This window comes from Mus pahari, chromosome 4, assembly GCF_900095145.1.
Source record: "Mus pahari chromosome 4, PAHARI_EIJ_v1.1, whole genome shotgun sequence".
Classification (NCBI taxonomy): Eukaryota; Metazoa; Chordata; class Mammalia; order Rodentia; family Muridae; genus Mus; species Mus pahari.
The window spans coordinates 59,770,623-59,842,711 of record NC_034593.1 but is presented as its reverse complement, the minus strand read 5'-3'; the positions used below and the strand labels follow the sequence as shown (position 1 = coordinate 59,842,711).

The window sequence follows — 72,089 nt, the reverse complement described above, 5'->3', positions numbered from 1 at the left end:
ACACATACACACACACACACACTTTACACTTCAGCATAATCCTTACTACAGCTCTCAACAAAACATTCTCATCTGACCTATAGAATAGATAGCCAGGCAGGACTCCCAGTGGAGGGAGAAGGACAGCAGCCCACCCACGAAACCTTTGACCCAAATTACGTTCTGCCTAAAAGATGTGCAGGACAAAGATGGAGCAGATACAGAAGGAATGGTCAACCAATGACTACCCCAAATTGAGACCCATCCAATGGGCAAGAACTAATCCCTAACATCATGAATAAATACCCTATTATGCTTGCAGACAGGAGCCTAACATAACTGTCCTCTGAGAGGCTCTACCCAGCAGCCAATAGAAACAGATGAGTGACCCACAGCTAAACATTAGATGGACCTCGGAGAGTCTTATGGGAAGGGCAGGAGGACCTGAAGAGAATAAGGATCCCACACAAAGACTAACAAAGTCAACTAACCTGGACCCTTGTGGGTTCCCAGCAACTGCACCAAAGAGTGAGAATGGGCTGGACCTAGGTCCTCCCACACCCATATATAGCAGAAGTGTAGCTTGGTCATCATGCTGGTCCCCGAACAATTGGAGTGGGGACTGTCCCTGGATCTGTTACCTGCTTGTGGATCCTGTTCCCCTAACTGGGCTGCCTTGTCTGACCTCGGTACAAGAGAGGATGTGCCTCCTCTTGCAGTGACTTGATGTGCCAGGAGAGGGTGATTGGGGGGATGGGGGAGCTCTTCTCAGAAGAGAAGGGAGGGATGATGGGTATAGGATCTGTGTGAGGGAGTTGAGGAGAGGGGAGCTGCTATTGTGATATAAATTGAATAAATAAATCAATTAACAAACAAACGAAAAAGACTAGATACCAGTATGGGACTAGCTCTCAGTACTAGATTTTTATTATAGGAAGGAAGAAACATCCTCCAATTCAATCATTCAGTCCTTATTCCCCTCAATAAAGTCTGATCCCTTCTCTGACTTTCACAGTTTGTCAGATTTTCTTGGTTCAAAAAAAAACAAGCTCTCATCCCTGGTACCAAGACTTAACCATTCTGAAACCTGCCACCCAGCTCTGTCTTTCTCGAGGCCATTGAAGCTGACAGTAGAGACCATCTTCTGCTTCCAAATGCCTTCCTTCCCCACCCTTCAAGAATAAAGATTCAAGGAAGGATACAAATGGGGGTTCTTTGATGTCACTGGGGATTAACAACTTTCAAACAGGATCAAGCCTTAAACTGATTGCCACGTGAGGTTTCACAGTTAGAAAAGGACAGGTTTGAACTCTCAGAAACATCAGAACGCTCGCTCAACAGAAGAAATTCAATTCTAAGAAGTGTTACAATCCCAAAGTTTTCAGAGGACTTCAGGGTACCAATCAAGAGCAGTCCCATGCAGACCAAGGCTGCAGGTGCTCATCTGGGGACTGGCAAGTTCAGCAGGACTCCTGAGTTGTGAAAATCAATCCCAGGTCTCTGCAGCAGCAGGTCTTAGAAGCTGAAAGTACCTTCAAGGAAGAATTCCCCTGTATAGATCAGCCATTACAGTCTTGGAGGCTGAGGCACTAACTCTCAATGTTAGATTTTGGTCAGTCTATCCAGATCTAATAGACAGATTTGAGTGATCTTCTTACCCAAGGCAGAAGCATCAGGTGCATGAAGCCTCCAAAAGTCTTATCTCGCAGGCCTTGTCGGCATCCCCCTCTAAGAACAAGCTGGCTAGGAGTCTGTCCTAAAGCTCACCTCTCCATTGCTCCTGTGGCCACTCTGCCTCTGCAGCACTGTACTGCAGAAATTTCTAGAGGTGCCAGGGTGCAAAAGGAGCCCCAGCTGGCTGACTGTGGGTATGCAAATAAAGTGAAAAGATAGAATTAGTCAAGGAAAAGCTGTCAAACCTGGTCGGGAAAGGGGAAGAACCCTGAGCAAGCCAAAGGTTGGGAGAAGTTGGCAAGCAGGTCCACAGGAGCCTCTCTCTGTGGAGGCAGAGAAACTGAGGTCTCTGTCTGTCCCTGATTGCTGCTGTGACTCGGTGCTTCACTCAGCCTGGATTTGTGTTGATGCTGGCGTTGTTGTTTGTTCTGTTGCGTTGTTTTTCCTGTGGTCACTGCTACTGTAGTAACAGCTCCTTGCAGCCTCCCATCTGCAGCTCCTTGCTCTTCCTGGCTTGAACTGCCAGCTGCCAGAAAGCTGCAGACGGGGCTGGGCAGAGGCCACCTATCCCTGACATCATGATGTCCCCTTCCCTTTCTGACCTTGAACTGTCTTCTTACCGCAGATATCTTGTACCCTCCAGACAGTTGCCCCAGTTCTAGCCTGACTTTCCTCACTCATTCTTGTTGCCCTACTCCCTACCTGAGATTAGACAAAGGCCCTGGAAGGAGGAAATGCCCCATACAAGGTTACAGCCCTTACCTAACACTGGCCTCTTTCAAGGAACCCCAGTCCTCTATTCTGCAGGGCTCTTCTGGTGGCTACCATTGTCACTTATCTAGACTGTTCCTCAAGCTTGGTTTAGTTCCCAGGAGAAAGCCTTTTGAGAGCTACATAGAAATGTGATGAAGAAAAATATGAGAGATTGGCAGAGCCTCAGTCTCAATCATTAGAGTTCATCATTCACCATCAAACAGGCATCCCCTACCCAAGGAGCTAAATACAACCAATGTGGAACATATCTTCCTCAGATATAGTTATTACCAGTTAATGTGGATACCATATGTTTTCATATAACATAAATGTATATGTTATATCTTACTTTGTTAAGATCCTAACTTCATGTAAAGACAAATTTGGGGATTTTTTTATTATTATTTACTAATGTTTCCTAATGGAAAAGAATATCTAACATGTAGTATATTTGGTAGATAAATGAGTGAAACATTGGATAGATGAGTGAGTGAATGAATGAATGAATGAATGAATGAATGAATGAAAATACAGTCCCACTAAGAAATCTTATTTACTGTAAGTTCATGGATGCCCAGTTAAGGTCCTTTGTTTCAAGCAGAAAACCCACATGTGAGTTGATGAAGAAGGATGGGAAATATTTGGAAAGTGTTATAGGTCCTCACAATGGCTAAAGGAAAGCAGACTTGGGAAACAGAAAAGCAGATTGATAAGCACAGTCTGGTCAGGCTAGAAATGAGGGATTCTGCATCTTTCCAGTGTCTTCGCTGCTCAGTCCTTAGACAGGGGAGGGTGAAATCAGACCAGAGACACTCAGAAAGGAACCTCTTCCTCGTGGGATTGTTAAGACAGAAATTAATCCTCAGCAACCAATAACTAATTCTCCCATGGACTGATCAAGCAGTTAGCTTGGATTTAGTGATTCCTAGTCCCTCACAAACTCTTAAACTGCTTTCCCTCCTAGAAGAGAATTTTAATGCGTTTTCTTCTGCAACTGCATGCTTAGATAAGCAAAACCAAATTGTATTAGAAACTTATTAAGCACACGGTAGAATGATGTTTTAAATACAGTTCCAATAAACTTTAGGAGTCAATACTATAAAGACTTGAAATATATTGACTCATTAAAAAAACACTCATACTTAAAGCATTCTCAGGGGCCAATCAGAACTCTAGGTTCCATTGATTTATAACCTTGGCCAATGTGGCCTAACCACTTCATCTTATAATCAACATCAATCACCAATTTTTATTACAACATTTTGCAAGCAGAGCAAAAATATATATACATATTTCTCTTGAGGACAAATTAGACACCCCAAAGTGGCTCTTGCAAATAAATACTGTGGGCCATAACTCCCTGCACTACAGCTGACTCATAGAAAACCATCCTATAAGTGCCACAGAAACTAAAGGCAATTTTATAATATAAAAAAAAAAAAATAAGAGAAATATCCAAAGCAATCCATACACCATAATGGCTATCTGGTGACTCGGTAAAGATTTTTAGTGGCTCAATGACAACATGTTCTTTCATTTATGCTTCCAATGGTTGTCATCCAAAGATATGAAGTATGTCCAAATATCCTTCAGGACAGACCATAACTCACCATTAAGATGATGCAAGGCCCTATTAGGTTGACAGGGAGAGTACCCCACTGGTTCAAGGTGCTCATCCCTGAGCTGGCACTCAGTAGTGAGAAAGTAATGCCCAAACAGAAGACAGTGTGCAGGCTGGCTAATTGCCAGCTAACACCACCAATAAATCAGCTGACCCATTAATATGTAATGGGCCTCAATTTACTGTTAATTCAGATACTCCCAGCAAACCCAGAGAGCTCTTTAAAGGTAACTGCGGTAATAATTCCCCTTTCTGTAAGTCAAATAAAATTACCATCTAATCCTGGAGTTGTGTCCTGCAGAAATAATTATAACAATAAATTATTTAAGCATTTTTAGTGCAGACTACAGGATTTTGGATTCCTGGGTTCATGATTCCATTCTGGCTTTCAGGATACTACCACAGCTCATTGTCTCTGTCTTTCTGTGTTTCTGTTGGGAAAATTGGAAGACCCAGATTATTCTATGAGTAATATACATACATATGAAGTTAACACTTTTAACTGCAACAGCAAAACAATATGCTTCCCTATGCAATAGCTACGTGCATGAAGATCACATTTTTTTTTTCTGCTTTCAACCAGAAAGAGACAGCACCAAAGTCGCTAAGGGATCTAAGAGTTCATGGTTAATTGTGGAGTGAGAGATAATCATCTGCTCTAGAATTTTTTTCCTCTTTTTTTTCCTCCAGCTGTCTGGTGGGAGATGTATTGAAATAGTCTCCTACCCAGGACTAACATTTCCTAAGCCACTGTGAACTGTTGTGATGTTGGTCACTGGAAAGAATGCTTGTGTCTTCATTGTGTCTTCATGGCGTCCTTTTTTTGTCTCACATTCCTGAGACTTTATCTCAAACAAGGGGCATCAGTGCCAACACTTTAAAGCATCCCAGCTCCCGTCCCCGGGTTGCTAATAGAGAAAAATGAGATAATGTGCACAATAGCACTCTGCAGGACAGTAAAACCCGGCACACACGCTGGACATGAGTAGGGAATTATTAATACAATTTAGGAATGACAATATTATACACTTAAACTCTCCATAAAAATAGTCCTTCGTGGTCTATTAATCCAAGTCCTGTCTGCTGTCTGGTATTTATATATGCAGCATGCCTTCAGAGAGCTATTCTAAGCCAAATGTACACATTTAAAAAAATTATAATAACTTCCAAATTACAAATTATTTTTTGAATACCACTATAACTATTAGAATGGGTAGACATATCTAAATAGCCACAAAAGATTTAGAACAAGTATGGTTAGCACTGTTATACAGGGTGTTAGTCTTTAAAGGACCAAGCTGCTGCATATAATAGGTTGATATACCAGATTCTATTTTCCTCTCACAAGTCCAATAGGAATCCCACCTGCAACCCCTTTTTCCTCATGTCTGAATGATAGAAAATGACCCCACCTTCCCCTACCAATAGGAACCACATGGACGATTTGATGAACTTAGTTTCTGAAAAGAAAATGGGCGCCAGTCATAGGAATTCCTAACACACATACTGCAAGGATTCATGTTGGTTTTGTTTCTTTCATACATAGATTTTTCAAAATGAATACATTTAATTTTTTCTCAGTTCTTCAGTACTTGAAATCAATTTTTCTTCAAAAAAAGAGGACCAGAGTGTTTAATAACTATCTTATGATGTGCATAATTTTGCTTGGGTTTGAATTTCTCAACATCTACACATATAAAATAAAACAGTTGAATTAGTGTTACAACTTTAAACTCACTTACATTCATATCCAAGGCATGAAAACTATATTCCAACTGTCTCTGAGTCCAATCAAGCTAACATCGCAAATGAGAGAAACTCTATAGTCACAGGCAGTTCCTACTGTGAGTTCTCAGAGATGAAAGCTTTCAGCCAACAGTGAGGTTGGATTTGCCATAAAGCTAAGTGAGGAGTGTGATTTCTCAGCCTTGGGGAAGAATCAGCAGAGGAGATTGACCCTCAAAAAGCACAGCTTTCACGTGTAGTCTCCCTATAGTGGTCAACAGACCAACTGTGCACATGAACATGGAAGTTTGGGAAGGGACTAGAGAGATGGTTAAGAGCTCTGCCTGAACTTCCAGAGGACCCAGGTTCAACTTCCACCACTCACATGGCAACTCTCAAGTGTCTCCAAAACTCTAGTCCATCTAAAGCCCTCATCTGGCTTCTGTGGGAGCTATGTATGTGTTGTATACAGTCATACATTCAGGCAAACACTCATATACATAAAACCATAAAAATAAAAACTCAAAAATATATATTTTAAAGCCGAAGAAGGCTCAGCAGATTGACAGTTGGCGTCTGTCTGTAGATGTTGTCAAGCCCTCCCTCTGTCTCCCCACTCGATGGCTTTGTACCACAGCTGTTGTAAAATACATCATATAGTTACAGGACTGAGTCATGGACACTCACCAGAAACACGCAGTTAGGTAATGAGCATGAAAACACAAGGAACACATCCAGTGTTCTACTATTCAGTGAGGTGACTAGAGTTCATGAAAGCCTACTACAAATTATTAACAATGAGAAAGGAAGCAATCAAGGATTCAAAAACTCCAAAGATAAAGGAATAATAAGCAGTTGGAGACATTATTTTAATTTGATACATATACATTCTACATATATTTATGGATATACATTATCAACCATACATTCGTACAACTATTATATGTTAATCAAGTTTTTTTTCATGTTTAAGGCAAAGGGAATGCTATCTATCTTGATTTTGTCACTACATGTTTCATACATACACACGCACACAAATATGAACTATTGTCCTGTATAATTATATCTTGTAAGAATATTGTTAAGATAATTTTAACTTAAAAATAAAGAAGACTTGCACGTTGCATAATTCTTCTGTCAGATCGGAGCTACCCAGAGTCAGAATGGTCCCATTACATTCCACAATAACTTCAAACAAAACCAGTGGTTATGCCAAAAGGCCAGGGACTTGGCTGTGAGGTTGCGTCTCCCAGTGACATCAGAAACTACGCCATGAAGTCTCACCAACACAACCACCCAAGCCTGAGCTGACCAAGGACACCAACGGACATGCCAGATGACACAGGGAAAACCCATGAGGCTTCAACCCTCCCCAAAGAACTACAGGCAACTGAGCAAACCCCTGGGAGTTGGAGGGATGGTCCTCCCCAGGGAAGAGCAAATCAATTGGTCGCCCAGAGCTGAATGGTCAGCCCTAATAACATACATCCATATATGGACTCAACAGGTTATATTTGAGAATATACATTTACATACAAATACATATACACATATGATAACAACCAATGAAAGAAGAAAAAACTTGTAGCTACATACTTCTTTTCACGGGTATTCAAAAAAAACAACTAGCATATCAAACCAATATCTTTTATTACTTAAAATATGGCCAATTTTTTGACATGTGTCCATTTAAATTTGAATTGAAAGTGTTAAGAATAGGGGCTAGAAAGATGGCTCAGGACTTAAGAGCACTTGCTGGTCATATGAAGGGCTCAAGTCTAATTCCTAAGTACCCACAGTAGACAGCTTCCAACCACCTCTAACAACAGCCAGGGAATCTGACACCTTCTTCTGGTCTCCATGGGCACCAGCACACACGTGCACATACACTCAGGCACACATATGCATAAATAAAAACATAATCAATCTTTTTAAATGTAAGAAATATAATTGTATATGCAGATAATAAAAATGAAAATGATTTGCAAGTTCCTGATTTCTTACAAATGCTAATTCCTGTTGTCACTAAAAAATGTGTATTTTCACTATTTAGTTCAGGTTGCAGAAAAATATAATTGAGAAATTCTTTAGCCTGAATAGGCTTAGTATTTTTCCTCTTTGCCATTTGTTCCAGTGACAGGGTGAGCACAACTGTCAGCCACGAGACTTGTGGGTGCTAAGCTATACCTTTAGGAACTGTCAGGCAGAGAGAAACAGCCGGGCTTTCAAATTGTGGCCTCATGGCATGCAGTAGCATGAGTTTAAGTTTTTTTAAATGAACACTACAGGCACTTGATTGCCTGATAGGCTTAGAGACGAGGAAATACTGGGTAGGTGCTCTGTTCCCCTTGTTGGATATATCTGCAAAACAAGGGCAAATAACACATGCTATGTTCAGTCACGGTAGAAAGGAAAGGAAAGATTTATATGATGGCGCTTAAAAATAACTATAAAACAACTGTACTATAAATGTAGCTATTAGTATGCAGAAGGCCCACAGTTCCATGAAGGTAGAAACAGTCCTCCATTACTGCTCCTAATTTTAGACTGCAATCAAGCTCATTTGCAGGGCTTTAGGAGCAGGCATACCAGTCTCCCTTTTCAGATACCACCATTTATGGTGAATCTACCTCATACCCCTCACTGCTCCTCACAGGAGATTCTTTTAGAGTGTCTGGACTATCAAATACCAAGCAAAACATCTTTGACAAGCCCAACCAGTACTGCAGAATAATGGCTCCTTGTACCACCCAAGGTCCGCTGCCTGGATGACATTGCAATCAGCCCATGGGCAAAGATGGAACAGACCACAAGGATGAAAGCTCAAGGTGGCCGTGAGCCGAGCTGGCAGTGGGAGCACTTGCCCCACACATCGCTGTTTGTGCAGCAGTCCTATGCTGCAGTCCTGAGTGACGCGGGCATGGGTGGCTCATCCCTGTAATCCTAGACGGCAGAAGGCTAAGACTGTGAGTGTGAGTTCAGCTCAGGTTACACAGAGAGACCTTGAAAAAAGAAAAGCACAGCAACACGATACCCCAACGGATGGCCCCAAAATGTGGGCTATCAAGAAGAGGAAGAGGAGGAGGAGGAGGAGGAGGAGGAGGAGGAGGAGGAGGAGGAGGTAGGGTCTTCCACAGGTGTCTGCGACTGTCCTCAGCTCATCTCTCTGATGTGTGCATTTGCTCCTCTGGCTCCTCACAAAACATTATCAGCTTCGTTGCATGATGCTGTGTGGCAGGACCTGTCTTCTCAGAAGTAACCATAGGAATAAAGCGGTGACCAGATAGTAACAAAGGAAGCTGGAAGGCCGCCTTCCTCCAAGCCCACTATTCCTGACGAGCAGTAACTACACAACCAACCAGCCAATCAGCTCTCTCCATCAGTCCTCACACTACTTGGTTTGGTCTGATTCGGTTCAGTAAATATTTCCTATCGCCTGCCCAAGCCAGATCTCAGAGTACTGGCACCAATAAAAGATATTTCAAGTGTGGGGTGTTTGGGTGCTGAGCAATAGCCTACTGCTGCGTTGGGGGATGGGGTCGATGGAGTCCTGGTTACACAACGTGTTTTAGAAAGGAGGCAACCCACCAGCATCTCCACACCCTCACCAGCATCACCTGAGTTTTTGATCTTAGCCATTCTGACTGGTGTAAAATGGAATCTCAGGGTCATTTTGATTTGCCTTTCCCTGATGACTAAGGACTCTGAACATTTCTTTAAGTGCTTCTCAGCCATTCAAGAGTCCTCTGTTGTGAATTCTCTGTTTAGTTCTATACCCCATTTTTTTATTGGATTGTTAGATTTTGGGGGGGGAGGGTAAATTCTTCCGTTCTTTACATATTTTGGCTATTAGCCCTCTCTCGGATGTGGGGTTAGTGAAGAGTTTTTGTCCCAATCGGTAGGTTGCTGATTTGTCTTATCAACTCTGTCCTTTGCCTTACATAAGCTTTTCAGTTTCATGAGGTCCCATTTATGAATTTTTGATCTTAGAGCTTGAGCCATTGGAATTCTGTTTAGGAAATTTCCTCCTGTGCCAAGGAGTTTGAGGCTCTTTCCTGTTTTCTCCTCTATTAGAGTCAGTATATCTGGTTTATGTTGAGGTCCTTGATCCACTTGGACTTGAGTTCCATTGCTGGTGGGAGTGCAAACTGGTATAACCACTCTGGAAATAAATCTGGAGGTTCCTCAGAAAATTGGAAATAGATCTACCTGAAGACCCAACTATACCACTCTTGGGAATATACCCAAAAGATGCCCCACCATGCCACAGGGACACGTGTACCACTGTGTTCATTGCAATCTTATTTGTGATAGCCAGAAGCTGGAAACAACCCAGATGTTCCACAACAGAAGAATAGATACAGGAAATGTGGCTCATTTACACAATGGAACACTACTCAGTTATTAAGAACTAGGACATCCTGAGTTTTGCAGGCAAATGGATGAACTAGAAAATATCATCCTGAGTGAGGTAACTCAGACTCAAAAGGACATGCATGGTATGTACTTACTAATAAGTGAATATTAGCCAAAAAGAAAGTATAGAATACCCAGGATACAATCCGCAGAACTCAAGAAGGTTAACAAGCCAAAGAACCCAAGTGAGAATGCTTCAATCCCATTTGGGAGGGATAAAAAAGCAAACACAGGGGGCAGAGGGAGAGGGCATCTCTATAGGAGAGGGGAGGGAGAGGGGAAGGGAGAACAAGATCCGGTATTGGGGGAGGAAGGGAGAAACAGGAGTGAAGCCCTGAGGGCCAGCAGGATGAATGGAAATATGCAGCCTTGGTAAGCGGACCCTCTGGAATGTACCAGAGACCTGGGAGGTGAGAGACTCTCAGGACTCAAAGGGAGGGACCTTAGATAAAATGGTAGAGTCCATCTCCAGTAGAAAGACAGGGCACCAAGTGGAGGGATGGGGTTGCCATCCCACAGTCAAAAACTCTGACCCAGAATTGTTCCTGACTAAAAACCCTGCAGGGACAAAAATGGAGAAGAGCCTGAGGAAAAGGAGGTCCCGTGACAGGCCCAAATTGGGACCCATCTCAAGGGGAGTCCCCAAAGCCTGTCACTGTTACTGATGCTATTGGTGTGCTGAGAGCCAGGAGCCTAGTATGGCTGCCCTCTGAGAGGCCCAACAAGTAGCTAACATGATACAGATGAAGATACTTACACCCAATCAATTAACTGAAGTCAGGGACCCCTGTGGTTGACTTAGAGAAAGGCTGGAAGAAGCTGAGGAGGAGGGCAACTCTATAGGAAGACCTGCAGTCTCAATTAACCTGGATCTCTGAGATCTCTCAGACACTGAGTCACCAACCAGGCAGCATACACCAGCTAATATAAGGCCCCCAACACATATACAGCAGAGGACTGCCTGGTCTAGCCTCAGTGAGAGAAGACTCACCTAACCCTCAAGAGACTTGAGGCTCTGGGACCTGGAGAGGCCTGTCAGGTGGGTGGCAGTGGGGGGGGGGGGCAGGGGAAGGGGGCCAGGGGTGAGGGATGGGGAGAGACATCCTCTTGGAGACTGGAGAGGAAGAATGGGATAAGGAACTGTCAGAGGACAGACAAAAAGGGGGATAATGACTGGACTGTAAAAAAAAAAAAAATTAAAGACAGCTTAAAAAGAAAAAGAATAAAAAAAAAGAAAGAAAGAAAGGAGGCAAAGTCTGAGTTGGCAGTAATCCTGAAGAAGATAACAGCTAATGCACTTGGGATTTACACAGTTTAATTCATTGTCTGAGTACTTCTGTGATTTGCAAATTTTAATGTAATTATAAAGTTAACTATATTTGCAAGAAAATAACCAGAGGGAAGTGGAGAACAGTGGGAACAAAGGTGAGGGAGAGGCCAAGTGTCACCTGCAGGAAATGGTGAGACAAATGAATGCAGGAGAAAAGGCCAGGACCAGCAGGGTGTGTTCTGTCCACAAAGCCTATTTCTTGCTCCCCATTCTGACCTTTGCTCTGCACATCTCCCTCTCCATCAGAAGTGCATACTTTGGGATGTGTCTCAGAAGTACATTTGGCTGGCACTAGGAGACTGGTTAAAGTTTATTGCTACTTCATGGGGGGAAAAACTCTAGAAGTGAACTTCCTCCAGGCAGTACAATATCCCCATAAACACAGGAATGCAGCTCCGACTGCATTCAACTCTAGCACTCCCAAGTAAGGACCAGTAGAGTCATAGAGGAACTCCATCAGTAACATCTACATCCAGGAAGCAAATGGAAGTCTTGAAAACGAAAGGCCATGGGAGGCCTGGCTGACATTTGAGAGTAACTGTCAAAGGTTTCCCTAGAACACCCATCTATAGCTTGTCCAGCCTTGAACAAAGTTTCACCTAGCTGCAAGGGAAGCCACTCATCCAGCTGGAAACTGGGAATTTAGTTACTGGGGTGAATTGGGGTATAGTTGTTAGATATAACTGTCAGGTTCTTTCCATGATAATCTCATTAACCTCTTAAAAGAAAACAAATGCATCTTTTGTGTTTCTGGCTTTTCTATTATTTTTTTTTAAATAAGTATGCAGAGAGGTATATTTCATCTTGGCATTTTCAGCTTGATGGTTGCCAAAAGTTTGTTTGTTTTATTTTGTTTTGTTTGGTTGTTCAGAGAGTGAACCTATGTATTGTTATATAATTGTGTATGTTAGTCAAGTGCTCTACCACACATTTACATCCCCCAATAGTATTTCCACACATACTCCACTTCTATTGTTTAAACCTTGTTAGTATATATGTAGATTAATTTCATTGCTGAGTGTCACAAAAATAGTATGGCTATGAAATTGTAAAATTGATTAGATCTACTATGTATAATGAAAATATAAAGGTTTTTGATATTAGCACAAATATTGTTAGACAGCTTTGTTTGGTTGCTTGCTTGCTTCAACAAGATATACTTTAAATTAACAAAAGAGAAGTTTCACCTTCAGTGTGATAGCCCACAGCACAGTAGTTTTTCACAAAAATCAACATTGTTTAGTCCTAGATGTGTTCGCTGTTCAGAGCTATGGAATGGAAGGTTTGGAACATTTGGGTTTTGTCTGCTGTCTTTATCTTATTTAATCTGTGGTGACAGGGGTTAGCCTTATACTTGCTAGGTAGGGCATTCCCCCCAGCTAATCCAGAATTTAGAAACATAGAAAAGTGTTCTAGATCCAAGCCTGAAGAATAATAAGGTAGATAATCAAGTATTATGCCAATTTGAGCTTTTTTTTTAAGTATAATGATGGGGCTGTAGAGATGGCTCAGCAGTTGAGAATATTAGTTGCTCTTCCAAAGGACATGGGTTCAATTTCCAGCTCCAACATGTTAGCTCACAACCATCTGAATCTTTTCTCTGGCTTCCAAAGGCATCATTCACCATGTGACACACAGACATACATGGAGTCAATATACTCATATTCATAAAATAAACTTTTAATTGAGTAAAGGATGATGGTAAAGTGGCCGGTCTAGATTTCTTCTATACTTATAACATTCCTGTTGAAAGCAATTTCAGAAATACAATTCCTAAAATATCTTCAACAATCTAGAATTGAAGCCAGATGTGGTGGGCAAACCTAGACATAGCACTCAGGACATAGAGTCAGTAAGATCAAGGTTGTCCTTAATTCTATAGCAAGTTTTAGGCCAATTGGGTTGTATGAGACTCTGTCCCCCTCAAAACTTAAAATGAAAATAAAGAATGCCAAATTGATTGAATGTCATATTAGCATTTATCTATTTCAGTATAACAATAACATATAAGTATTTTAACATTATAGTATATATATATATATATATATATATATATATATACATATACATATACATATACATATATATATATCCTTGATATTTAACAGAATTTTAACACTGTAAATAACGTACATTAGGATTATATTTACATAATGCTTTATACATATACCATACACATATTTACACATATACAAGTACACATATGAATATGAGTTTGTATATGTATTTTCCTATTATTTTATGGATAGCACAACCAAAAATAGATAAAGAAAATCATTTCCAATCCAGGTCTTTCTCAATATGAAGGGTTTACTGGCTCAAATTTACTTCCGATAATTACTAAAAAACAAACCAAAACAATTAAAAGAAAATATTCCAACAAGCTAATAAAAGCACAATAACAAGATGATCAATTTAAATCATGTAATAATGTCTTTTTTCCCAGAAAAACTGGAGGCATTTTATGGACATCAATTTTCCTGAGAGAAAACACAAACCGCCTCTCCCCTGGCGGGGATTCTTGGCTCTTTATGCAATGCTGAGCCATTACTTGATCTGTGGAGAATTTTATATTCACCACAAGGAAAGGCTGAATCAATAATGTTGCTTAGAATGAGCACGCGCTTCTCATCTTCGCAGCACACATCCAACACTGACAAATTAAGCCTCTCGGGGTCCCAGTGAGACTGAGAAAGAGTCACAGTCTGTCACCTAGGGAAGGAGGGAGAGAGAGAGAGAGAGAGAGAGAGAGAGAGAGAGAGAGAGAGAGAGAAGGCCAATCCACTGCCCTCAGCATTTGGGGAGCAAGGGTGAGGGCTGGACTAAGGCTGGGACTGGGCCTCTGGGGAGCTGTGTACCACACCCAGATCACACAAAACCTCCCACACCAGCCAGCTTTGGAGAACAACGGTCTTGGAACTCAGGCGCCCCGTTGTCTGAGGCAGCATAGAGAATGTGTTTCTAGTCGAATATCTATCAATCAACACATATCGATTTTCTTTAATTCTCTCCACAGAGCATTCTTTCTTCTGAAGAGCCTGTGTGATTTGAAAAATGTATCACCTATTTGTCAGGCATGTATAATTCATGACAGCCCTTTCATTCAAGGTCTGCAGTCCAAAGCCAGCGATTCGTGAGTTATTAACATGTTATTAGATATGCGCTATTAAGATCTGTAGACATCCAGCCTCTTACACAATAGCAAGAGAGACACTACATAAATTTTCACTTGTATGATTAGGCTTAGTGGAGTCTGATTTTAACACCACCCTATGAATCCATCCCACAGAACAGCCTGCCACAATAAAACCATCAAAAAATTACCCTTGACTTCAAACTCGTTAGCTTAAAACAAGTCTACTTTAGATGAACCTCTCTTAGAATGTATGTTTCCTTCCTGTGTACAATGCCTGTCACTACTGACTACTCAACCGGAATTCTTGGGAATGTATCACCAACATAGACTCCTGAATTATTATTAAATAACCTACTTTATAAGTAACCAACTTAAAATAACTAATAGTATGTCATTCATGAAGCAACGTGTCCTTCATGTTATATGTAACTAATGCAAAATAATGTTACGTTTTAGTATGTCCAAAGATATGTGGCAGGAATTTCTATTAGTCTAGTAAGGAAATTTTTGATATCTATCATTGTTTTACATGTAGCAAAAATATAAGGATAGTTGTTGCCATTTCTAAGGAGGGATATGTAAGTCTATAGTATTGTGAGCTACTTCTGTTTAATCTCCACAGCTGGAACTTCAACCTAGTGAGAGTAATAAACATGCTTTGTTCATATGTCCTCGGAACATGCATAAAACTAGGGATCCAGCAGGCAGTGAGCCCAGTGCAAGATCCTAGCAAAGAAGTCAAGGAAGGCTCCCCTGGAGAATGTTCTAGAGTCTGCCTGGAACTGAGGGGAAATGGGGTTTTAACTAGCTAGGTCTTTGCACGTAGGTTGCCACAGCCACAATGAGTCCCTGTGTATAGGAACACACAATTCTGGTGTATAGAGAGTCAGGTAGGCAGCAGACAGAGGTCTCTGACCAGTGGGAGGGAACAGAGAGCGGTCTGATGGGAATCCCAGCAGGCTGGGTAAGAAGCCAGGGCCGGAATGCTACAGGGATGCTGGCCACAGTTGGACCAGGGCCCCAGAAGACAGCAAGAGAGCACAGGGAGGGGCCAGTGCAAGAGAGGAGTCTTGTGACTAGTAAAACAAACCATTGTAAACCAAAGGCCCCGAGAGTCTGGCTTTTTCTCAAAAGATATCTTGAATCAGAATTTAAGGTACTATTTTCAACTTAAAAAGAAGGCTTGCTACTAATGCACATGCCAGCAAGATTCTGCTGAAGGGACCCTGATATAGTGGCCTCTTGTGAGGCTATGCCAGTGCCTGGCAAACACAGAAGTGGATGCTCACAGTCAGCTATTGGATGGAACACAGGGCCTCCAATGGAGGAGTTAGAGAAAGTACCCAAGGATCTGAAGGGAGATGCAACCCTGTAGGTGGAACAACAATATGAACTAACCAGTACCCCCTGAGCTCGTGTCTCTAGCTGCATATGTAGCAGAAGATGGCCTAATCGGCCATCATTGGGAAGAGAGGCCCCTTGGTCTTGCAAACTTTATATGACCCAGCACAGGGGAAGGCCTGGGCCAAGTAGTGGGAGTGGGTGGGAAGGGGAGCAGGGGAGGCGGGGGGGGGTATAGGGAACTTTCGGGATAGCATTTGAAATGTAAATAAAAATAATAATAATAATAATAATAATAATAATAATAATTTTTTTTAAAAAAAAGAAGGCTTGCCTTCTCAAAAGCTCATGAAATGAGCTCAGTAGCCTACTGCAATGCCATTCTGTCTGTCTGAAGTCATGGGGAGAAGGGAGAGGGTTAAATATCAGTAAATAAATTAAATAGTCCCCATATGCCAAAAATATGAAGAAGCTATTGTGAAGACCCCTGTGCCCACCACTGAAGTTTAGCCAACATTCATATTCTACAACATTTTTTTTCTTTCTTGTGCTTGCTCAATTCTTTTCAGAAATAAAACATTACAGATATACATTGACCCTGCTGTTTTTCTCCTTTCTCGAGAGGCGAACATCTCCAAATGCATGTTTATCTTTCATGGATGTTTATTGAGTGTTTGTGTAAACTTACGGCCTTGCATGCTTTTATAATTAAAAAACATGTTTCAAATTGTATGTAAGGAATGGCCCTGTCACATCCAGAAAACACGGTTCACAGCAGTCACCCATCATACCTGGGTCTTAACAATCTGCTTCCTCCTCAGTGTTGGTCCTAGGGTCTTGGTATAGGGGGTATGGAGCAGGTGTCCTGTTCAAGGCTGGCTGTTCTACTGTATCTTATTCTTTGCATGTCGGGTCATTAATCCTAGCCACTGTGTGAATGTGGTGTGCTGATGATACTGATAGTTATTTGGCAACTTCTCCCCCACTTTTCTCTGATTAGAAACAACACTGCCATGAACCTCCTGGTGTTTATCTCCTAGTGCAGACGTGTAAGAGACATGTATGTATGTGAACTTTTAACACATTGGAGGAACAAAGACTATTAAATGGAATTAACAGTCTAGTTGCTCTCCATACAAATAATAGCGGTGTGTTCAGGTTTCAGAGAACAGTTCGACCCTACCATTTCCTTTTTCAGGCTGTGACTCAGACTATATAAAATCATGTAAATGGAGATAGAGTGGGTACCCAGAAGTTGCCCAGAACTTGAAGCTCTGATTCAGTGGCTGTGCCTCTGCAGGGCCTGATCTAAGCTTTAAGTCTGGTTGACAGAGTTGAGTGTGTCTAATTTAAGATATATGCCAAGGAGACCTAAATAGCAAAGGAAATGAGAATAGATGTACTGAGGGAGAAAAAAAAAAAAACTTGACAGGTCTGGGTGTACATTTCATGGAACAAGTTGCAAACCCCAGGGGTGCATCCAACATCCAGTTATACAACGTAAGCTGCAGAGAGAGGAGCTCTTTAGAGTCTGATTTTTTTTTCTGTCTGACAATCTTGGGCCAGGCTAGAGTCTGCCTTTATTCACCCAACACTGCTCATTTCTTCAACCATCCTCTGCGGTGATACCAAAGAGCCACTTGGTCAGAACTTGCTCTCTGGGTAACTGAAGTGAGATTGAAAATACCTGAACTAAGCCGGGCATGGTGGCACATGCCTTTAATCCCAGCACTCAAGAGGCAGAGGCAGGCGGATTTCTGAGTTCAAGGCCAGCCTGGTCTACAGAGTGAGTTCCAGGACAGCCAGGGCTATACAGAGAAACCCTGTCTCAAAAAAACCAAAAAAAAAAAAAAAACTCCCTGTGGGAGAAAGGCGGGGCTCCGTAGGAAGAAATGATAAATGATGTACAGGATTCCTCCTTCCCGAGCCAATGGAGGACATAGGTATACACCTCACCAGCTGCCATGGAATCCAAGCATAATTCTTCCTAACATGGAAGGGAACCTGTGAGCTGAGCTCTCAGCGCTGCCATTCCTGCAGCTCAGACACACCAGATAGCGTGTATTTGGAATCAGAAAAATGGGTACCTTAGATTTATAAGGAATTGGAGGTATCTCCTTTAAACCACTTTGAGCTTGTTTTGTAGAGAGGGAAGGCCCAGTGAAGTATTGTGTTCAGGCGCAGACAGCAGACTGTAGAAATACAAAGCTTCCAAAGTCTTTATTTCGTGTTCTTTTCCCCATATTATATATACTGCACATGATATAATGTATGTTGGCTATTTAAAGTGTTTATTTCCAGTGGCTAACTCAGGGATAGAGCATTTTCCTGCCATACAGAGTTCCATCCATATAAAAAACACATTTTTCCTTTACTTATCATCCATTTTAAACACAGTTCAAACACTGAGAAAGGATAATCTCCACTTTGAGGTTAGCACAGTGTTCATAACAAATTCAAAATCACCCTGGACTACAAAGCCTAGGTATGGAGAAGGCTCAGCCAGCGATGTGCTTGCTTGCTTGCTTGCAAGCATGGAGATCTGTGTGCATGTCCCCAAAAGCCACAGAAACAGCTGGACACGGCACACATACACTTGTGAACCTAGTTTTGGAAGGGCAGAGGTGGGGAGCTCTTTGGGACTCACTGGTTAGCAGTCTTGCTGAGTTAGTGAGCTCCACCTTCAGGGACAAACCCTGTCTCAGAAAACAATGTGGAAGGCAAGGAGGAAGGCAGCTGACATTGACCTTTGGCATCAGCACACTTGGGCACATAGATATAGGTATCCACATCCACACACATGCATGCACACACAAATACACACCCCTACACACAACTTTCCAGCAGAGATACCTTATGTCTTCTGTTGAAAATTCAGCAGATTGTGTTAACACTCTCAGTTGTATACTCTGCCTGTCTTTGAGATTACACTGTCCCATTGAGATAAGGCTTGACCACACTACAAGTTTATCATCTATCCCCCCAATGGAGACTGCTCCTTTTGCCTGGATCTCGAGATAAAGAAGAAACAGAAACAAGACTAACTCATAGTTGATGCTCTGAGTGAGAAATAGTGCTTTGTTGTAAACCGTTAAGATTTTGGAGCTCTTTGTTATTGCCACATAGCCCAGGAAAAGCTGACTTATACAGTGAGCAACAAATAGCCATAACAGCAAAGATGCTTATTCAGTCATCATTAAGCCACTTATATAAAATTATGAACAAACAGACCAACCTCATATTATTTTTGAAGATGAGAACAAATCATAACTGATTAATCTTTTTCTTTGATGGACATGCTTCCACGTTACACAGGACTTCTTTTCCAAGAACAGTATGAGAAGTTCATTAAGGAACCAGCTGCTTTATCTCACTTACCACTCTCAGGAATGCAAAATGAAGGCATCCTATATCAGTGCCGATGTGTCTGTTACAGCTGGTGCCTAGAAAGGAAGATGAAGAATAAAGGCAACAAAGAATTCAAGTACCCAAAAAGCCAAGACCTTGGGGTAAAATCTCAAGCTGTTTTCCTTTTCTAAATGCTATTTATCGAACTATTTATCTATCTATTACTTTATTAATAGGTGCTAGGTATCAAATCCAGGGCTAGCCAGGTATTCTGCCACTGAGCTATATCCTCAACTCAAACTACTTCTCTTCAGGCCTGTGTCTGATGGTAGTTGCCAGCAGCCTCAGATGCCAACTGGCCATCATCCATATGAACCCAGCAGTAACATCCATTCCACCATTGTGGGTCTCCATCCCTGCAAGCATATCTAAGCTTTTGACACCGCAACAGGACATGCCAAGGTTCATGCCAAGAACCGCACAACCAAGTTCAAAAAACAAATTGCAAAAAAATTCACATGGTATTTTAAGTAAGTTTACAATTTTGTGTTTGTCCACATTCATAGCTATCCTGGACGACAGCCCATGGGCTACAGGTTAGACATCTACCACTACACAATAATTAGGAGAAGCCAGCTGACAACTATTGAATGTCTACACGTGCAAGCTACCCTAAGAACACAGACTAGGTCCCTGACTTCTATTAAAGTATAATTCCATTGGGGAAAGACAGGAAAATCAATCAAAATATAATAATCAGATTTTGAGGAAAATTTGGAAAGTAAATAAGTTGATAAAGTTAGAATTGCAGTCCAGATTGTTTCTGAGATAGTAAAAAAGCCCTCATGCTACATGACATTTCAGTTGAAATCTAAGGATAAGAAGAATTCAGCCATGAAGAGAAAGAGCTGAGAATGTGTATTTGAAGCAGGGGGAAAGGGTCACAAAGATTCTGAGGCACAAAAGAGCATGACATATTCCAGGAGCAGAATGGCTTTCAAAGAAATGGACTCGTGACTTGAGTCTCAGGGCCAACTTGGTATTGGAATATTTCAGGCTGAATCAGAGGCAGAGGAGCAGGACTGCAGACAAATGGGATTTTGGGGAGTAGGGGATGGGCATGACTTGCCTACAAACCGATTCCCTCCAGTGATGGTATGGCTTTGCTGATGCTGATGTTAAATTTAAACAAGGCAAGACCATGCACACTGTACAAAAAAATAAATAAATAAATGTTACATCTTAATATGAGGCCTGTGTATCAAAGACATGCAAGGAAAAGCCTGCCTCATCTCTTAAAACCATCAGAGTCCTATCCTGCTCAGAATGGGCATCCAAATGATGAGTCTAATGATAAGGAAAGCTCTGTTAAAATTCGCTGCATCTGCTCCTGACCCCTGTACCTCCTGCTTCTCTCAAATGTTTCTGGACCTTGGCTATATCATTAGGAGGTATGTGTCACCCTGCACTAGTTTATAATCCACTTGACTTACTCAATCCAGAGGTAAAGTCTGAGTTACTGTTATAGGAGTATTGTACCCTCAGCAGGCAACTGATACAGCTCTTAGCCACACAACTTAGGAATACAGAAGTTAGTGCAAAAGAGTTGGCAACTGTGGTTATCTGCACTGTGCCCACATAAGACCAATCCTACAGTCGGTCAAGGAAGGAGGTGGGCTCACAGGTCTCTACCAATGAACCATTGTTACGGATAGATCCTGGAAGAGAAGTAGTCGTTTCTTGGTCGTGTGCTCTCTGCTGAGACTATCAGGCTCCAGTCAGTAGTTCCAAACTCTACAGTTACACGAGAGAGAGAGAGAGAGAGAGAGAGAGAGAGAGAGAGAGAGAGAGAGAGAGATCTGATGAGAGTGAGGATGGATGTACACAAGTGGTGAGGTGTTGAGAATGTTCAGTGAGCATAACCTATATTTGTAAAATGAATTTTGTTTTCTTCCAATTTTTTTGTTTGTCTTTTCCAGGATTTCTTAAGGGGTTAGTTTTTAATTTCCTCTTTGTTTTAAGGTCATTTGCTTGTGCTTCAGCTGCATTGAAATGGTCAGGGCTTGCTGTCGTGGGATAGCTGGGCTCTGGTGGTGCCATGCTGCCCTGGCTGTTGTTGCTTGTGTGCTTACACTGGTGTTTAGGCATCTGGGTTTGAGATGATTGTAGGTCTAGGTGTTGATTTCTGGATTTGTCTTTGTTGGATGGGTGTTTTATTCCTTGGCTTCTGTTTCCCTTTTTGGTCTTTGTGTTCTGGATTTCTGGTGACCAGTGTGGCTTCTGATCCAGTAAGGAATCTCTAACCAGGCTTGATTTCTGTTGACTAGCTTGGCCTTTGGTGCAGCAGGGGTTCTCTGTTCTTCTGACTGATGTGTCCTGAACAGATGGAGTCTGCTGGAGTTAGGGGCATTGGCCAAGCTTGAAATTAATTTTTAAAGAAGTTAAAACCAAGATGGACAACACTTGAGGAATGTCAGCCTGAAGTTATCCTCTAGCATCCAGATGTGTACACATACACATGATTATGTACATACATAACATACATACACACACACAAATACATACCAAATACACACATACAAACACAATACACACCCACTTAAAATGCAATATACACACTACAGACACATACACACACACACACACACACACACACACATGATTTTGTAGAAGAGAAAAGAGGAAATTGGATACTCAGTCTAACCATTGGGCAGCAAAATCTCTGGAGTGTTCAGGTAGTTCTGAGCATCCAGTTTGTTATAAGAGTCCAGGTGCAAAAGAAAGAACAGAGAGCTGCTGACAGGAAGTAGGGGTTGCAAGGCACAGATGGTGTGAAGAATACACGTACTATTTACAAAGTATTTTCTGAGAGTCGTGAGTTCTTTTTCTCAATAAGCTTACAATACCGAAACTAAGATAGAGGACCTCTCTAGATGAGTGGTTACCCCCACTCCCTGTCTCTCCATAGAATTTGGATATAATCATTTCTTTTCAGGTCTTGTCATCCTCTTGTTCTCAGTAGTTTAACTAGGTCAGACATAAAGCTTGGGACAAGATAATAGGACTGTTGGGGACTCAGGAATTCCTAGCTGAGAGACAGTTTTCTCAGTGGATTTTCAAAGGAGCAGGGGGAAGAATTCAGTCTATGGTGGAAAAGAAGGAAGAAGAATGTATATTAGTGTGGAGCAGACTTGGAGAAAGTGAGCAAGAACTGGACAGAGCTAGAGCAGTTCAGGTGGTAGCACATGGGCTCCTGCTGCAGCCCTTGCCTAAAGCCAGCCCCACCAGGACATGTGGGTTGTAGGAGTCCATCAATTACCATTTTCCTTGGTCACCTTTGACATGGATTTTTAAATCACCAGCAAGGAAGTCGTTAATCAGTGGGCAAACAAGAGAAGGGACTGTACCAAGGAGTACTCATGGTGTGCAGTGATTAAAGGTTTCAGTTGAGTCAGCAGAGTTCCCATAAGCCTTGATACCTTAAAGGGCACCAGGAGATTTGGCAAGATCAGCTACAACACAGTGTTGACTTGGTAACAAGGTTCTGCAATAGTGTGGGGCGTTCTCCATGCCTGCGTGTTATTGATATGGCTTCTATTCCATCATTCGGGATAAGGGAGCACCCTGGTATACGGAATTGACTAGCTGTACACTTTGGGCAAATCACTATTTAACTTCTTGAGGTTTAACAGTTTGTATATCTCTCAAGTGATTCCACCTGTCTGGTGCCCAGAAAACCATAAGCTCTCGCGCACATGTGCACACACACACACACACAAAGTCTCAGTATCTGCTATTTCCAGTAAATTTATACTGTTCAGAAACTGAACAAGGAAAGCAGTCACCCAGGTCTTCTCAAGTCTTGTTGGCATTCTCCCTTCGCTGCTAAAATATATTCTTTGTGTTCTATTTCTTCCTGTGCCGATAACTTTACCAAAGGCTATTTCACAGTGTGTGTAGCGTGTTCAGAGCTATGGTGCACAGCCCTTGACTCTGGCACCTGCTGTTATTTTCCACAGCTGGGAAATTCCTCCATGTGTCCTCTGTGTTCTGGAGTACCCTGTTGCTAGGGTACACTAACAACCTAAGACAAGAGTGATGGGCTCATGGTGTCTGTCCTAGAAGGTATCGCAGGCCTTTCATCCTAGGAAGGCAATTGTTTTCCCAAGTAGCTATGGTCTTAGCAAAGTTGTTGTTGCTGCTGCTGATGCTTCCTGTCGTTTTGCTTGTTTGTTTTGTTGTTGGGTTTTGAGACAAGGTCTCACTGTACAGCCCTGGCTGGCTTAAAATGTAATATGTAAATCAGGCTGACCTTGAAAGCCACAGAGACCCTTCTGCCTCTGCAGCCAAAGGACGAAGTATAAAAAGGGGTTGCCATCGTTCTCAGTCTTTTCTGAGGTCTGGAGCATGCTCTCTTTTTCTTTCTTTGTAGCCTGGGCACTTGGACACTGGCCATGAAACAAAACTTGCAGTAAAGGTTAGGAGCCATCAAAATGCATCGCTCTTATTTAGCTCAGTTGGGATCGGGAGGAGAGAGGTTAACTTTTCAACAGGGCAACATACCGCATATATCAGCCCTAACAATGAGGCTTTTATTTCCCTGAGTCAGCTTTAAAAATAATGTTGACTTTTATGGTCGATACATTATAGATCACCATATTTATGTCAAGACATATTGGCATGAAAATAAATCAATGAAAATATTAATACACAAGCCTTGTGTTTAAATGAAACCCCTTGCAGCTCGACAGTTCCCCTTGTATTTCACTGTAGGGCTCTCGGGGACCTCACGTTGGACGTATGTTACTGAACATGAAATCAAGGCTCATTTTCATTCTCCACAACGACTGCTTTTAATCAGCCTTGTACAGAATCAGCTTCAAATTTTTCCACTTTGTTCCTTTACCACAAACATACATAACTGCCTCCCATCATTAATAGGAATGTCAATTCTAATTTATGGTTTGTGCTTAAAATATCTCAGAGCAAAGCTCTGGCTAATATATTTTTTAATAAATGAAACTCTGTATTTGGAGACCGACTTCAATCATTATTTTCCATCCACGTTTTATTTTACAGTCATATATTTCAGAAATCAAGCTCATAATTTAGAAAATTTTTAAAATGGATTAAAACAACACATTCTTTTCTATGTGTCTTCTCTTTTGGATGCTCTCTACCCTCCCAGGACACATGAACCAGCCGCTTACAGCACTTCTAAGGGACCTGTGCTCCCGGACTGGGACGTTCAGTCACCAAGTGTGGTTTGTTCCTAACTCCGTAAGTGCTGTCACCCCAACCCCAGGCTCTAGGAAGGACCACACAGACAAACAATATGTTAGTGTTAGTTCACAACTGTCAGTCCACACTGCGAGAGTGGCCTGGCTACTAGGACCAATTACCATGTCCTGGCAGCATTTTTTTTTTTTTTTTTTTTTTTTTTTTTGCCTTTGTGCAGAAATTAGAACTATCCAACAAGAGCAGATACCAAAGGATGCCCTAGCAGGCTTCAAATGTCCAATATTTGAACACTGAATCACATCTAAAAACCTCAATAAATACTCAATAGAGTTGGAAAAAAAAACCTTCCTGTTGGGTCATAGCTATCTTGGGTGCATGCAACCCAGAGGTCGTGGGTTGGACATACCTGCTGGGATAGGGCGAATTCTGGGAGGCCAGGAGAAAGCAGAAACAGAACAGAGAAGCAATGAGGGAGAGAATGGGAGAAGGGTGAGACAGCTTGGCTCAGGCAGAAGTCTGGTAGGCCTCCCTCATCTCAGACTCAGCTCATCTGCCATTCCATTCTGCCTGCCACCCACTGCGCATCCTTTTCCTGCACAGTAGCCCCTAACCTGGCCCCAATGACCCAGCTCTCTTCAAATAGCGGGCATGGTGGCTTTTCAAAATTGCAGATCCTGCCATATTGTTGTGCTTTTCTGCACACAGACAGACATGCAGAAAGCTAAACCAACCCATCTGAAGGGGACAGACTTATACACACTAACATGGCAATGACTTAAAGGACACAAAGATCCTCCAGCTACTACAAAAATCACAAATCATCAATAAGCAATAAGTTGAGCTGTATCCACTGTAAGATAGAGACTGGTGTTCACACCCAAATGGATACACACGGTATGAACTTACTTATAAGCGGGTATTAGCCAGAAAGCACAGGATACCCACACTACAGTCCACCGACCCAAAGAAGATAAATAACAAGGAGAGCCCAGGGGAGGATAATCATCTCACTCAGAAGGAGAAGTCATCAGAGGTGGATAGAGAGTAGATGGGGAGGAGACCGGGCTTAGGGAGTCAGGCATAGGGAGAGCCAGGGAGATAGGGACAGGAGAGTAAACAAAACTTGGTGGCAGGTGGGAGTGGACATCTCTAGGATGTGCCAGAGACCTGGGGTCAGAGAGGATCCAGGGCATCTATGAGGATGACTCTAGCTGAGACTCCAAGCAGTGGGGCATATGGAGCCTGAAGTGGCCACCTCCTGTGACTACGAAGGACTCCCAGTGAGGGGGGGAGGGAATAAGCTCACCAACCCAACCACAAAACCATCAACCAAAAATTAGTCCTGCCTACAAGAAGTGCAAGGTCAAAGATGGAACAGAGACTGAGGGAATGGCCAACCAATGACTGGCCCATTCCATGGGCAAGAACCAATCCCTGGCACAATTAATGCTACTCTGTTATGCTTGCAGACAGGAGTCTAGCATAACAGTCCTCTGAGAGGCCCCACCTCCGAGAGCCAGCTGACCGAAAAAGATGCAGAGACCCATAGCCAAACATTAGATGGATCTCAGGGAATCTTGTGGAAGAGTTGAGGTAAGAACTGAGGGACCTGAAGGGGATAGGGAGTCCATAAGAAGAATAATGTAGTCAACTAACCTGGACCCTTGGAGGTCTGCAGAGACTGCACCACCAACCAAAGAGCAGACATGGGCTGGATCTAGGCCCTCCACATATAGCAGGAGTGCAGCTTGGTCTTCATGTGGGTTCCCCAACAACTGGAGCAGGGGCTGTCCCTGAGACTGTTGGGTGCCTATGGATCCCATTCTCCTAACTGGGCTGCCTTATCTGGCCTCAGTAGGAGAGGATGTACCTGGTCCTGCAGTGACCTATGTGCCAGGGTGAGTTGGTACCCTGGAGGGGGCCTCCACCTTCTGCAGAGGAGAATAGGAGGGGGAGATGGGGAGAGGGGCTATGTAAGGGGAGGGAATAGGAGGAAGGGGGCTGTGATTGTAATTAATTAATGGAGATTAATTAGTGGTGTTGTAGCCTCACCCATAGGCAGGAGGATTGCCAATCTAAGGTCAGCCTGGACCATAAAACAAAAGATTGTCACAAAACAAAATTAAGAACTTTTATTTATCTCTCTCTCTCTCTCTCTCTCTCTCTCTCTNATATATATATATATATATATATATATATATATATATATGTGTGTGTGTGTGTGTGTGTGTGTGTGTATGTGTGTGTGTGTGTGTGTGTGTGAACATTTATATACCACTAACTCAGGAAAGCAAAGTATGAAATAGAAATAAAGTGACATGAATAACTGGGATGATTTTTAACCTAAAATATATAAAAATCTGGTTCAACAGTAATTAAGAGAGAGAGAGATACCAGAATAAGGAAAATTAGAAGACCCTGGAAGAGTCAAAAGCTCTGGGTCAGGATATGCAGGAGCCTTTGAAACAATTCCTGAGGAGGGGTGACCCCTCCATGGATGACTTTAAACAAGGCTCAGGACAAAAGCACAGGCTCTGTTCCTGCTGTGTCCTCTCCCCTGGTGCCCTCTGCATCCTAGGGACGCTGCATCAGCTGTTATAGACCCACCTGAGGAACTTGTTTCTCTCAATCAGAGAAAGAGCAGTGCAGATGTCCCTGTGGGGTGTGGCCAAACCAGCAGGAGACAGCAGCCTGTGGAAACTTGATTCTGTGTTTAATACTGGCCCCTACATCTGCTACGCTTCTTCCTACACTTACATATACAGGATGAACTTTAACTTATTTTTATTGGATATTTTATTTATTTACATTTCAAATGTTATCCTTTTTCCCAGTCTCCCCCTCCCCAGCCCCCCTATCCCACCCCCCTTCCCCATGCGTCTATGAGGGTGCTCCCCTCCCCTACCCACACACCTGCCTCCCCACACTGGCATTCCTCTACACTGGGGCATTGAGCCTTCACAGGACCAAGGGCCTCTCTTCCCACTGATGCCTGACAAGGCCATCCTCTGCTACATATGCAGCTGGAGCCATAGGTCTGTCCATGTGTACTCTTTGGTTGGTGGTTTAGTCCCTGGGAGCTCTTGGGGGGGGGGGGTTCTGTTTGGTTGATATTGTTGTTGTTCCTATGGGGTTGCAAACCCCTTCAACTCCTTCAGTCCTTTCCCCAACTTCTCCACTGGGGTCCCCGTGCTCAGTCCAACAGTTGGCTGTGAGCATCCACATCTGTATTTGTAAGGCTCTGGTAGAGCCTCTCAGGAGACAGCTATATCAGGCTCCTGTCAGCAAGCACTTCTTGGCATCTGCAATAGTGTCTGGGTTTGATGATTGTATATGGGATTGACCCCCAGGTGGGGTAGTCTCTGGATGGCCTTTCCTTCAGTCTCTGTTCCACACTTTGCCCCTGTATGTCCTTTAGACAGAAGCAATTCTGGGTTTAAAATTTGGAGATGAGTGGGTGGCCCCATCTCCTAACCAGGGGCCTTGCCTATCCTCTGGATATAGTCTCTACAGGTTCTCCCTCCCCTTTGTGGGGTATTTCATAGCAGCCTTATTTATAATAGCTAGAAGCTGGAAAGAACCCAGATGTCCCTCAACAGAGGAATGGATACAGAAAATGTGGTACATTTACAGAATGGAATACTACTCAGCTATTAAAAACAATGACTTCATGAAATTCACAGGCAAGTGGATGGAACATCCTGAGTGAGGTAACCCAGTTACAAAAGAATACACTTGGTATGTACTCACTGATAAGTGGAATTAGCCCAAAATCTTGGAATACCCATGATACAATTCACAGACGATATGAAGCTCAAGAAGAAGGAAGACCAAAGTGTGAATGCTTCAGTCATTCTTAGAAGGGGGAATAAAATACTCACAGGAGGTATGGGGTGGGAGGGACTTGGGAGGAAGAGAGGAGAGAAAGGGGGAAAGGGTGGGCAGATTCAGGTGTGGGAGGAGATGGGGATGATATACAGAGGGTCAGGAAATTGAACAGAGGTGTGTAGCAATCGGGGATGGGGAACTGGGAGTTGCCACCAGAAAGTCCCAGATGCCAGGAAAGCAAGAGCCTCCCAGGACCCAACAGGGATGAGATTAGCTGAACTTTAATTTATAATGAGGCACACAAAGTGACTAACAGCAGTCAGTAATAACAGAACAAAACAACAACAAAAATATAATGAAATCTTGTGCTTTGAGAACATTATTGAATGACATGAGGGTTGCTTTGACACAAGAGCTATAGTACTTCACCTCATAGCCTAAATGACTACCAAGTGACTAGCAGGCAGTTAGCTTGTGCAGAGTGTATACACCTGACAGAGCTGATTCGTGGACAGAACAGCATAGTAAGAAAATCCATCACACCACTCTGAGGGCACACAATTTAAAACATAGGAATTGTGCACTGCTAGAATTTTCCATTTCATACTTTTGGACTGTGGATGACATCGTACAACTGTCATCTCAGGAAGTAAGACCCAGGATAAAGGGGAACTACTGTTTTCTGTTTGGTAGCTTCTCTGAGTTGAGGTGGTAGTCTGTGGTACATAATGGAAGCAGTACAGACAGTGAGTTGGGGGGTGACTTGGTATTTCTTTACCAAGCCTTGCTTTTTGTGGGGTGCAGAGGGGCAATTGTGGTACAGTTAGGGAGGTAAAAAAACATTCCCCTGAAATCTGGTTTTATAAAAAGAAGTCCAAGCTTGCCCTGAATGAGTTGCCCCACAACATAGAGTTTTCCTGAACCTTAGACTCTCTGCTAAAAAATGAAGAGAACAATGCATCCCGTGTTTACCTCCCAGAATATTCTGTACAATAGTCACCCACCATAAAGGGCCACTCTCGGCTAACTGTAACTCTGTTTGGATGAAAGCAACATAGCGACAGATCCAGAGTGACAAGTGAAGGGTTTGTTGGTAGGATTAGGGTAGGGAGGTTGGGGGGTTGAAGACCCTCAGTGATCATGTCTCTTCTAAGGCCACCGTGCTGTAGACAGAGCCCAACCCCAGTTCAGGTTTTCATCCACATGAGGGTGAGGAGGGGGAGCTTGAAAACTATCTGTGGTCTTTATTGCCATCCAGTGGTCAGTTTTCAAAATAACATCAAATTATTTTCTAGTGCATTTGAAACAAAACTAAACCCAGATAAAACATTTGTTACATTAATCTACAGTAGAATTAATTACACCCACATCCCTACCATTTAAAAGAAACCATAAAAATAAATATTATATTGATATAGTGTGTGTGTGTGTGTGTGTGTGTGTGTGTGTGTGTGTGTGTGAACAGATAGATGTGTAGGTACATTGATAAATAAACAGACAAGCCTACACTAATGATTTTTGGAAAACAAAACTTGGTAGAAATAAACACTTACTGTCTGGGGATATTTATGACTCTCCAGTGAATAGCTTCCTATGTGAAAGGGAGGTCTCTGGGGACTAGACGTAGCTCAGTGGTGATGGTCAGGCATGGAATCCTGCTTTCAAACTCACCTCAAAAACATATCTAACAGACAAACGTTTATCTTTACACAAAAGAGTGAGTGAGAATCTAGTGCTGTTATCATTATTATTATTATTATTACTAATTATTTGGAACACCATGCTGGCCTCAAACTCACTATCCCCTGGCTCAGCTTTCTGAGTACTATAAACAGCACCTAAGAGTTCTGGGGCCAAAGTCAGTGATCTATGCAGAGGCTGCCCATCAGACTGAGGCCCACAGTGTGCTGACTTTCATCAGCAAAGCAGAGGTAGTGCTTGGTTCACAAAGTTAGTCACGTGTGTGAAAGGCCAGGCGAGGCAGCACTGAGTCTCTCAGCTTCTCTCTGAGAGCTTTTCACTGATCTCAGAAGACAGCTTCTCTAGAAATAGCTAAGCATTTGCCAGTACCCCATCATGAAAGATTACAGAGAACAAAATGAATGAAAAATATGTTTATTTCCCTCTCCAAGCCAAAAAGCTTTTTTCTTGTCGTCCAGTAGACTTTAAATCTAGTCAGAGGGGTGGTGAACTGTTGGCACCCTGAGGTACAGAGAACCTCCATCTCCCACAATGTTTGGGCCCAGTCTTCACTGTGCCTCCAAGGCCCAGGCCTCACCATGCTGGTGCCCAGCACTCAAGAACTTGAAGGCCCAACTCCTCCTCAGGCTTGTGCCTCACATACAAGGCCTCAGGACCTCCTGCCCCAGTAGAGTCTCTCCTTCTGCTCCCTGCTCTATGTCCATCCTTGTTGGTTTTTCTGGGGCAGAGATGACTCACCCGTACATCTGCAACAGTCCCTCCTGGTCTGACTGGCTTCTTCCTGCTCCAGGGGCAGGTCTATGGCATTATCAGTATCTTCTTCAAATACATCTGTTAGAAGGGGTTTCCAGACAGACAGGACAAATCAAATGCAGAGATCACCTGAGAATTACCACAGTTGACTCATGCTGTCTGAAATGTCCAACAATGTAATATCTGGAAGTTGGGGAGCTGGGTTCTGATAGCAGGGCTCAGTCTGAGAGGAAATATCGGAGAACTGGGAATGTCCTAGAGTCTAAAGGCCAGAGAGTCTAGAGCTCTGATGTCCAAGAGCAGAAGATGGGACTTCCAGCTCCAGTGCGGGGGGGGGGGGGGATTTACCTTTCGAAGCCTTTTGCCTGACTGGGCCCTCCACCAATTAGATGCTGCCATATTGATCTCCTCAATCTGATTCAAATGGCAGAATCCTGTGAGGAACTCCTACTGGCAAAATTAAAATACCATGTTCTATGGGCTCTCTGGGTTTTCCTACTCAGTCAGAGGCACATTCGAGATGAACCGTCAGAGAACTTACTGCATCACTACCCTGCTTGGGAAAGTCCTTCCTCTCAGACCCGGTGCCGGCTCTGCCATCTTCAGTCATGTGGGCCCTCTGTGCACGCCACCTCTTCTGAACATCACTCAGCCGGTCCTTGTGCGGTTCACCTTCTGCTCGGCAGGCTTCTGTGTCTTCTCCTGGAAGATCAGCTGCTGCCTATTTTAAGAAACCTTCACTTGGTCCCCTCAGTGACTGTATCTTGACATTTTCCACGGCTTTTGTGACCACGTCTCACAAAATACAATTAACTATTTCTAACCCATTACCCATTTCTAACTTCCTCACAAAGGTAAAAGATCCTGGAGAGCAAGGGCTGTGTCTGTGTGCACTCGTGTGTTTGTGTGTGTGTGTGTGTGTGTGTGTGTGTGTGTTTGTGTGTGTGTGAATGAATGAATGAATGTATGTATGTATGTATGTATGTATGTGTGAGCAGGTGTGTATATGTGTGCATATGTATGTGTGGACAGGTATATGTGTATGTGCAAGTGCATGTGTGTATGTGTGTTTGTATGTATGTGTGAGCAGCTGTATCTGTATGTGCAAGTCCGTGTGTGTGTGTGTGTGTGTGTGTACTACTGGAACCCATCCTTTGGACCTGCTTTGTCAGCCTGGATAGCCATCAGGGAGGAACTGCACCTGGCTTCACAGATCAAAATTGTTTTCTTAAGTGTTCAGGAGATTGGGATGGCTAATAAGCAAATTGTCCTCAGTATTCAAATAATAAGTTAATAAATCCTGAAAGAGATACAAATCAAAATCCTTCCACAGACCATATAGGCAAAACCTGTGTTTTCCCTAATCCTGAAATCCCATAGTCACTTTCTCTTTCACAATGATATATGAGGCTAGCACCGGATTGTGGGCAGTATCAGATCACCTCTGGGCACATCATCCTCTCAGCTGGAGGGACTCCCCTAAGAGAGTTCCTGAGTCTATGCAAAGGGTTCTATGAGGGCAGAGGGTGTAACGAAACTGGCAGTTTTCTATGTCCCATTTAAATAACAGCACTGTCTTCCAGCCACCATGATGCAAATCTGCCGACAGCAGAGTGCAGACAAGTCAAGGTAAGACCCCTGAGCCCCCAAAGCCTACTCATGGAGTCTAAAGGTCGGGTTTAACTCTTTTTTTTTCCACCTTGATCTGCTTGTGCTCAAATAAGGACTCCAAGATCAGGAGAAAAGCTGAATGCCAGGTCGGGGGGAGGCTACCACCCAGCTGAGGTCCTGATGCTGTGAGTTTTATTTCCTTTCAGGAGAAGCAGAGGTCGAGGCCATCTTCGAGGAAGCCTCCTTGGGGATGGAGAAGCTAGATATGAATGTCTCAAAGGATCATGGCACCTGCCACTTCTCAGAGAGCTACAAGCAAGTCTACCTATCACTAACCTACAGTCTCATCTTCATGCTAGGGATGCCCCTCAATGGGGCTGTCTTATGGCTCTCCTGGTGCCAAACCAAGCGCTGGAGCTGTGCCACTATCTACCTGATGAACCTGATGGTGGCTGACCTGCTTTATATGCTGAGCCTGCCCTTGCTCATCATCACCTATGCGGTGGGCGACACCTGGCTCTTTGGGGAGATGCTGTGCAGGCTGGTGCGCTTCCTGTTCTACACCAACCTCTACAGCAGCATCCTGATGCTGACCTGCATCTCTCTACACCGCTTTCTAGGAGTGTGCCACCCCCTGAGCTCCCTGTCCTACCGGACTCACCGGCACGCCTGGCAGGCGGCTGCTGCCACCTGGACCCTGGTTGTTCTTCAATTGCTACCGACTCTGGTCTTCTCCCACACAGACTATGTAAATGGCCATGTGATCTGCTATGACACAGCCAGCCCGGAGCAGTTTGATCATTTCTTCATCTACAGTATGGTACTGACATTATCTGGGTTTGTCTTCCCCTCCTTGATCATTCTTGGGTGCTACTCTCTGATGGTCAGGAGCCTGACAAATCCAGTGGAGGACCTCCCAACGACAGGCCACGCAGCCCGTGCCAAGTCTATTCGGACCATCCTGCTGGTGTGCAGCCTCTTCACACTCTGTTTTGTGCCCTTCCACATTGCCCGATCCTTCTACTTGGTCATCCGCTTCCTCAAGTCACAGGACTGCCAGCTCTTGTGGGTAGCCAGCATGGCCTACAAGATCTGTAGGCCTCTGGTAAGTGTGAGCAGCTGCCTCAACCCGGTCCTGTACTTCTTGTCACAGGGCAACAACAGAGCCCAACTCCTCCAGAAGCTGAGACAAAACAAGGTGGGTGAGCACCCCACTGGTGTGGAAGGAGCACCTAGAGCCAGGCAGATCCAGGCACTGCCAGGATGAAGTCCCAAAAGAAAGAGCTGGACATAGACCAGGGGCTGGTTAGTGGGAGAGGGGCTGGAGCCTTCCTACAGGGGAGCTAATAGAAAGGACTTTATAGAAATGGCAAGAGATTTGGAAATAAGACTGCAAAGGGAGCCAGCAAACCAAGAGTGAGCTGACACTGATATCTTGTCATTCTGGTCTCAGGTCAAAAGTCAGCACCTCGGAAGCCTCTGCTGCAACCCCTACCCCTGACACACGAATATTGACCTCTCCCCATAACTCAATCATTCTTTGTTCTTCCATGATCATTGCCTGTGAAAGATTTATGTCTGATGCGCCCTATTCCAATGGTACACTGGTTCCAACAGGAGAGGGACCTTGTCTTACTGCTGTCCCCCAACACTGATCTCTACAGCAGGGCCCTGCAAAGTGCTGCACAGTGGATAGAGGCTGAGGGAATGAGGGGATGAAAAGAGAAATGAAATGAGTGATGCCCCTACTGTGTGACAGCAATATACCCACACCTCGGAGCAGCCCCTAGAGGTGGGCACTGCTGTCACCTGTTCACAGTCAGGAAACTCAGGCACAGCACACTAGGCTATTGGCAAGTGCATCCATTGGGAGAATATCCACTCAGATCATAACTGAAGGGACACTTCAAGCAAGGCAGGGGCCCTTGAAACATCTGACCCTACATGCCAAGCCTAGGAATGCCCGGGTGCTCAGCAACACGGCCTGTCCCCAGAAGTCATCTGGCTCATTGACAGACGACAGAGTCTACCTTTGGGCTCTCTTAAGAGTGCCCATGTCCTAAGAGTGCCACACTTGGGAAATGTTCTACCAGATAAAATAGTAGATATGGAGTCAAATATCTTCCTGAATGACCATTTCTCTTCTTTTTATTTAAACATGATGTTTCCATTCATGACAACAACAGCAACAACAATACACACACACACGCACATACACACTTTCTATTCTATAAATTAATTTTTAGTTTTTATGTATTTTACATAACATACTAGCTTAAATTAAAACTTTTTAATTTAAGGACCAAAGCATTCCAAAAAATAATAATCTTGACAACATACACACACACACACACACACACACACATCTTCTTTTAAACAATACAATCCCCTCAAGGACCTTTCTGATCTAAACAATCATCTACTACTTCATTATAATCTCTCCAGGAAGAGATAAACAAATCCTTTTCATAAGAACCAGGCCTTCCTCCCCCTCTACTGTACCACTTTAATTACGGGAAATGTCACTATAAACCATGTATGTGTCTAAATTACAAAGTTTCATTCTGAAAGTACAGTTTATTGCTTCCAAAGCCACACAATAATTAGCTCAGAACCAAGTGCTGCTTAGAAGAATTCTTCGGGATAATTGGTCTAATGAACAGGCAAAGATGATTTCTAATTAGCAGGTCAGCTGTTTCCATGTAAATGTTTCTACAAGAGCAGAGGGGGCTTCAAACTGTTTATTCCTTTCTCTCTCTCTCTCTCTCTCTCTCTCTCTCTCTCTCTCTCTCCCTCCCTCCCTCCCTCCCTCCCTCCTTGCCCCCTCCTTATTAGTTTCTTTGCACAGCACACAGGGAAGATTCAGCCAACTTACCAGTTCTGATTTTCACTACCTACATCTTAATACATGGCCACATTGCTGCAGAGTTAGAGTACCAGTCCCCAGTGGAAGTTTGGGGCCATCCCATGTCATACTAGCCTACCATCCACTGCCCACAATCCCTTTTTTCGATCCTTACGGTGGGAAGAAACTTCCTCTAGAACCCTCAGCACACAGCACCTCCATCTCAAGAATGTGTCACACTCCCAGACACCGTTCTCCCGCCATTAATTCCCCCTCCCCTCACCCCATGAACCCACATGTCTGCAGTGGTCTCTCTGTGTCTACAATGGTCTCTCCGACTCACATAAAGCTGATTTTGATTCTGCTGAGTTTGTTTACCCACTTAGTAGAAAAGTGTAAGCAGCTGTATTAATCTTCCTTGTGAAAGGCTAAGAGGGAAAATGTCTAACTTAGTGATACCACATCCTGGTTTTCCAGGAATCCTGTCTCCAGAGACTAGAATCAAATCTGTGTTCCCGTTGTGAAGGAAACTGTGGCTCCTATAACACAGGAGGGTGTTCTACACATCCTTTGTGATTACTGACAGCTCCTTACACAAGGAAACCAAAAAGACCAAATGTCCCTTCTGAGAGTGCCCACCTCTGTGGGAAAAGCTGGGACCCTCAGATCCACTAGACCTTAGCACCTCAGCATCTTCCATAGTCTTTCTGGTTGTTTGCACAGGTTAGAAAAACAAAACTGAAAGTCAGGAGGTCATAGGCCACAGGAGAAATAAAAATGTAAAAACATACAAGTCACGTGTGAACACTAACAATGGAAGCAGCCACAAAGAAGCCCTGCCAGCTGCTGGCTATCAAATAGAGACCCACGTCGTCATCGCCAGGTTTCCAAGGAGCAGGTGGGAACACTGGGGCTGAGAGGCGCCCCGAAGGGGCTATGTGTAGCTGAAAGCTCAATGCGATTTAGCTTCAGATGCTTCTCCGAGCAGCCAAGAAAACAGGAAGTGGCTTCATCATGAGTAAATTCATAGGCGAGCATCTGATGGCTTCTAACAGGAAGGAGTTAGAGACCTGGCTGGAAGAGCAGGCTGAAGTGCAGCCATGGGGCCTCCCAAAGCCAGCAGAGGCATCACTTCTCATGGCATGGAGAACGGACAACTTTACCTGAGCAGAGCAAGCCGGTGAAAATTAGCCTAGCTGCCCCAGAACGTAAGTGAATTGGAGAAAATAAATAAAAATGTCACAGAGTCCTACCGGGTCCCTTACATCGGCTTTCCTTCCCTTCAAAACCATCCTGCATAGCACCTCCCTCCACCTTCATTAATAACCAGTATTTCCAAGGGGCTTTGGATATGCCTCAGTGGATTAAGCACTGCTGCAGAAGTTATGACAACTGAATTCAGATTTCCAAAAGTAGAGGCATTAACACACAGCTCACCCACGTGAGATGGTGGGCAGAGAATCACCTGAGATCAAAGGCCGAAGAGCCTGTCATACACAGCAACAAACAGGCTGTGAAAAATAATGTAGAAAATACAGTTGAGGTGACCTTGAGCCTCTACCTCCTAAGCACAAGTGCTAGGATCACAAGGTACAGTGTACCCCGTTTGTGTGATGGGGGGGGGGGGTGTCATGCACACTAGGCAAATAGCCTACCAAGTAAACCACCTCTTTTTGAAGCTGAGTCTTTCTATTGTTTCCCTTCCCACTGGTTACTTAGTTTCATTCTTTCCAGTGTATCTAAGTTCAATAATGCGATTAGTGCCACCTTAGTTTTGCCCGTTGTCTGAGTCTTTGATCCCTGCAATGACCTTCTGATACTCAACATTTTCATCACTCTCCTCTTAGGTTTCAGCATCCTCCTCGCTTCCTCTCTGCTCTGGTTGTAAATGTTGTTATGTCCCTGTGTTCTGTGGATTGAAAACAGAGTCGTGAGGGAAGAGACCCCAGATAAGAAAGGATCCTGCATCAGCCCCCAAGGTTGGAGTCAGCTGTCAAGAGTGCTACCAGTGGGCTGGAGGAACTGGAGACCGTGGTCTGTGGGAACGGAAAACTTAGACGTTTGGAGAAGGTTCTCTCTGGATATAGAGTGGGAGATACTGGGCTCAGGAAAATGGAAGGGAGGAAGTCCCACTTTTTAGTGCTGTGGTTGAAGAGGTGAGAGCAAAAGAGTATGTGAGGCTGGGCTGTAATGGGCTGGTAGGCCAGCCTGGGGACCATGGGCACAGATGTAGAGCATCTGTGGAGGTGACTGGAAATGAGGGAAGGTGAGGTATAGAAAAGTGCTGCTGCTTCTTCTTCTTCTTCTTCTTCTTCTTCTTCTTCTTCTTCTTCTTCTGCTGCTGCTGCTGCTGCTGCTGCTGCTGCTGCTGCTGCTGCTGCTGTTCCTCCCCCTCCTTCCTCCCCTCCCCCTCCTCCCTCCCCTCCCCCTCCTCCTCTCCTCCTCCCCCTCCTCCTCTTCTGTGTGTTTTGTTTGTTTGTTTTTTTTTCCTTTGAGGCAGGGTCTTCTGTATTCCTGACTAGCCTTGAACTCAATGTAGCCAAGGGTGACTTTGAACTCCCAATCCTCTTGTGCCCAATTGCTAGAATTACAGACCTGCTCTACAGTGCTCAGTGCAGTGCTGAGAATAAAACGCATGGCTTTGTGCTTCTTGGGCAAGCATTATACCAACAGAGCTAGACCTCACTGCCTCATCACCCCGTATTAAATTGTGTGCTCACACACGTGTGCATGTGTGTGTGTAACTGTGCACATGTGTGTTATGACACATATGTGCATATGTGGAGATCAGAAGACAACCTCAGCTATTTGTCCTCACCTATTATTTTTCCTTCTTTCTTTTTTTGAGAGGAGGGGGAGAGATCAGAAGGATGGGGAACACAGGAGAACTGGGAAGTGAGTGCGATTGAGGTGCATGAGGTGAAATTCCCAAATTATCAATAAAAATATTATGCTAGGGAAATTAAAAGGAATACAAGATTTCATTTGGCTCGGGTTCTACAAGGATAAATTCCTCCCAATAGGAGGGCACACTGAAGCACAGCAGTTCACACCACTGCCCAACCAGAAGCAGAGAGTGGAAGAAGGAAGTCATCAGGGATAACAGAGCCTCCAATGGCCACGCCCCTCCTCCTGCCCCAGCCATCACCCTACTTCCTCCAGCTAGATCCAGGCTCTCAGTTTCCAGAACTCCCAGTGTAATGCAGCAGCTGGGGACCCAATGGTCACTGCATTAGCATGTGGGAGACATTTCAGAGTCAAACCATAACACCCACTAATTTCAACTTCACAAAATCCAGAATACAAACTACCTGCATGAATTTCCACTTTTCCTTTGTAGTCTATCTTCCAAAGACAGTAAAAAGTGGAAATTCTTAAGGGAAAAAAAAAAAAACACTTGCAGTTAAGCATAACCTGGGATTATAAACTTATGTATTCTCATTATCTTTTACTTTCCTATAAACAAGCTACATCTCTCGGGGATTTCAATTTCCCAGCTTTTGGGTTCATTATGGACTTGTTGTTGCTAATGTATCAAACTGCTTCAAAGGTAATGGCTTCATGAAGAAATTCGTGTGAAGAAGCAGAACTTACGTTCTCGAAGCAAGCTGTAGCTGGGCATTTTTATAGTGCTTAAATCACAAACACAAAGCAAAATGTGCCATTTCAAGAACACTGAAGAATCACAGAGTCTGAGAATGCTCCACTCTGCCAGTAGAAGAACACATTGGGAAAGAAACCTTTATAAAGCATTAGCCCATCAAGCCATGTAGGCTCACTGAAGGCTCTTATGGCCTCCCTTTTATAGCCTTGGGTTTGGTTGGGGGTTTTTTTGTTTTGTTTGTTTTGTTTTGTTTTGTTTTGTTTTGTTTTGCAAGGGTAAGCTACCCTTTCTTTTGCAATTCTACCCTGATTTTGAAATCTAAATCATTCTCCCTGGCTGCTGCTTCCCCTCCCCCTGCAACCCCACCCCACCCCACCCCACCCCTGCCACCATCCCAGTCCCCAACTGCTTCAACAACACACTTATGACCTGCTAGTTACAAAGAACAAACCTGATCAGCCATGTTTGACATTCTCATGTGGTTTCTCCCTACCCACCCCCTTCAGCTAGCTCTCGTGGCTTCTGTGGATTGTCATGCTTCCTGTTTTCCAATGTCCTGCAAGAGGGAGAGGGGGTGTGTGCTCTCAGCACTGTGATCTTGACCTCTTACTTGATCAGTTTGCTGCCTCCCAGAAGCTGCCAAACCTAAACCTTGTCCCACCAGGAACCCTTCCCATCCACGTCCACTCTAAAACTATTCTCTAAGTGTCTTGAGTATTTACTACAAGCTCAACAAAGCCAGCGTTCAACTTATTTGCCTCCCAAACTACAGCCCTATCCTGTGGTCTCACGGGTCAAAGGACAGCACCTTCCATCCAAGCCAGAAACCTAGAAGGTGACCTTCATTTGAGTCTTTGTTTCTCACCACACCTCCCTGAATGGCCATACTCTTCAGCTGGAGCTTCCAACCATTGCTGGAATCCGTCTCTCCATTGCATCCTGCCATGGCTGAAGTTGGTGTACTATCATCTCTCCAGCATACTGTTCCCATCTACTAACCACTTTCCTGCCTCCAAATTCGTACCCTCTAACTACAATCTGTTCCCTTCCCACTGTTACCAGTTGTTCTAAAGTGAAAACTAAGTCTTGACAATCCCCAACAAAAACTTCTTCCCAAAGCCAAAGCCCCCAATGCTGAATGTGAAGAGGCCTTAGCCATCTGCCTACACGAACCCTTTCAACATAAACGCTCCTGTGAAGCTTCTACTGTTTCCACTTCCTAGCGAGCTTGCTCAACCTTAGGGGCTAGCTTGCATCTCATGCTCTCCCTGCCCCTTCTCCACCTAAATGAGTCACCCAACTACTTCTACATAACGAGGTTCAAAGACCTTCTCTCGAGGAATCTTGGAGCTTTCGGGTTCTCTAAATCCTTAGTCCGTAGACACTCATCATGGGTCACAGTCTCTGACCTATTGACCGGCACCTGGGACCACTACTCACTGAGCAAGACAGCCCATGTCTTCTGCATCCCTGAATTACCAGCTCTAGTAAAGCGCCTTATGTCCAATGATCCCATGAATGAATGATAGTAAAAAGTTCATGCAGAGCAGGCTGGCTGTAAGTAACAATAATGTACCGTGTATGTTTTGTTTTCTTTTGTTTTTCTAAACTGAGACAGCACACTGGTATATGCCTTTAATTCCAGCAATCAGGATGTGGAGGGTGGCAAATTTTTGTGAGTTTGAGGCCAACTTAGTCTACATAGTGAGTTCCAGGCCAACCAGAGCTACACAGGAGACTCAGTCTCAATAAATTAAGTAAGTAAATAAAAAAATGAATGCAAGCTAAATAGAATTTTAAAATATTTTTTAGCTGTGAGGAATTATATTTAGAGAAAGCATTTCATTGGTTAATTCTATGTCCACTAGACACAACCTAGTCATTTTAGAAAAAGAAACATCAGTTGAGAAAATGACCCCCACCAGATTGGCCTATGAACAAGCCTATTCGTTTTACTAGTGGATGGTTAATGTGGGAGGGCCCAGATCACTGGGGTTGGCATCACCACTGGGCAGAAGAACCTTGGTACTATGAAAAAGAAAGCCGGTGAGCAAGGTACAAGGACAAGGAGCAAGACAGTGAGAAACATTCATCTATGGCCCTGGCTTCTCTGGGTGATGGAGTCCCAGCTGGAAGGTGAAATCAATCCTTACCTCCTCAGCTTGGCTTGGGTCATGATGTTTATTACAATAGGAACCCTAAGACAGTTCATTTTTGAAGCCACAAGTATCAAAATGTCATATGGAGCTCTATACATATGAACAATTTTTACAAGTAAAACAATAAATGTGGGTCAGGCCTGGTGGCTGTATCCCCAGCGCTTGGGAAGGTAGATAGATAAGAAGATTACTGTGCGTTCCAGGCCAGCCAGGGCTGCACAGCAAAGCCTGTTTCTCAAATTCAACTCAGAATAAGACTTCAAAAATGGAAGTGTGTCAAACATCAGAAGCAATTTTTTTTTAATTAGGAAATAGAAGCACAAAAAGCCACTTGTAGACACACATCAAACCCACTTCAAAGGACAAATTCCTACAACATGGCAGTCCCAAATATCCTGCAGCTTCCCTGAATCTCATTAACCAATCTGTTTGCTGTCATAACTGGTCAGAGGGGTAGATCTCAGAATCTGAAGCAGAGAAGGTTGTGCAGGTCCCAAGATGTGATAATGATAACAAGCAACCATGGGTGTGTGTACAGGAAGCCCTGGCCACATGCATGAACACCTCTCTAGAGAATAAAAGCAAGCTGAAGAAGTTCGGCTGTCTGCCCTGCTCAATGCAAGGACTCTGGTAATGCTTATAAAACCCCAGCACTTCCTTCATCAACCTCACAGCAGCAAATCACTCTGCAGGGCCATACCAGAGTCCCCCATGGAACATCATGAACACTAAAAGACGCTAAGGTGTCTGAGGATACAGGTAAGGCATTCTAGAATCAACAGCTTACAAGTAAGAGGTCCCTGGTTTCCACTGCATACCAGGACCAAGAAATACATGCACAACTTCACTCTACCCTGATGTGGCTTACACAGCCTTCAAGGATACCTTTCCTCATGAAATTTCTTTGCCATCAATAAAATTTTAACCCTTGGCTCTGTTTTAATCCCAGAAGTTCTTTTTTTGAAAAGTTACCTCCTCAAACAATATGACTCAAACTTGACAGTGATTGTCCCCACCAGTGTGGTCCCCACAAAGCCACTTAATGACCACTTAAAATTCCACTTTAAGCATGCTGTTGTATAAGTCTCTCTTGAAACATTCCCTCCAAGAGAAGAACTTCTACGACTAGGGAATCAAACTCTGTCTGGGAACGCTGGAATTTACTAGATTGTCAGGAGATCCCTCCCCAAGTTACAGACACATTAACCATCTGCTGGGGGCAGGGCGGGGCGGGGCCAACCAGCCAAGCTGCACATCTCTCAGGGCTGCGCAGTTACTGCATCTTGGCTGCGTAGGATGCACTTTTGCATAATGCAACCCATTCTGTAAGTCCTTTCCAAGAATATATCTGACCACACTCTCCCCTCCCCCAACTCCACCAATATCCTCTCCTACCACCCACCCAACTCCATGCCTCTTTTCTTTTAAAAAAAAAAAAAAAGTTAGGACCAAATTGGGCCCCCAAAATAGCAGTGCTGGTGACAATGTCCTAAACAGAAGCCTAAATTCAGCATTCTTCAGGAATCACATAATAAAGGTTTCTGTTTACCAGGAACTGTCATTAATCTGCCCCAAAGGCCAAATACCTTGGGCAAGGGCACATAGTTTCCAGTCCATACGGCCTGTATCAGCTCAAAATCCCTCACCCTGTGAGTTGCTTCTTTCTGTCCCAACCCCAAGACAGCTTGGCAGTCTGATTATCAGGAAACCTTTCTTGCTACAGAGAAACCAAAGCATACAAGCAAAACATCATTAAGGCAAAGAATGCCTAAACACCGCAAAATCAGACAAGACTACAAACACCCTAAAGCTCTTCTTGTGTTAGCCACCCCTGAAGTGTGATTAATATACACAGTGAGACTTCATTAGAGGAAACTAATTTTTCCTTTGCCAACAGGTACCAACTACAGATAACTTCCTGGTTAGGGGTGAGAGCTAGTGTCCACTTTCCCTCATCTGTGCAGGGTGTGTGTGTGTGTGTGTGCATGTGTGTGTGTGTGTGTGTAGTCTCTGAGTTCATGTGTAATGCAACCTTGTCATTCCTGCTCCTGTAATACCAATAAAACCCCACTGTTCTTGGAGTGTGGTGGCACACACCTTTAACCCTAGTGGAAATCTGAGTTAGAGCTCAAAGGGTCTACATAGCAAGTTCTGAGCTAGTCAAGGCTATGTAGCAAGACCTTGATGAAAAAGAAAAGGAGAAAGAGGAAGAGGAAGAGGAGGAAGAGGGGAGCAGGAGGAGAAGAGGAGAAGGGATAAGGAAGGAGGCTGGAAGAGGAGGACTCATTGGTTAGCCAAGTTGGACTTCACTGTAATTGATCCTTTGGTCTGTAGTGGGCTCCCCTCCCAGGGTGAATAATCATGTGTTTTGCACCTCCCCATGGAAACTCTCACTTGTGTTTTGTTTAAGCACAATATTAAGAGGCTATAGCTGACAAACTCCAGCACGCCTCCCCTCCCTCCCCTCCCAACCAGCTTGTAGGTAAGTTGAAGCAGTTCTTGATGTCTCCTGAACTCAGCACTCGCGCCAGCACTATAATAGGAAGAACTCTACCCATGAACTGTCTCTAACTTCCACAGAACACACTCCCAAAGCTTGTGTCTTGGGGCTGCTCCTCTGATCAGAAGCCTGGGCCTAACACAGGCATGGTGCTGCACTGGCTCATTCCCCACCCCCACCCCCTACACTGCAGCACCACAAAAACGACTCAAACTACAGATGTGAACGACTCCCTGTCAGGCCACTATAAAGCCCAGAAGGATGCTGCTTAGAATACATATGAATGCCTAATGGTTTCTTAAGGGTAAATATTAAATGTAAGGTTTCTAAGCCAGAAGGCATGCAGTCCACCGAGCCTTTTTGGATCATTTTGTGTTGCCATTTATCCTCCAAATAGGTTATTCCAATTACTTTTTATTTTATACCTTATACAAAAAGGAAAAAGAAATAGTTTTGTACATACATTACGCTAGGCACTGGGATACAGTCACTAACAAACCAGGCAATGTCCCTGCTCTCATGGAGCTGACACTAAGGAGGATCAAATGCACCCCAAACCCACAGTGCCACAAATTCCTGACAAGTCGAAATGAGCTAAAAAGGCACAGGATGAGGCTTTCAAAGTTCATAAGTATCATAAATTGTATACAGCCTGAGTGTCCAAGAGAAGTTTCTATGGCAGGATGATTCTGGGCTGGAAGCTAAGGTCAGATGGAACCAGGCTAGAGTGTGCGCTATAGAATACACGCTAGAGAAGGAAATCGCAACGGAGACCCTGTGAGCTGAGCAGGCACCCAACCCATCCATAAGCATGTCAAGGCTCCCCACACCTCATGTAGACACAGCGGAAAGGACAGAGCCAGTGCAGAGGGGCCACCTCATGTACTTGACATGTGCTATGAGAGTCACATGTCATCAAAGCCTCATAACTCACAAGTGAAGAATGCATAACTATAAACCAAAAGGAAAAGGAATGCATTTTCAAACTGTTTCTGCACTCAAGATTCATTACCGTGTGTGTGCGCGCACGCACATGCATGAGACCAGAGGGTGCTGGATTCCTTGGAGCTAGAGTTAGGTGACTATGAGTGGCCCCATGTGGATCCTGAGAACTGAACTCGGGTCCTCTTGAAGAGCAGTTAATGTTCTTAACCCACGAGTTGTCTCTCCAGCCCTTGGTGCCAAAGCTTGAAGCATGCAAGGCTATGTACCGTACGTACCCTACACCTATAAAACTATGCAATGAGACTGGATCCAGGACATTTTTTTTTTATTGCAGATTTGATTTCTAGAGATTATCTTCCACAAAAAACCTTGAAATCAGTGTTGCAATGTTTTAAAAATATAAGGAAGGCATCAAGTATACCTTTTCCATTGGTTTTATGGACGCATGTACATAGGTGGCCATCATAAACTGAAGGACACTTTTATTGTCTTTAAGAAAAAGGAAAAAAAGCTTCCAAAGGTTTGCTGCTCAGCAGCCATCACTAATGACATTCATACATAATCTCCTAGTGGGAAAAATGGATCAATTACATATTGTTTTCTAGGACACAGTGAGTACAATTAAAATGTCATTCTTTATTGTGTATGTAACAGCCTTCTACCCCAGGCCCTCCTGTTTTGTGGGCTTTTCCCTTTTTCCTGCTAAAATACAAAGGAAAGGCTACATCCGAAGGACGCACTTATTAAAAATCTCCCCAGCAGAAGATGCAGATCCTTTCAGAGGTCCTTGCCTGAATGTTCCAGAGTCCCTAAACTGCTCACTGTTGACCAGAAATCTTTCACAACACATGGTTATGAAAGGCTAAAATAGTCTGCATGAACCACTTTAAGTAGGTATATTTCAAATATAAATATATTTTCCACTCTATTATTTTCCTACATGACGTTTTAAAAGAGAAAATCTTCCTGAGGGTTTCCAGTCAGCGGTGAATGCTATCCCTTCTCATGGCTTTATCTGCAAAACATAACACAGGAAATCACCAGAAGGCAGTGAGAAAGACAGGCAGCTCCGTGCAGTTTTCAGAATGAAAGTGTAACGTTGTAAAATACATGATAGAATTTCTGTTTTCTGTTATTTTGAAACATTTTAGTCATTAAGGTTCTTGTGATTTAAATTTTTATTTGGAAATATACAAATCATTTTTATTGGAGGGCAGTGCGCATGAGTTGCAGGCACCCACGGAAGAGGCCCTGGGTTCCCCGGAGCTGCTCCTCCAGTCATTCCCGAGAGACCCCACACGGGCACTGGGAACTGACCCCTGGTCCTCTGTAAGGGCAGTGACACTTCTAATCACTGAGCCAGCTCTTTAACCTTTCATTTCCAATTTAGTAACATGAAAAAAGAGAGTACCACCCTACTTTAAAAAACACAGGCTGTTATACCAAACTTCATCCTATTCAAGTCTCAAAACTTATTAATCAGATGATAGGTATATTTACAAATAAATCTTTAAATCATAAGAAACTTAATGGCTAACTTTTTTAGAAATAATAGGAAACAGAACATTAACTTAAAACCCATACTATAGTCTTGAGACAAGCAAATAGCACGCACATATCAAGATGTGAACTACACACAGCCTAGAGTCACCAGGGACAGAATACAATATAGATCAGACCGGCCCGTGGGCTTGTCTGCCGGGCACTGTCTTGGCTGTCACCGAGAGGCAGTGTCATCCCTGCCCGGGAGGTCATGGGCTCTACAGACGAGGCAGGAAAGCGTGAGCCAGTGAGAGGCAGTCAGCAAGCAGCACTCCTCCACAGTTCTAGCTTCAAGTTCCTGCCAGCTTCTCTCAATGACAAATAGGACTGTCACCTGGAATAAATGCTTTCCTCCCCAAGGTGCTTTTTGGTCAGAGTGTTTTAACCCAGCCCAGAATGAAAGTAGGCCACCGGGAAAGTTGAAATATTATCTTAACCACCTTTAAAAAGGCCAGCTGACAGAAAAGAAAGGGCACAAGCAGCCAGCACCGCCACAGGGCAGGGCCGGGCTCCACAAACAAGCCCTGGGGCCTGCATTGCCCCGAAGGCAACAAGTCCGATTCCTTTCCTTTCTTTCATTTTATACCCTGATGGTCATCTTAGATTTCCTGAAATAAGAATTTTGTACTGCTTTTTCCGGACCTAATTACTAGCTCTTTAAAAAAAAAAAAAAAAAAAAAAAAAAAATCAAGAGAGCAACTAATATATATAAAGTCCAAACCTAACTTGAAATAAACGCTCCTAGTTAAGCATTTAAAGACCCAATCTCCCCCTTAAGTACTCACTCTGGATGAGAGAGCTTCATCCGTTCCCTTTGTTTTGCAGAATAATTTAGATTCCCTCCTAAAACATAAATGAACATAGTCATTTTCAGTAACATGAATAATTAAAATTCAATCATATACAAATATTTGCATAAGGTGTTGTAAGATAAAAAAAATGTCCTATAATCATGCTCTAATTTTAGCTTTGTATTTTTAAGTGTGAAGTATGTGTTGTTAACAAAAATACTGTGTTAAATGTTAGTAATACTGAAAATTAAGAGAAATTAAAATAAATCTAAATTTATACAGGCAACATTGTGCTATATTCTCTATTATATTCTACCATGCCCTTTAAGGACAGGCAATTAGAAAGATTAATAAAGGCAGCATCAAACTCTTATTATGGAAAAAAAATACTCTAATATACATAAACATGTACTAGTTTTTAAAATCTGTTATTTCTAATTCTAAATCAAACATTTTCAACCTTAAAGTGAAAATTTTTACTTTTTTCTTTTTTAGAAATATTTCTAAAAAAATAAGGCTTGGGGGTTTTGTTAATATACACCTGAGATTTTATATTATAAAACATTGATCTTCCTAGAGATGAATTGCATAACGGCAATTCTAACAGATGTGATGGTCAGAATGTGTGATTATAAACCTAGGTTGCTGCACTAAGACTGGGAAACCACTAACACAAACTGACGAAAACTCAGGCCCTCGAGACGGCACACCCGAGATGAAGAGATCCAGGGAGCTGCTTACCTTGAGCACGGTTCACCAAATACAGACAGACCACAGCCAACAGTGACACTGAAACACAAGGCACACTTGTAAGTGACACTGATGCATCAAACTCAAGCACAGACCAAAAAACCCCTCTTAATCGGAATCTAAAATACACTGTTCATTTTTGCTTCTGGGAGCCCTGAAGTGCCACCGCGTTTTTCCCCCCTAGGGAACCACTGCTTCTTAGCCCAGGAGTGGCAGAGCCAGAAAACAGCTGAGGTCCAACAGGAGCGGGAGCCAAGACACCCCCAACCAGCACCCGCCCTGACCCTCCTTCCTCTCTTCTTGACCCCAGAACTGGCAGTTCCTGGCCAGTTTGTCATTTCAAAGAAGTAGTTCTGCAGGGATTTCTACCTGAGAAAACTGTGTGCCTTTACAAATGAACAAAATCAGAACTTTGCCCTTAGCTTCCTAGAAGCCCAGAGCTACTTCAGCAACCAAGGCAGAGCCTGGCTTCCCACCCTCACTTGCTGAGGCACACTGTCTAGTTTACTTTCAGCAGTATGACAAAGCCCAACTGTAAAAACATCAACACTTGACTCTGCTGTAAGAAACCAAACACTGCCACAGGGCACACTCACAAGAAACACAGGCAATGAAGAACACCTCCAGCAGCAAGTATCCCTGCGAATCCAGTATCATGCCAGCAAGGATGGCGATCACGGCCAGCCCGAGGTTCTGAATAGACTGCATGCTACAATTTCCAGATACAGTAACACATCATTCACTATTAATATTAGCATCTGAAACCACACACTACTGGTGCTTTGAAAGACTTTCAATCAGAGAGCAAACTGATAGATTTTGGTTTGAGACAAGGAGACTACGTGGCCCTGGCTGGCCTGGAGTTCATTTTGCAGACCAAGCTTGCTTCAAACTCACCAAGATCCATCTGACTCTTGACTCTAGAGTGCTGGGATTAAATGGGATTAAAGGTGTGCATCACCACGCCCAGCAGATTTTAGGTTTTATCCTAGACTGTTTCTGCTGCTAGACCATCTGCTCCAAGGCAAGTGAAGTTCAAAATGCCTTCCTGAATGAAGAGAGAGCTGTCTGCACAGCAGCCACAGGAGCAGATGCCCCCTTTGCCTCTGGAGGCCTGGGAAAGGAATCAACCTCCTACTGAGAGGTCCTCAGGGACAGAGGGGTCCTGTCTGTAACCGCATCTCATGGGCTATGGTTTACTCCGCCTGTCTTGCTAGAGGCTTACCCTGCTGATGGCCAACTGTAACTACAGTTGACTGGACTAAGAAGCACCTAACAGAAAGGACTCGTCTAGGCATGACTGTTGGTCATGTCCAAAGAGGAGTAACTTAGGTGGAAAAGACCTGAATATGGACTGCACCATCCCATAGGCTGGAGGCCTGAACAGAAGAAAGGGGCAGCGGGAGGCTGTTCTTGGTCATCATCTGGACTGCATCTGGAAGTAACTAAACCCCACCATGAGGGATATTCACTTAATCTAAAGTGGGAAGATCCACATCTAACCAGGATCTTTTCGATGGGAAGATGCGTCTCTAACCTGAACCACACCTTCTGTGGGAAGCCCATATAAGGACATGAATGAGGAAGTTTTTGCTCTCTGCCTGTCTGCTCTCTCCTCATTGGCAAGTCCATTCCTTCACTGGCATTAGAGCCTACTTCTCTGGCATTCTGGCGCATACTGAAGAGCAGCTGAGACAACCATCCTTGTCGACTGAACAACTACTGCATTCTTGAACCTTCTGCTCGTAGACAGCCTTAGTTGGATGTAGTGGTTTGAAGGAAAATGGCCTCCATAGGCTCACAGAGAGTGGCACTAACAGGAGGGGAGGCCTTGTTGGAGAAAGCATGCTTGTATCTCAGCTCTCTCCCTGCTGTCTAAAGATCAAGATGCAGAACTCTCAGCTCCTTCTCCAGCACCATGTCTGCCTGGATGCTGCCATGTTTCCCTCCATGACAAGAATTATCTAAACCTCTAAAATGTAAGCCAGCTCAAGTTAAATGTTTTCCTTTATAAGAGCTGCCATGGTCATAGTGTCTCTTCACAGCAATGAGAGCATAACTAAGACATTGAATTAGCTGGATCACAGTCTGTAAGTCACTCCAGTAAGTTGGTCGTTTCTGTATATAGAGAGATGCATTCTACAAATTTTGCTGGTTTGGAGAACCCTGACTGATGGATGAGGAAGGAATAAAGGCCTTACTCAGTACAAATGTATGTGTGAGCAAACACATGCCTGCACATCTGTCTGCCCGCTTCCTGGCTGCCATGACGGATCTGCCTCACCACAGGCCCAGAATCAACAGAGCAAATACTGAAATCTCTAAAACCAGGAGCTAAAATGAGCCCTCCTCCATTGGACTGTCTTCCTCTGATCACAATTAGGGAAAGTGATCAGAAACACTGCACCCAACACCTGCTTAAATGGATTAACTGACATTCCTAAATCATGTGCAGGTTCAAAGCTGTCCCAGAACTCCGAGCATAACTACATTAGAACACACAGGATGAGCCGGGAGTGGTGGCGCACGCCTTTAATCCCAGCACTCGAGAGGCAGAGGCAGGCGGATTTCTGAGTTCGAGGCCAGCCTGGTCTACAAAGTGAGTTCCAGGACAGCCAGGCTATACAGAAAAATCAAAAAAAAAAAAAAAAGAACACACAGGATGTTACGATAACTGATAACAGCAGAAGGCGTATGGACAATCTGTGGTAGAAATGCAGTACTCACAATCCATATGCAGTCCCCAGCTGGTGTTCAGGAACTATGAATGCCACCATGGGCCACAATGCACAGGCCAGCAATGAGTAGGAGAACCCCAGGAGACACTAGATGAGAAGATGGAACAGCACAGTATGTATCAGGTGACAAGTGGCATACTAGCTAAAACAGAGTACTCACCTAGTTGCTATAATCATATTAACACTTTGAATACAAAGTCGTGAGCCTCTCCCAGTACCCTCCACTGTTCTAACCATTTTACCTTGTGATGTAAACTTTTTGAGCCCACTGTCCAGTCAAGGGCACAGTTACCTGGCAAGAAGTTCTTACCCAAGTTTTCAGGCAACCTGATTTTCCTCAATTACAAAGGGAGTCATCAAGGCAGCAGAGTAACCGGACTCTACTGCTGCCTCTGGATGATCAGCTCTGAACTGAGAGGCAGCGGGGACAGAACCGCCATCACCAACACCTGTCAGACTCTGTAAGAATGCCTTTTCCTCAATACCAAAGGCACTAGCCAAGCGCGGCGGTGGCAGGCCTGAGGGTGGGGGACAGCGGTGAGCAGAGGCCAGCTGAGGCTGCGCAGAGAACCTGGAGGTCACTTTAGCTATGTATAAGAATAGGTCTCAGATTTTTAATATAAAGTATGATTTGAATTTAAATTAAGTATTGCATGTACCCATCAGACTGGTAAATAAGAAATAATGCTGACATGGATACAAGGAAAATGGGCAGATCTGTGCGTTGCTGGCAAAGTTACAGGAGAGTAGTACGCTGTCACATCTGTCAAGATAACCACTGTACAGAGCCTCTGCTGCAGCACTGCTACTTCTAGAACCTGCATGTCCCTAGAGGAGGCTTCCGCAGAACTACCCGCCAGGTCCCTAGAGGAGGCTTCCGCAGAACTGCCCACCAGGTCCATAACTGCTTATGCTCAAGCAAGGTGTAGCTTTAAGAACAAGTAAGAGGCACAGAACGCAGCCCGCCCTCCCTGGATTTATCGCCACCTTTTAAACCTACTAAGAGTCAAAGTCAAACAAACAGATACTGGGCTGGAAGACTGGCCGCTTTTAAGAAAATGACTTATTTTAGTAAAGATCAGAAAAATAACTGGAAGTGATTAGCTTTCTAATCATGAGGCTATTTTACTTCAAATTCTACTTCAGCACTGAAGGTTCCCTACTAAATAAGCCAACTGAAAAGCAAACTTTATAAATTAGTAACTGACCATTCCTTTTTAAATAAAAATTTACTTCGTAAAAATTAAAGTTAAGTCACGCCCCCCCCCTTCAGCGGCCAGCTGGGTTTGCTGGGTGCAGCAAACATGGACTTGGGGTTCTCTCGACATTACCATAGCAATCCATGGGTTCCAAAAGGTGAAGGCCAGCATCATGTGGGACACGAGGGTGGCGGCCACCGCAAACAGGACCCAGATGATGTTCTTGCCTGTTTTATCCACCAAGAGTCCAAATACTGGGGACATGGGAGCTGATATGATATACACGATACTGCACAGAGAGAGCATAAGAAGTTAGCAGAACAGCGACACTATCAAAGTACTCCCTAAAACTACCCAAAGCAAAGCCTCACTCCTCCAACTCAGCACCCTTCCAAAATAAGCTCCAGAGAACAAGAATCTAAAAATCAATCCAAGAATTCTTTGGTTTTCTCTTTACCCAAAGCCAGGCTCCTGGGATTTGGGCCTGCGGTGCTGGGGACGGGGGCAGGGAGCACTGCAGTGTCAGGGATGTGGCAGGAGAGGGGCTGGCAATAGTCACACAATCTTTGTGGTCTCTCACACGTGACCTCTGCTTATGTGAGGTCACGCACCGCAACAAGTACCTACAGATTATACCAAATACCTGTTAATTGCACTTGCTGACTGGGAAGAGAATTTGAATTTCTCCATGAAGAAAACTCTAAAATTAAAAAGAAAAGTGTGCACGTTAGAAAGAGCTACTTTGTTTTCAAGAAATAAAGAAAAGGTTAAAAATAACTCTTAATATTGAATAAGCTTTCCTTCCACTGTTATCTCCATCCTAAAGGCATCTGCTATGGCTTAAGTACTCATGGAGCTACTTCGCTGAACGGAGCTTGGCCGACACGTTTTCAGAACAGCAAATCTAAAATCAGGACTGCAGAGGTCCTTTCCCATGGAACAGGGTTCTTGCCGTCACTCGACTGTGTAGTCTTGAAGGTTACAAAGACACAGAAACACATTTCTCCATATGCACTCTCACACTGCAGCAGCCAATGACTGCAGAGAGAAGCAGGCACGGCGAGCAAGGACCTGCCTTGAACCCTGACTCTAAGTCTGACAGAATCTGCCTGAGGTAGACAGTGTGCAGCCTCCACTACAGCAGGCAGCCTCCTAACTCACGAACGGAAAGACAAGTTTAAAAGTCTTTCTTCAAGAGGATAAAGAAGGCCGGGCAGTGGTGGCTCCCCCTCTAATCCCAGCACTTGGGAGGCAGAGGCAGGTGGATTTCTGAGTTCAAGGCCAGCCTGGTCTACAGAGTGAGTTCCAGGACAGCCAAACAAAACAAAAACAAAAACAAAACAAAACAAACAAAAAAAAAGAAAGTAGTAAAACGATGTTGAACCTGGAGCTAAAACTGCCCACTATATCCCAGAATGCAAGGTAATCGGTGTAAGCAAACATTGTCACAGTGGGAAAATTAACTACAAAAACCCTCACTCGCTGACGTGCCTCAGCTCTCGGTACAACTCTAACTGGAATGCCAGGGAACACTCACTTGCCCAGCCCAATGAACGGAAACACCACCACGTAGTAGCAGACACAGATGATGAAGACCAGGATCAGGGATAATGAGAAGTCCTTTATATCCCTCAGCTTAATGACTTCACCTTCAGAAAAGGAAGACACAGCGTTTCATATACCTAAGCACTTGCAGTCATCATCAGTCATCATTTTTATTCACATAATAATAACATTTTACTAGAAGAATCCACAGACATCGTCCGTGAGGTGCGTTAGCAAGTAACGCGGAGGATAAAAGCAGAAGCTGCTTCTATAGAACTAGAATCATTTTACTAATATGCAGAACTAAATCAAGAATGTAGATTCTGGGGTTGGGGATTTAGCTCAGTGGTAGAGCACGTGCCTAGCAAGCCAAGGCCCTGGGTTCAGTCCTCAGCTCTGGGAGAAAAAAAAAAAAAAAGAATGTAGATTCTGCTGAAACATTAAAAGGGGGAATACAAACAAAAGTGGAGATAAGCAGAAATGGATCTGGAAACATCATCACACACACTGCGCAGGGCCTTCATGTTCCCGCCGACTACCTTTAAAGGTGCCCTCAGTCCCACTCTACCTTCACAATCATGTACCTGTTTTTCCTTGTTCTTTGTGAAGTATTTTCTCTGCTCTCCGATCCAAATAAGCAAGGGCCAAAGCACAGATTAGTGAAAAAATGCACGTTATACACCCTAAAAAAAAAAAAAGAAAAAGAAAAAAAAAAGGAGAGGAATGTTAGAAAGAAAGGTCCAGGGGCTTGGGGAAAGCGGGCACTGCATGAAGAGCAGCCATGTGCCCACTGAGAAGGCTGAAGACGGGTAAGAAAAGCCTGCTGACACCAAAAGCAGACGATGCCCAGCAGGTGAGCTTCATCACAGCTGTTTCTCAATAGAAGGTTGGCAGCTAGAAAAACAAAAAACAAAAAAACACCGGAATGAAACACTCCAGTCTTGTAGACTGGGGAGCACATGACCGGCCATGGGAAGGTGAAGACGGACAGACAGACCCTTGGGCTCGCTGCCTGAATCTTTGGATCTTACCTGAATCAGTCAGTTTCAGTGCAAGACCTTGTCTCCAAAATTAAGGTGGAGAATGATCGTGAAAGACACCTTAACACTGAGCCTTTACATGCATGTAACATGTCCACCTGCACATACATGTGCACAGAACAATGTGGGCACACACATACATCACAGAAAGAAAGAAGAGGAGAGGACCGTTCCCTGACCTGTACACTATAGAAGCTGCTTATAAGGAGAGCCGGCAGCCGTGAGGCTCAGCAGGCTCCTCATGTGTAACATGAAAAGTGCTCACTCAATGAAGTGTCTTTTCTACCTCCAGGATGCTACATAATTCAGCATGTGGAGAAAACTAAATGCAAGTACGAAAGCTCACCTGAGTCTAACATCTGCAAAGGAGGGTCTGGGTGGACAGCTGTGAGGTGGGATTCCTGTCAGCACTGCCCCTGCACCGCCCTCTTGTAACAGGCTGTGTGCACCAAGCAATACAAAGGATAAAAGATAAGCAAATCAAGCCTTCACCTCACTCTGCCACAGGCCACTGTGAGAAGCCACAGACACAAGGGACAGATGCCGCCACAGAGTCTGAGAATCTGTGCTGCGAGCAGCCTGAAAGGGACAGGAGGAGCTTCACCTTCTCCTGGGTGACTCGCCACTCAGCAACCGGCACCATGGAACTTGGGCTCAGAGAACTTAGGGACAACAGGGACATACATAGTACACAAAGACCCAAAACTTTTCAGAAAATAGAGATAAACTGTCTTGTCCTAGATAAAGGGACCAGTTATGAGCATCAGTGAATGAACCCAGGTTGCTGGCTCTCAGCTCCTTGGAAAAAGAATGAACCCAGGTTGCTGGCTCTCAGCTCCTTGGAAAATCCACTCCTCGAAAAATGCAGACCTACACCACGTCTCTCCAGAGTCCTGGCTGAGGCTGAGCGAAAGGGCCCCAGTCCTCCCCTGCTGCCTGTTAATGTGAGTCACCTGGGTACATTCCCGGCTGACCTGCCTTCACACACGCCATCTCTTTGAACATGCAATATGGAAGTGACCACACTGAGGAACACGGGGGAGGAATCAGATCCTCCTTCAGAAATGGCAACAAAGTGCAAACAAGGGATATGACTGTCTTTTCCTAAACAGTCAAAATAACTAATGAGCCTCGGAGGGAAACCAGACCCTCTAAGGACGGGAATCTGGCACTGAATCCAGAGCTCTTGCCAGTTTGGCACATCTCCTACCACAGAACCTCAGAAAGGACAAGATGTGAGACACAAGGAGTCACTCACCAATCATAAGTGTCACGCCCAGGGTCATGTGGCCAGCTGAGCCCAGTGATGCTTCAATCTTCCCATACAGCCATCCCATGAGGTTCATGTTCACTGTGCTTCCCTGAGGAAGGAAAAGCAACAGGTGTCTCAATCACTGCACTGGGGGAGTTTACGCACAGTGCCTTAGTGTAAGCAGAATCCAGATCACACAGAAGATATTCCGGTTACACTGAGGGGGAGAAGACAGGCCTCTAATCTGGACACTTCTTTGATAAGTTGCCTTGGTCGTGGTCATGATCAGGTCATGGGAATGTTACAGCAATAGAAAAGAAATTAAGACAGTGGGCTACAGATGAGAGAACTGGGTAAGCCTCCCTCTGCAGTCCTGAAAAGCAGCTCTGGCTGGAGTCAGACACAAGGCAGCAGTCAGGCTCCAGCAATAGGGCCACAACAGGATAAGATGGCTCTGAGACCGGGCTACTGGCAGTACGGTAAGACGTGCTCAGAACATGGATGTGGTTTTCTCATACAGCCATGTACTGTACAGCATGTGCTGATGAGTAGGTCGGAGGATGGAAGGAGGTGGAGCACAGGGTGACACCAACGTTCTGTACAAGAGACCACATGAAGAGAGCAGCCCTTGCTGAGGAGGGACTCCACAAGAGCTGGCCTGAGAACTGGTGGGGAGAACACTTAAGCAGCGTACGTTCAGTTCAGGGAAACTGGAAAGCATGAGTCAGGGATTGGGGAGAAAGGAATGGACAGAGACAGCCAAGGGAAACACTGAATGCACGTGAGGAACTCAAGGGAAAGCCCAGACAAGGGTCATGAACCCGGAAGCAAGGCAATGCTACTCAATCCTGCAAAACTAGGTAAGAACTCCGAGGAGCTGAGTGCTGAAAGAGAAGAGATATCAAAGTCACGGCTAGAGCACTCTCACGATTACAGCCATGAGGGGAGAGGGAGGAGGATCTGACAGAGAGGCGGGAAGAGACGTGAGATGGGGCCTGGGTCTCAGGAACTAATGGGAGGAGGGCAGAAGGAGGCGCCGCTCTGCAGGGGAACAAAGCGAACTCCCCAGCAGTCAGCAGTTATAACTCCTCAGGAGAGCTGATGCTGTACTGTCACCTGGCTTAGTGCTTGCTGAAAACATGAGCTTAAAAGGAGCAAATTACAAAGGAAAATCAAAACAATACTGGGCCCCCACCCCCAGCCATAGCCATAGCCGGCGTGGGGAAACTTAAGATGTCCTATCTCGAAGGATGCATTAATCAGATCATTAGATTTCCTGGGTATCCTCCTGGGTATCCTCCCTAAGACAGGCGGACAGAGGTAAGTCCAACGAGATGTGAGCATCACGGCGAGGAAGCCGGACTTCCCGTCAGGTGGCTGAGATCTGGAAATAAACAGGCCTGATCAGGAACTGAAGAGCCATCGCATGTCAACTGCAAACAACTAATGCTGAAGGCAGAACAGCGAGGGCAGAACAAGCAGGAAAGGCCCTTTGTGGGAAAGGCTTCATCTGTGTGAGGCGGGGCGTCAGAAGTCTGTGGTGTCTCACGCCTTTAACCCCATCACTCTAAAGGCAGAGGCAAGTAGACCGCTGTGAGTTCAAGGCCAGCTTGATCTACACAGCAAGCAAGATCCAGGCCAGCCAGGACTCCACAGTAAGAATGTCTAAAAAAAAGAAAAAAGTTAACTGAGAGAGAATGGGTGGCCCCACGGCAGAGTGAGCTTCCTACCAACGGAAACGTGCAAGCAGAACATGGATGGATAGACGGATGGACGTGGATAGATGGATGGACAGATGGATAGACAGACGGGTGGGTGGATGGATGAATGGATAGATGGATGGAGAGATTTTTGAGGCAAGGTACCCAAATGGGTGAGAAATTAGGCAAGCTTCATTCAGATGCTTTGAACTAATGAATGTTTATGAGTGCTTAACTGAAGACAAAATGAATGCCAGTCTAAGTCCTAGAGAAATACATAGAAACAGGGACTGGGAGTGGCTCCATGGTCAGAGTGCTTTGTGAAATCTGGAAGACAAGAATTCAGATCACAGCTCCCATGTAACAAGCCAACTGTCCCCTGAATGCCTAATAACACACATCTGCGGAGACAGGAGACTGCTGCCTTCACATGAACGAGTGGAGCGTGACCTCTGCATGCAGAGGCACCAACACAGATACACATAAGAGAGATCCATAGAAATCACTGCCTACTTCTTCACATCCAAGTGTGCCCTAGCACACCTCTTTCTATGACAGAAGAGATCGCGCTTCCTCCTGGGCCCCACCACGTCCGTCACCACGTCCGTCCCCACACTTACAATTCTGGCCATGCTGAGTTGAAGTCCAAACACCAGGTTTAATTCTTTGCCTTTAAACCAACTCACAGCGTATGTATTCTGGGCAACTGCTAAGGACTCTCCACCAATCCTAAATGTAGAAGAAGAAAAGTCAGAGCTCTGAAAGAAACCCCAGTTAGCCATTTTCTCCCTCCCAGAGAGAAGTGGGACTTCTGTCTCCTCTTGAATGGAAGAGGGCTTACGTGCTTCAACCAGTAAGACACAGGGAAGCAAGACTGTATGACCCCACGAGCATCCCAAAGATGGCAACTGACATTTCAGTCCAACACTCACAGCTGGAGTCCTAAGCTACTTGGTAGGAAGTGTAACTACCCCCTCCCCCGCCATGGCACCACAAAACAAGCCACACAAGAGGTACCGCTTGAAAATGAGCATGCTCTTCAGGGAACCCAACCCTAGCATCCAACATGTCGGACAACAAGCTTCCAGCTTTATATGACTCTCGGCAGCAAAGACCCCACACATCAGGACACAGACAACCCGCCCCCACACTCCATAATGCAATTACTATTTTCTACTGTGATGTGTTGGGATGATTTGGCGTGCTGAGTTAGTAATGCCAGGCTATTCGAGGAGCTACCACCATGCGTCCTAGGCAAAGCACCAATATGGAGGAGAGTCCTTCAGTCACATTTTGTACAGGTGGAAACTCATTTTCAGGCCAATGCGTGAGGCTCCTGCATAGTCAACCTTCTTCTACCACTTGGGTTTTAATTTTCCATCACTTAGATCCACATGCTCACCACTACCCCTTGAGATCCATTTCAACCCTTAGTCCTGCCATGGTTCAGTCCTAGCAAAGGCATCTTCCTTCTCATCAGTCCCCACCCTTCCTTGTACACTGCCCCACTTCATCCATGAGGCCATTTAACCTTTCATGCTCTTATATACACTCTGTCTCCTTTGGGGATGACTGACATCTATCTGCATAGCCTGGGGCCGCAGGGAAAAGGCTTCTTTCAGTCTACTGTGTCCCTCAGGACAGGATGCCCAAGGCTGGACTCAGAACAGGTGTGTGAACAGACACTGAAATGTACACGGGGATGCCAGCCCAGAGATTCTACGCTAATTCAAGCCACCTCAACAGGGAACAGAAAGGCATATGTGCCACTTGCTAAGGAAGCGGAAGATGTCCAGGGCAACCAACCTAGAAACTGATGGTCCATACTTTTGTGAATGAGATTTAAGTAAGTTTTCAATAGAATCAAGTTTTAAAAGCTCAGGGAAAGCATTACTGAAAAACCTTAAAAATATTCAAACTCTACAAGCTAACCACGATCACTCAAAAACACTAAGTCTTAATTAAATTAAACCAACTCAGAAGCACACTAGGCTGCATTTCAAAGATCTGAAATAATTCCTCACTGCTGGTCCAAGATCGGAGTCCTGTGAGGAGAACTCTGAGAGCTTGGGAGAAAACAAGACGGAGTCTTGTGACCTCCATTTCTTCAAAAGCACAAACATGTTCTTGGGGCGTGTGTCTGTGTCCCTCCTAGGTGTGGTGGATAGGAGTGAGTTTGCTTTATTACAACCAGCTGTTGCTGTTTATATGCCTCTGTGGAAAAACATGTTTTGGCCACATGTGGCTTATCCTTTCCATTGTACACTTTACTCACGTGACTCCCCTTAAGACTCAGAGTGAGTACAGACTGTCTGATGCTCTGATAAAGGTGGCTATTCCACGAGGCTTTAGCTTGCCTCGCTTATGGGCTCCACTCTCCCAAGTCCCTTCTCATCTAGAACAGTAAACACCTCACAAGAGACAATGAAGTATTTCTTTTAAATCCTTACTAAAGCACTAGAAGGGCGGGTCAGAGGACTGGTTGGAATACAGAAGGCCCTAGCTTTAGCCCTCAGCATCAAAGATCCTTAATAAACATGCTAAGATAACACGAAATTAAGGGATAACTTACCCAAACACAAACCTCCCAAGCTCCATTAGCCAAAAGGCATTAAATATACCACCCAGAGCAAAAATAACCTGTAATAGGAAGAGCAATAAAAAGATAAATTCAGGATATTTAAAAGGAGTAACCAACACAACAAATCCTCCTTTGCATGACAATTTCACTAGCCTGCACTAATAAATCAGAAACATTAAAATATTAATGTTCCTGCATTTAGCAGGACATCTAGAGTATCTTCTGGGTGTAAGTGACACCATTCTGTGGGCTGAGCAGCAAGCTGAGTGTGCCCGTGCCACTTCCTGTTTTCCTGACTGCAGGCATCATGTGACCAGCTGCCTCCTGTTCCTGCCATCATGCCTCCCCCACAAGCAGAGGGCTGAACAAGCCCTTCTCCCTCCTAAGTGGCTTCTGCCAGTCACAACAATGAGAAGGAGACCAAGACAATGTAATTTAAGGCTTAAAATGAATGACACCACGTGGCTGTTCATGGGCCTGATTAATTAACAAATCAATCAATCCATTCATTCATTCAGCATATTTTTGCTATGGGGATTAATTAAATAAGACTACAAAGTCATTATCCAATAATGAATAAATATTTTGGCTTTTCTTACCTGTCCGATGCAAACAAAGCAGCTAAAAATGACTGTGCCCCATCTGTGTGGGAGAGACAATGTCATTTCTTCACATCACTGCTGGTAATCTCAGAGTCCTATACTAATAACCAGTTTGGGTTTTCTTTGCCATTCTGCATCCAAGAAAGGGGAACGCTCATCTGCAACCTTCCAGGGCCGAATGCTACCATACAGAAGGCCAGAGTTCTGGCAGGGTTCCAGAGGTTCAGCAACGGCACAGGATCATTTACACGATTATCACCTCTTAAAACTTAAATCATCTTCACCAAGTTCTCATTTAGAAATGGAAATTCTTCATTAAATTTCTATTAAATTTCGAGCCGGAGGCTAGTAAGAAGGCTCAGTAGCGCAGACCTCTCACTATTCTTGAAGAGGACCCAGGTTCAGGCAGCTCACAACTGCCTGTAAACTCCAGCTCCTGGGGGCCAGGCTCCTGTACTGGCCTCCACATGTGGCATGTGTGCATGTACACAAAACTAAATCTTTATTTTACTAATTTAGAACTGATTCCAGGAAATTCTACAGTAGATAATTCTAAGTTTATAATTCTTGGTAACTAAAAACTACTTTTAGAAGACATGGCTATGCCAAGTTAATGGAGTTACAGGTCCAACTACAGTCTATTAATATTTCACTGGAGTCACATAATAGCAGCTTTAGCAGACTCCTCGAAAGTCGTCAGAGCCAACTGCATTTCTGAAACTAAAATTCACTCAAAACCCTTAAAATCATGGCCTGGATGCTTTCTAAAACTGGAAAACTCAACGTCCCAAAAAGATTTATATCACCCTATTAAAAGGAGTTCCTCCTCCATGTAAGTGGAAATAGCTTCTCTAAAAATTCAGCTAATCCTATCCCTTGAGACCAGGTAAAACACTCAACTGTTTAAGATTCTTAAAAGCGGGGCTGGTGAGATAGCTCAGCAGGTAAGATCACCCGACTGCTCTTCTGAAGGTCCGGAGTTCAAATCCCAGCAACCATCCGTAACAAGATCTGATGCCCTCTTCTAGAGTGTCTGAAGACAGCTACAGTGTACTTACACATAATAAATAAATAAATCTTTAAAAAATAAAATAAAATAAAAGATTCTTAAAAGCAATCCCCGCAAACCTAAGCACACAAGGGTGTCCCAACCCTTATCCATCAGAAAGGGTTAAAACTGCTCAGCAGCTCCACTTCTGCCTTCTGAAGAGAGCCCCAGCCGAAGCTCCCTAAGTCTCCACTTGAAACACAGCCAAAGAGAAAGACAAAAAGTGACAAAGCTCACGGGACTATTCCTCTTTGGCATCAAATGGCCACAAAAAGTTCAATGGCCAAAATCAGGCAGAAATGGGGGGTGGGGTGGGGGTCTTAAATCTCTTACCAGAGTTGAGGGATGTATCTCCACCTATGTGCAAAGACTTTACCCATATCTCACTTAATTCCTGTAGAAGTTTATAAGGTAGGAATGACTGCCCCTACTGAGCAGGGGAGAAGTGGAAGCTTAGGAAGTTTAACCCTATTTAAGAGCATAATTTATGACCTGATCAGCAGCATCTACTAGGCCTGACCCTAATTAATAAGCCAACCAGGCTTCAAGGATCAAGTTTAGAGCCAAAAATCAATCTTTAAAAACAAAAACCAAATCTTCATGTCCACCATACGTCAACTCGCAAGTCTACTCAGTTCTTTGAAGAAAACCTTCGGCCCATTCCTACATTCTAATAACCAGGTTAAATTTACCCACAATTTGACATTTTTTGCAAGCTTACCGTATTCCAAATATGCGGTCTATCAAAAAGCCACCCAAGAAACACAAAACTACATTGGGCCAAGAATACCAGGCATACAGCAGCATGAATTTCGTGGTATTCACTTGCATGTCCTGGATGGAGAGAAAAGAAAACTTTTTTCTACACAGATTCTGCAATTAACGAATCAAAACAAAACGTAGTGACAGCTGTGTGTCTGTACAGGGCATGTTTCTTAACCATGTGTGAACTGTTACTTCCTTGAGAGTCTGGAAGCTACAACCTTAGAATAACGGCCACACCTAGGAACATCTTAAGTCCACATACTATGTCTTGGGCCTCATGGATTCTAGGACCTGTCACTGGCATGGGGGCCAACTCAGTCCTTTTCTGTCTCCTATGTTCCTCCTTCTTCATTTCTGCCTGCATTATGGACTCCTCCCAAACAGAAAAGAATCGTCACTGCCTAGTCTTATAGACGCTATCCTCTTTAACCCCTTCTAGAATGCAAAGGACAGCCGGTGCATTTTTTCCTCTGCCTAATGGCTTTTTAAAAATGCACACAATGATGGTCTAAATGCCCAAGAAACAACAAATATCAAATATAATTTTACACCTCAAAACTAGGCTAAGAATGCAGAGAGGGCCAATACTCAGCAACCCGTATCCACATTTATAAAAGTAAATAACAGCAAAATGTATCTAAAAAGGCCAAAGCTGCCCCACCACTCACTCAATGGCTCAGAGGAGGGCAAAGTTCCAACCAACACTAGCATTTCTGGGAACACTGCGGGCAGGGTCCATAATTATCTACCTAAAGAGGAAAACCATCTCAAGTCATGTATTCGTGAGTTATTCGTGAGTTCTTTAGGGAAACAAATTTGATCTCTGCAGCCTGTGGGTCTGGTGATCACAGACACTAGAAGAGAGAGCGGACATCTCAGATGGGGCAACCTGAGAGCTCATTCTATCTCAGCATCTGTAAGTCAGTGATCCAAAGTACAAGAACGGAGAAAATCAACTCACCCGTTTAACTTGAGTCTGAAGGGCAGCGGGGTTGTCATAGCAGAAATAGCTGCCTAGAAAAGGAAGAACACATATTTCACTCGGAATGACAGTATCTATACAAGAGTTTCAAGTCACAACTCCTATGTAGTAACTCCCCCAAGGTGTTTAAGGTTTACTATGGCTGACGCTATGAAAACAGATTTTTTTTTTTTGCTTGTTTGTTTTACACCACTTCCTGACCTACCATCCCAAAGAACTTCCACAATTTAATGGTATGCATACACAGCAAATACCAGAAACCTGATTAAGAGGTCAACATCAACTGGTTTTAATCATTTTGTTTCCGTCATTCTTCCCATGCTTATCACTGTATTAACATCTTCATGAAATCGCTGCATTTCCCTTACTTTAAAAAAGTCTACAAGCATCCTCTATAGGCGCATGTTAGCTGGGTCCTCACTTTTCTCGAAAGCTGAGGAAACTTCAGCGATTCAAACCAAACCGGTATTTGGAATAAATTCTAATTCTGCAAACAAACAAACAAACAAAAACAAACAAAAATGCCCAGGAGCAAATAACTGAGTGAGAACAGGGGTAGAAACAAGAACAACACAAGCTCCAGTCTAAGGGATCAAATGAAAAATAGCAATGTCTCCTGGGAGCAGGAAAAGCTGACAGGCTTGAGGAGGTCCCAAGGTAACACTGCCGTTTCCCCGCTGACTCTGTAAATACACAAAGCCACCAGTCCAAAGGTGGAGAAGGCAGCTAGAGTCGGGGCTCTGGTTTCTCAACCCCAAACTTTCAGCCCAATCTACCTACCAAAAATAATCTGTCAGCTTGAGTAGGGACAATTTCTTCAAGTGTTTTTTGTCTATGCTTACTGGTTATTGATTCTAAACCTAGAAACTTCTGCCTCAGGATTTAACTGCTTATAAGAAATTCAATACCATGGTTGGTTGGTTGGTTGGTTGAGACAAGATCTCACTTTGTAGCCCTGGCTGGCCTCTCTAGCTTACAGGGATTCACGTGTCTCTGTCTTCCAGTACTGAGACTAAAGAAGGGCGCCACCACTATCCGCTCAACACGTTTTAAAGCAAATGAGTACCATCTTCCCAAAAATAAAGAAACCGAAGCCCAAAGTATCTTTTATACGCCAGGAGCATGTGTTTCTGAATCTGATCCCCCTGAAAACACTCTTTCAAGCCAAGCCAGTTGTTACAAATCCGAACAGTTTCAATGTAAACTAAAAACTGTAACACAGGAGGGAAGGGTGTCTTTAAAAGTAGCTAATGAAAGTGTTTTGCGCCGGATCAGATTTCATAAGTGAAATCAACTTAACAAGTGCGCTCCTGCAGAACTGTCTCACAGAGGAAAGGAAAGAAAAGAATCCTTCTAAGGTGTACTTAACAGTGGATCCGAGCTCTGAAAGAATACAAAGGAAAGCACTGGGGGGATGGGAGGGGTCGCCTGGGGAGGGAGGAAGAGGGACTTAGTCAGGCTCTGAAATTCCCCCAGCAAAGTTCTGAAACTCTCCGGAGCACAGCGCTCCGGGAGAAAGATCAGAGTTTCCTTCTCATCTGCGTCCCCAGGGAGGAGCTGCTGCACTCTGGGGCTTGGAAAGAACAAACGTCACCTCCCTCCGGGCTCTTGGGGGAAAAGCGGGCTCCCGAGCCCCGGCAGCAGCGCGAATCCGGAGACGCGAACCCTGGAATCCCTCTGCCCCAGCCCAGCCCCGCTCACCGAAGCCAAGGAAGCACATGAGCGACAGCACCACAAGCCGGTGCGCCAGGCGGCTGGGGTCGCAGAGCGCGGGCAGAGCGCGAGGGGCGCCCTGGACTGCGCTGTCCGCCTCGCGGCGGCCCCCAAGCAGCGCCCGATCTTCCCCATCCTCGTCCTCCATCAGCTTGCAGCCGGGAACGGAGCAGGAAGCAAAGGCAGGGCGGCAGCGGCGGCGGCGCTCACGTGACCGAGTGCGCTCACGTGACTCTGTCGGGCCACGCCTCGCCGTGCTCACGTGAACGGCTGCTCACGTGGTGGCGGGGCGCCTGTGCTGCCTTTCTGTTCTGCTGATGGGATGAAGATGGGGCGGGAGTGGAAATGGACGACCCGGTTTTCATTAGCATCTGATTTAAAACCAGTAGGAAGTGCTGGTGCAGAAGTCTTGGTGTAAGGCTTGACCTGAGCAGCTAGGGTCGGTCTCACAGCTCAGTCCTCCCCTCCCTCACTTCGCCAGCTCTTCATACTCCCAGACCTGACGGAACAGCATCTGATGTACCTGACACTTATGTACTAGAAACGAGGACAAATTCTCTCACCTCTGAATATGGGTGAGAGAATTTCCTTAGGTGGACAGAAATTAATCATGTGGGTGGATGGATGGATGACTGCAGCTGAAAGAGGTATTGAATTCCTCTGGGATTTATACGTTTATAATTCCACGTTTATATTGATCTTGGAGTAAGAAGGAAGTCGAGTCAAGTAGAAACATGAAGTGCCCTAAATGAGGAGCCATTCTGAGATGTCCAGCAGAATAGCGAGACCACTAGGTTTGTTTTGAGAAGCTTGGTTTGGCAGCGCAGCCTTCTACCCCACTTTTCTAGGTGTGCCGAGTCTTTGCAGTAGAATTTTGAGTGTAGCAAGGCTAGGTGCTAAGTAGTTATGAAGTTTACTGCAGAAGTGAAAGTGAGAGGCTCAAAGCCGGAGCTTGAAAGGTCAGTTGGTATGGCACCAAGGAGCGATCCGGTGACTGCTTACAATGTGAAATAAGGACGTGCTTAAACAATAGCACATGGGGTTTGAAAGAGGAGGAGGACTTTTGAGTGTCTCCTAGATTTCTAGTTTGGGCCCTCCAAAGAGATCCAAATATAGGGGATGGGGAATCAGAGGGACTGTGCCAGAGATACCGTTTGGAATGTTTATGCGTAGCCTGCTGTCTACCTTGCATTCCCCTGACTAACGCTGTGGTCAGCACAGTGGTCATGCCCCACCTTGGGCTTAATCTTTCACTCAGCATCAGCTGTACTACAGTGAAGGGCCTAGACCATCAGTCTAGGCTTACACTCCCTGGCTTTGTCCACTGTATAGACTACTGAGTGTCTTGTGCTGGCTAGTTTTATGTCAACTTGACACAAGCTGAAGTCATCTGAGAGGAGGGAGCCGCACTTGAGAAAATGCCTCCGTGGAATGGACCTGTAGGCAAGGCTGTAGGACATTTTCTTAATGACTGTTGGGGAGGGCCTAGCTACCCTTGGGTTGGTAGTCTAAGGTTCTATGGGAAAGCAGACTGAACAAGTCATGAGGAGCAAGCCAGTAAGCAGCACTCTTCCATGGCCTCTGCATCAGCTCCTGCCTCCAGCAGGAGGTTCCTGTTTGAGTTCTTGTCCTGACTTCCTTCAGGAAGGGACTATGATGTGGAAGTATAAGCCAAATTAATCCTTTCCTCCTTAACGTGCTCTGGTCACAGTGTTTCATCAAAGCAATAGAAACCCTAACTAAGACAAGTCTAATGGCTAAGTCAAACAGCAGCTTTATTATAAAATGTTATATATTTTTAAAATAGTATTTATACTAAAATCTATCCCCATTTAAATGACTATCAGCAATACAGGTAAGAGGCTGGTTGCCAGAATCTCTAATCCACTTTTTGGTTTTGTTTGTTTGTTTGTTTAGTCTTTGAAAATCTAAGTAAAAATAACTATCATAGTATAGACAGTTTGTACTTCTGTGTTACAGGAGGTTGAACTTCTTTTGAATGATAGTCACTTGTGTCTTAATGAAATGACCAGGGTAATGCCCTCTTTTCCTGACCCCATTTTGTGTTTGCTTAGACAGTCCTCAGCTATCTATCCTCCCAATGGGTCATGTCTACCCTGGCTACACATCTGAGATTTCCACAACCCTGACCGTGGTCTGATGTATTCACAAAATGAATTAATGTATGTACAAATTTAAACTCGAATAACTGAAGATGTAAGTCAAAAATAATTGGCATGTTATGTCTGAGATGATAATGATAACTATTAATATATAGTATAATAATAATAAAATGTCGAGGTTATTCTGACCCTTATCTAACTTTGATGTAAATTTTGATCTTTGTGGGTTTTGCCTTTTAAAATGCTATGCACCTGAGCTTTGACACCTAGAAACGGAGGCATGAGCCGACTCTTGGTAGTTCATCAGTTAAAGGACTCAATCTTAATTGCTGTCATTAGTGTGGTCTGTGTTTTCTCCCATGGATGTGTTTTTGTTTTCTGCAAATTCTCTTTCTGTTCTTGACTCCATGTCTTCAGCAGGGCTCCCAGGATTTCTTTCTTTACTTGTTGCTTACGTAGACTCACCAGTGTTATAGGACTTGACATTTCCTTCCACTATGCTTTATTTTCCATATAGTTTTTCATCTCAAATCAATTTTTTCATAATGTGAAGGCCTTTACTCTCAAATAAGATTTCAACACCCTTAAACTGAGTATGGTGCATGTCTGTCATCCCATCTATTTAGCTTTTAATTCGATTAAGAATTAGGCAGGAGGCGTGTGGAAGAGAGGAAGCCCTGAGTGAGTGACACCATGAGTGTGTGTTGTTGACAAGGGCACATCCGTGACAAGGTCCAAGGCCTCAGGCCTGTGGTAAATGGCAAAGCCTTCCCTTGTGGGTCAGGCTCAGACCTGGCAAAGCCTTCTTCCTCTGGTCCAAGAATAAGTGTTGAGAAGTGATTAGGGGATCCCTGTGTGCACAAACCAGCAAGTTCAGCTCTCTCCTCCCAGATGTATAGCCTGAGAATGCTCATCTACAGATATCACCGGTGCTGTGCTTAATAAACTCTGAGGCTCCGACCACCTGACCCCAACCTTTCTACATGTAATCTGTGCTCTCTGGGAAGGGCCGTACAGAGGAGGCACAGTGTCTCCAAGCAGAGAAGTGTCTGTTGAGCCTGTGGAAGGCATTTAGGAAAAATAAAATCTAGAGACAGGAAATTCTATCTTAGAGGCAAAGGAGCTCTGTGCACTCTGTAGGGGGGCAGGTGAACTGGTAAGATTCTTGCCATAAGCCAGTGAATTTATTGAGTGAGTCTGTAATTAGCTGCATGATGGGAAGGGAAGAATCAAAGCCATTAAGTGGAGGCAGTTGTTAATCTTGTTAAAACTTGTTCTAAAAAGACAGAAACTCTACCATGTGGGTGGCAGAAGACAGGAGCCTGGCATGGCTGTCTTCTGAGAGGCTCTGCCAACAGCTGATGGAGACAGATACAGATAATCGCAAATAATCATTGGACTGAGGTCAGGGACCCCTATGGAAGAGTTAGGGGAAGGACTGAAGGAGCAGAAGGGGATGGCAACCCCATATGAAGACTAATAATATCAACTAAATCAGACCCCTCAGAGCTCCCAGAGACTACGCCGCCAACCAAGGAGCATACATGGGCTGGTCTGTGGTGCCGGCACATATGTAGCAGACTTGAAACCCAAGAGAAGGGAGATGTGGGAAGGGGGTATGGTGGGTGGGTGGGTGACAGGAGTGAGTGGAGAGCACACTCAGAGGGAAAGGAAGGAGGGGGGTAAAGAACTCTTGGAGGGGGGACCAGGAAGAAGAACAGCATTTGGAATGTAAATAAAACAGTTTTTAAAAAAAAAAAAAAAAAGAAAAGAAAAGAAAAGAAAGAAAAGAAACTTGCTTTCAATTCAAGAGGGTTTTTTTTAGTTATTATAAAAATTCAATGACATATTATATGTATGAGACCCTGGATTTAATACTCATCACCCCACCCTAAAAACGTCTAAGTGAGAAAATCAGAGAGTAACATGACAATACTGTACCTGCTGACTTGAGCACCAGGAGGAACCAAGGAAGCTTTCTTTGCTTCAGAGGTAAAAGCAGCTGTTCAAAAGGAGGGAGAGAGGAGGGGGGAGAAAAAAGGGGGCGGGATCAGGTGTGGGAGGAGATGGAAGAAGTACAAAGGGTCAGGAAATTGAACAGAGGTGTGTAGCAGTGGGGGATGGGGAGCTAGGGGTGTCCACCGGAAAGTCTCAGATGCCAGGAAAGCAAGAGGCTCCCAGGACCCAACAGGGGTGACATTAGCTGAAATACCCAACAAAGGGAAAAGAGAACCTGTAGAGACCATATCCAGAGGTTAAGCCTGGCCCCTGGTTAAGGGATGGGACCATCCACCCTTCTCAAAAATATTAACCCAGAATTGCTCCTGTCTAAAGGAAATACGGGGACAAAAAGCAGAGCAGAGACTGAAGGAAAGGTCACCCAAAGACTGCCCAACAGTCTCTATCCCATATACAGACACCAAACCCAGACCCTATTGTAAATGCCAAGAAGTGCTTGCTGACAGGAGCCTGATATAGCTGTCTCCTGAGAGACTCTGCCAGAGCCTGACCAATACAGATGAGGATGCTCTCAGCCAACCATCAGACTGAGCACTGGGACCCCAGTGGAGGAGTTAGGGGAAGGACTGAAGGAGCTGAAGGGGTTTGTAACTCCATAAGAAGAACATCAATATCAACCAACCAGACACCCCCCCCCCAGAGCTCCTAAGGACTAAACCATGAACCAAAGAGTACTCATGGAGGGACCCATGGCTCCAGCTGCATATGTAGCAGAGGATGGCCTTATCTAGCATCAATGGGAGGGGAGGCCCTTGGTCCTGTGAGGGCTCAATGCCCCCAGCAAAGGGGAATGGTAGGGCAGTGAGGCTGGAGTGGGTGGATGGGTGAGGGAGCACCCTCATAGAAGTAGGGGGAGAGGGGTAGGGGGTTGAGGAGGGGGAAACCGGGAAGGGGGGATAACATTTGAGATGTAAATAAATAAAATAACCAATAAAAATATCTTTTTAATAAAAAATATATTAAAAAAAAAAAAGGCCTGCCCTGCACAGGCACCCAGGTGGCTTGGTATGGTGGCTGGTATATGCTTGGGCCAGGGAATGGCACTATTTAGGTGTGGCCTTACTGAGTGGGTGTGGGCTTTAATACCCTAGTCCTGGCTGCTTGGAAGCCAGTCTCCTCTTAGAGGCCTGCAGATGAACATGCAGGCCTCTCAGTTCCTCCTGCACCATGCCTGCCTGGGCACTGCCATGCTCCTGCCTTGATGATAATGGACTGAACTTCTGAGCCTGTAAGCCAGCCCCAGTTAAATGTTGTCCTTGTAAGAGTTGCCTTGGTCACGGTGTCTGTTCACAGCAGTAAAACCCTAACTAAGACATGATGTTCCATAGTATCCACAACTGCACATAGTGGCTTCCATCAAAGTTGGAGCTTGTAGTGTGCACGGCTTTCCTATTATTTCTAAAGGGTACTCATTGTGACTTCCGTATCCTAAATGCATGAGGCATCTCTCCTCAGCTTTACCCATTAACCCAACACTACCCCAGCTTCTCAGTTGCCTTTTGTCTTCTTGGTGATATCATGGCTTGGTTTGTTTCGCTCATCTTGTAGTATTATGTCTATGACTCCTTTTGTTGTTTTGTTTTGTTTTGTTGTTTTGTTTTTTTTAAGACAGGGTTTCCCTGTGTAACAGCCCTGGCTGTCCTGAAACTAACTCTGTAGACCAGGCTGGCCTCAAACGCACAGAGGTCTGTCTACCTCAGCCTCCCAAGTGCTGGGACTGAAGGTGTGCACTGCCACACCAGGCAATTTACTGTTACTGAATCTGAGGTTTGGAACCTATTTAGAAAATCTTCCATGTCCAAATCATAGAGGATGTGAAAGTTCATCCTCGCCTGGGTGAGTGGAGACAACGCTTTATTTTGCAGTGAACTCCCGAGTGTATTCAGTTCACTCCTGAGGGTTTCACCCCAACTCTACTGGCCTCTCTGTCTCTTTACTGTTCTTATTTTAGAAGCTTTTAGCTGTGACTCATTGACCAATCAGACCCTTCTCCACAGCTTTTGCTTTACAGTGTTTTCCTGGGTGTTCTTGCTTATTTTCCCACTGGAAATCAGTATCAGTGTGTCTGTCTGTCTGTCTGTCTGTTTGATTGTTTGTTTGTTTGTTTGTTTGTTTAATTTTAATAGTAACTGTGTAGCTAACCATGCTGGATCCAACATGAATATAAGGAAGGTTTCAAAATGATGTCTACCTTGTGATATTGGGCCTATGCTTTTCCTCACAGCTGTGAGCTGTCCTGCTGTCCAGACCAAATGGAAGAAGAACTTAGCAAACCCAGTATAAGGTATTGATGTGAGGATGGATACCATCCATGTTCCAGGAACTTCACACAGAGATCTGCCACCACCATCAGTGACTGGAGCGGCCCTTCCATTTTTGCAGTACAGACCATTGTCTGAGAGGAAGTGGGCATACATTGCATCATCTTTTGCACAGCCATTCAAGAAGTGACTAGAAAGGCTTTCCTCAGAGCTGGCTTCTCTGACAAGATGGTTTACACTGGCTCTACAACTGGCAGCCATGAGCACATCTGTTGTTCTGACTGCTTGTGGCTACTGTGTTTTTGAATGTGGCTGGTGGTGTCCAGTTAAAGTCTAAAGTCTCTATATGTCATGCGAGGAAAATAGCACATGGTCTCAATAAAGCCAGCCATTGTGGTCAGACTCCAAATCCAGAACATCCTATCACCTGAGCTTCAGTCAGGATTCTCCACTAGTGAGACCACCTGCCAGTCTGCACACTCTGAGTCTGAATCTGAAGACATGAGCTCCCACAGTCTGGCCAAGAAGAAGGCACTGTAACGTCTTCGCAGGAATGAAGATATCCTAAGGAGACACTTGTGCCCATCTCTTTGTCTACACAACTGTTGAGAGAGAGTACCACAAGGAGTTGGCATTTCCTGTGAATCTAATGCTGGGAGAAGGAAGGGAGTGTTGGGGAGTGTGGTGGGGAATCCAGAGTGACTCAGGAAAGAGCACTGTAGAGTGGCCTGGTGCTGTTTGTATTCTTTTGTTTTGTTGGGTTTTTTCCAATTTTTTATTCTGATGTTAATTCTGCTTCCTCAAGGGGGACTGCCCCTACTAGGAGTGGATCGGGTGATTTCATGTGAACCTTCTCCCCATTCTAACTGGTCAAATAAAGGCTGGAGCCTGTGGTTGGGCAGTGAAAGGGCAAGGTGGGTGTGGTGTT

General features: G+C 44.4%; 1 protein-coding gene and 2 pseudogenes across 2 annotated transcripts; 2 read left to right on the top strand and 1 right to left on the bottom strand.

The window, feature by feature from the left end:
• The window catches only part of LOC110320801, a 74,496-nt pseudogene extending 65,803 nt beyond the window's left edge, over window positions 1-8,693 (top strand).
• A 24,014-nt stretch (window positions 8,694-32,707) lies between these two features.
• Window positions 32,708-33,724, top strand: LOC110320800 (annotated as a pseudogene).
• An 11,252-nt stretch (window positions 33,725-44,976) lies between these two features.
• Window positions 44,977-64,966, bottom strand: Mfsd1 (major facilitator superfamily domain containing 1). 2 transcript variants are annotated; one of them, XM_021196257.2, is made up of 16 exons: window positions 64,747-64,966; window positions 63,025-63,077; window positions 62,020-62,132; window positions 60,248-60,290; window positions 59,640-59,707; window positions 57,688-57,796; window positions 55,374-55,476; window positions 53,660-53,758; window positions 53,068-53,179; window positions 52,174-52,230; window positions 51,663-51,819; window positions 50,321-50,418; window positions 48,190-48,302; window positions 47,585-47,632; window positions 46,838-46,895; window positions 44,977-45,525 (listed from the first exon to the last, which is right to left on the bottom strand). In XM_021196257.2, the coding sequence occupies exons 1-16, from the start codon at window positions 64,904-64,906 to the stop codon at window positions 45,522-45,524; spliced, it is 1,395 nt and encodes a 464-aa protein (XP_021051916.1). In that variant the 5' UTR covers window positions 64,907-64,966; the 3' UTR covers window positions 44,977-45,521. The 2 variants fall into 2 exon arrangements, with proteins under 2 accessions (XP_021051916.1, XP_021051915.1); XM_021196256.2 differs by lacking the exon at window positions 44,977-45,525 and having other exon boundaries at window positions 46,834-46,895; window positions 64,747-64,962.
• Window positions 64,967-72,089: the final 7,123 nt, after the last annotated feature.

What these genes read in the sequence shown, in the direction of transcription:
- Mfsd1 (XM_021196257.2), bottom strand. Translation starts at nt 64,906, where the DNA reads ATGGAGGACGAGGATGGGGAAGATCGGGCGCTGCTTGGGGGCCGCCGC. An exon ending in CAAAGAACAAGGAAAAACAG is followed by an intron (nt 53,180 to 53,659) that starts GTACATGATTGT and finishes CCTTTTCTGAAG; the next exon opens with GTGAAGTCATTAAGCTGAGG. An exon ending in CCGTTCATTGGGCTGGGCAA is followed by an intron (nt 52,231 to 53,067) that starts GTGAGTGTTCCC and finishes TTTTAATTTTAG; the next exon opens with AGTTTTCTTCATGGAGAAAT.